This window comes from Lygodium microphyllum, chromosome 3 (genome assembly GCF_053477565.2).
Source record: "Lygodium microphyllum isolate KBCC chromosome 3, Lygodium_microphyllum_v1.1.10, whole genome shotgun sequence".
Lineage (NCBI taxonomy): Eukaryota > Viridiplantae > Streptophyta > Polypodiopsida > Schizaeales > Lygodiaceae > Lygodium > Lygodium microphyllum.
Window position 1 is genome coordinate 50,943,489 of NC_141137.1, and position 72,089 is coordinate 51,015,577.

A 72,089-nucleotide genomic window follows, 5' to 3' on the forward strand; every position below is an offset into this window, starting at 1 on the left:
GACCTTCTTTGAGACCAAGGCCAGAACGACAGATGGAAGATGCTCAAAAGAGAGAAAAGAGGCAAGAGCCTAGAGAGAGAAAGCAACCAGGGTTTAGATTGATGTCCGATATTGAGACATCTATAGACATTAAGAAAATCTTTAATGGCAAGATACTTGCAGTGAGGTGACTTTTACTATTTCTCAGGTTTTGGGCATTTCGAAAAGAGAGTTTCAAGAGATCCTGAAGAGGAAAAGACATGCATTGCCTCAACTGATACACAGGGAGTTTTGATTGGGGAGTTGGATGAGGATGAGGATGAGGTTATGGTTGAGAATGCTTCTGTTTTTCCACAGATAGAGAAGAGGGTTCAGCCTATGCATTATGCTGAAATTGATGAGCCTGTCTTGATACCGCGTAGTCAGTTTTCGCGGGGTCATTCGGCTAGGGCAACTACAGAAACGATGGTAAAAATTGGAGAGAAGCAAGTGCCTTATGTTGCTTTGGTGGATCATGGTTCATAGATTAATCTCATAGTTCGTGGAGTTTATGAAAGTAACATATGGCATATGGATGTAGAGAATGGGTGGCGTATGAGAGCCGCCAACACCACTGCAGGTGATTTGTATGCTGCCTGTCCCAGTGTTAGGGTTTATATTGGAGATATAGAGGAGGATTTCCATTTCTTTGTGCAGGATTCATGCTCTTATCCCATAATTCTTTGACAGCCATTCATCATAGAGATGCGTATGGAAATAAAGGTAATGGATGATGGATCTGCTTATGCACAGATTCGCAGTAAAGATGGCATGAGAGCAGTTCAGTTTATGACTGTGTGTGTGAACCATGTTAGAAACATGGATACTCTTAGAGATGCTCCTTTTCCAACTGTGAGGGATTCGGGTTTTCATTAGGTACCATTGTTTCGCGAGACGACGGTGGTACAAAGCAGAGGAGATTGGAGTTCTCGCCTCCTCGCAGCAGTGTTTTCTCCTCCGGTTTTGTTAGGATTTCTGCAAACAGTTTGATGAGCTATCAGAAGACTTCTAAGTTGCCTAAAGCTACCAAGCAGTACATATGCAGGAAGGAGAAAATTTTGAAAAATGCAGGAATTTTAGAGGATGATGAGCATATAGATGGGATGTATGATAGCATGATTTGTGCGAATACGATGATAGAGATGGAGAATATGTTGAAAACTGATATGCAAAGTTGTCACAATAATGTATTAGTGCAATCCCTAGACATGTTTCATGAAATTACAGATTTTGTGTCACAGATTGAGTCAGAGGCTAAGGTGGCTCAGCAAAAAGTGTTGAGTGCTGAAGAAATTCAGCAAACAGAGTTTCCAGCTGATTATGATCAGCTTACAAAGACACAAAGGGCTGAAAACTTTCAGTCAACAGAGTTTACTACTGAAATATTTCAGCATCCAGAGTTTAGGGCTGTTTCTATGCAGTCCATAGAGTAGAGGGCTAAGGATATTCAGCCATTGGAGTGCAGAATTGCTGATTTACAACAAGATTTGAGTAATGCAGAGGATCATAATGAAGCTAGGGTTGACACGAAATACAAGACTGTGGATAAGAAGATGAAGCCAATAGCTGTATCGCTTCCACCTGACAGTGATCAGCAAAAAGAGAGGGTTGCCAAACAGCCAATTTTGAGGAATCCAGAGCATATAGACCATAAATTTTCAGCAGAGACTCTTGCTGAATTGAAAATTGAAAATGGTGATTTCTTGCTACCTACAGAGAAGCAATGCTTTCAGGAGATGCTTGAGCGACATGGAAGGGGGTTTGCCTTTTTCCCGCATGAGATTGGATGTGTGAATCGAGATATTGTTGCTCTTATGGTGATCTTTACTATTCCTCATATTCCATGGAACCTCCGACCTATTTGAGTACCTAAGGCACACTTGCCAAAGCCGATTGACATGTTGAATGAGAAAATCAGGATGGGAATCCTAGAGCCTTCATCTGCACCATACTCAAACAGGTGGTTTATGGTTTCAAAGAAGAATGGTACTCTCCGATTTATATAGGACATGCAGCCATTAAACAGAGTTACTATCAGGAATGTTGGTATATGTCCACTTGTGGATGAGTTTGCAGAAGCATTTGTTGGACGTGCCATCTATTCTTTAGGTGATTTGTATTCGGGATATGATCAATTTGAGCTGGCTTTGGAAAGCAAGGACATAACCACTATGAGAACTCCTATTGGGCTTGTCAGGATGTGTACCTTGCCTCAAGGTGCCACTAAATTTTTTGCGCATATGATGAATGCCATGCATAAGGTTCTTCGTGATTACATACCTCAGCTTACCATGCCTTTCTTGGACGATGTGCCCATTAAGGGGTGTGCAGAAGAAGAGAAGAATGAGAGTCTAAATGAGCAGGGATGCAGATACTTTGTGGCTGATCATATTTCAGCTTGTGAGAAGATTTTGGCCAGGTTAGAAGAAGTGAAATTAACACTATCAGGGCAAAAATCTATTTTTGGAGTAAATGAGGTTGTCATTGTTCGACATATGTGTGGGTATTATGGCAAGAAACCCTCACCTGATAAGGTGGATGCTATAGGCAAGATTATGGAGTATTGTTATACCACTTCAGAGGTACAGAGGTTCATTGGAGCTTGTGTATTTTATATGATTTGGATACCTCATTTTGCACACATAGCAGATTGTTTATATCAGTTGCTTCAAAAGGGGAAAAAATTTTATTGGCATGAGAGCCACACTAGAGCCATGCGGAAATTGAAGAAGTTATTGCAAATTGCTCCTACTCTCAGGAAAGCGGATTATAATTGTGAAAGGCCTATTGTATTGACAGTTAACACTAGTTCAATTGGCATAGGTTGGGCTACGGGTCAAGATGATGCAGATGGAAATAGGTATGCTATTTGGTTTGGGGTGAAAGTCCTAAATGAGAGACAGAGGAGATATCCGCAAATCAAGAGGGAGTTACTGGGGATTGTTACGGCTCTCAAATGTGACAAGGAGTACTTTATTGGTGCTTCAGTTGTGGTAGAGACAGATTGCTTGCCATTGATAGGTATGATTATGAGTTGCTCTACTCCGAATATAGCTATGCTGAGATGGATTGCATACATCAAGTCATTAAATCCAGAATTTAAACACATAGCAGGGAAGGATAATCCAGTGGTGGCAGATATGCTGTCTAGAGCCAGATATGATGATGAGGAGACTCTACTTGCAGAAGAGGATGATGCAAAAATTTCAGCCATTATGGTTGATCATGTTTACCATGTCTATGATATCGTGGCTCTCATAGAAGAACTCTATGTCGGAGATTAGTTGCTGATTGGCATGTACCTTAGTACACTAAGCAAAAGAGATGAATGGACAGATGAAGAGTTCAAGAAGATCAGAAGAAAAGCCTATGGTTATTTTCTCAAGGACGGATTTCTTTGGAAGCATCCGAAGAAAAGAGGCGGATTACCTTTGCGGTTTGTCTGCGATAGAGAGACACAGTTACAGGTGATGAGGGAGTTTCATGAGAGTCCTTGGGCTAGTCATAGAGGAGTGTGGGCTACTTATGAGAAAATCAAGGAGAAATATTGGTGGAAAGGCATGTATAGAGATGTTTCTCACTTTGTAGAGAATTGTAGAGATTTCCAGATGTATTCGGTAGTGTGTCATTGAGATGAGCTTCATCCGACCTATCCGCTATGCATTCATTATAAGTGGGTAGTTGACTTGGTTACTATGCCTATGGGTCTATGGCAGATGAGGTATATTGTTTTGGCTAGAGAGGATCTTACGAATCATGTTGAGGGCAGATCTTTGAGAATGAAGACCAGTAGTGCGGTGTGTAAGTTCTTATTGGAAGAAATTTTCTACAGGTATGGCTATGTGGGTAAGATCACTGCGGATCGCGGTGAATTGGATGTAGATAAAGTTAGGGAGTTTTTCTCTCAACTAGGAATCAAGTTGGCTCTAACCACAGCATACAATCCAGAGGGAAATGGGAAAAGTGAAAGAGGACATCCACCGATAGTGAAAGTATTAGCCAAAGCATGCAGAGGACGAATTGGGGAATGGCCGAGACTTCTACCATTTGCTTTATGGGCTGATCGTACGACTCATAGTGTTACCACAGGATATATGCCTGCAGAGTTGATGTATGGTCAGAAATTGGTTATGCCTACTTAGACTTGTGCTTTGACTTGGTCAATTTTACCTTGGCAGGAGGATTTGACGAGAGAAGAGCTCTTAGCTCTTTGGATTCGACAGTTGGAGAGAAGACCAGAGGATATTCAGCTAGCTATTAACAAGTTGAAGGTTGCTAGACTAAGAAATAGGACAGGTTTGACAGCAGGCATTGCTTGCGGCCTAGAGCAATAGAAGAGGGAGACATGGTATTAGTCTTTGATAGCAGCCTTGAAAATGAGCATACTGCACTTCGGAAGATGGTGAAAAGATGGTTTGGGCCATACATAGTTAGACATGTCTTTCACAATGCAACATATGAGCTGACGGAATTGGATGGGACAGTGCTTAGAGTGCCTATTGTAGGAAAAAGAATCAAGATTTTCAAGAAAAGAGATGATGAGGATTATGCATTGGAAGAATTTGTAAGAGAAGAGCAACGAGAAGAAACTCCTATGGAAGAGACAGATGATATGACAGATAATCTTGTTGATATACCGGAAATGCACAATGAAGAGATTGATATGTTTATGGATCTTGATGATAACGATCATGGGTAGTTGGCCCATCCGGAGGATGCGCAAGATTAGAGGGGGTGGATGTCGTATTGTTGCGCATTCGAGGTGTGAAATCCACCCAAAAGTTGTGTGTGGGAGTTGATATTTTGTACATACTTAGTTGTTATGTTTGCAACTTTATTCTACGTGGTAATATAGTAAGGAGGGGTTAGAATAAGATCTTTTTTGTTGGTAGTGCATTGGTTGGTATGTATGCCATGTGTGGTTTATTTGTGGAAGCACATAAAGTATTTGACATAATCTCGTGGAATGCTGCATTATCTTGGCTTGTGGTGGAGAATGGAGGATGTATTTTCTATGATGACTCCTTCTTGCAGACCGGATGCTCTCACGTTCAGGACATTGATAAGGGGGTATGCAGCATGCTGGATCGTATGGAAGCTGTGCAGGAGGAGATGCTGAAATAAGGATGTCCTCTGAGATCAAAGACTCAGCATACAAAAAGGCAGGGGACTTTTATAAGATGGAAAAGCTGCTCTTCAGCATAAAAAGAAAGTCATTTGATAATAATATAAGGAAGAAAACAATCAGGAGCTACTTGTGCAATGATCGAATATATGAAGTAGATGCTTTTGTTGAGGAAGCTTTAAGCAAGAATGAGCTGGCCTTTTCTCCAGCATTAGCAGATCTTGTGAATAGGGAAGCGAGGTCGTTAGCCCTTATGTTGTACATAATTTCAAAATAGCAGATGCTCTAAGGAAAAAGAAAAAAGATGCCAATCGTGAGTGTGCAATGCGATAGAGACAAGGTAAACAAGGAAAAGTGAGGGATCCTATTTTGAAAGGAAGGACTATTTTTGAAAGAGGAGTTTTGGAGGCAAAAGGAAATGGGAGGAAGAAGCGCGCAAGAACAGGAACACGAGAAGAGGAGGGAGAACGAAAAACATTGCTGTGATAGAGGAAAAGGAAGGGAGAGCCTTATTAGGAGACGGTAACCTTCAAGACAGTGGATGGCTTCTGTAAAGCACGAGACCAAAAAAAAAACTAGTCTGGAAGGATGTGGTGGATGAAATCGAGCAGGTGTCGAAACGGATCGTGTCAAGAGTATCAAGAATCACGTGGTGGAGGGGGTTGCTCAAGATGTTGCACCGAACACACACAGAATGCACAAGGAGAAGCTCACTCAAGAGACAAGAAGAGAGATGGAGGCCAAAACGTTTTCTTGCTGATTTCTTCTTCTTCTTCCACACACTTTACAATGTACACAAAGTATAGATAAGATACAACATAAAAGGAAAGTGGCCTACTAAGTCAAACAATGCATAACCGAGTACACTAGTCGACTGGCGCTATAACTATGCCAGCTGTAAATAGGTGTAACAACCTGAATATAATAAGTAATGAGTCAGTGGCCATGTGAGAGTCATAATGACCACCGACGTGCTAAGTATAGACGTGTGGACCCATCTAACCAGGCGGTCCATCATCAATGTCCGCATGTGTTGAGCTTGTCATCTCAACACTCCCCCTCAAGCTCAACTGCATCTCTGCAACTCCAAGTAAGCTTCGAAACTTTTGAAGCTTCTCTGTACCCAATGCCTTCGTGAAGATGTCAGCTATTTGATCCTGTGTGCTGACATACACCAAGTCAATCTCACCTGCTAGTACCTTCTCTCTCACAAAGTGGTAGTGTACCTCAATATGTTTTGTCCTGGCATGGAACACAGGGTTCCTAGCCAATTGTATACTACTCATGTTGTCACAATAAATGACAACTGGACCTTCCACCTGCACATCCAAATCAGCCAGTAACTTTTGCAGACATACTACCTCACATGCTGCAATAGCAGCACCTCTATACTCAGCCTCTGTACTCGACAAAGTAACTGTAGATTGCTTTTTGCTGCTCCAAGCAACTGCTGCACTACCAAGAGAAAACATGTATCCACTGGTAGATCTTCTATCAGACATACTACCAGCCCAATCTGCATCTGTGTATCCAAACACCTGTACCTCTGTACCTGCCTCCTAGAAAAGTCCATAATGTAATGTGGACTTCACATATCTCAATATGCGTCTGACTGCATCCAAATGTGGCTTTCTAGGTACTTGCATAAACTGACTCACAAGACCAACAACGTAGCTCACGTCTGGCCTTGTAATGGTCATGTAGATCAAACTCCCCACTATCCTCCTGAACATAGTAGGGTCTTCTATCTCATCCCCAACATCAGCACTCAACTTTACATTCTGCTCCAACGGGACTGAAAGTGGTTTGCATGCTGTCATACCATACTTGGACAACATATCCAAGCCATACTGTCTTTGGGACAGCCATATACCATCATCACATCTGATCACCTCAATGCCAAGGAAGTACCTTAGCTCACCTAAGTCCTTCATCTCAAACTTCATCTTCAAACAGCCCTTGACTTTAGCAATTCCACTATCACTATCACCTGTAATAATCAAGTCATCCACATAGATGACTATGATGACCAAACCTGCATCTCCCTTTCTCACATAAAGTGAGTGATCAGCATTAGAAACGTAAAAGCCAATATTGACAATATACTCTCTAATCTTGTCAGACCATGCTCTAGGTGCTTGCTTGAGCCCATAGAGTGCCTTGTTCAACCTTCACACATACGTGGGATGCTCTAAATCTTCATAACCGGCTGGCTGATCCATATACACTTCTTCCTGCAAATCACCATGCAAGAAGGCATTCTTTACATCCATTTGCTGCAACCTCCAACCTTTGGCTGCTGCCAAAGCAATCACACATCTAACAGTTGCCATCCTAGCAACTGGAATGAAGGTTTCATCATAATCTATGCCATATGTCTGGGCATAGCCTTTTGCAACCAGCCTAGCTTTGTACCTGCTAATAGAACCATCTGCATTGTGCTTAATCTTATAAACCCACTTACATCCAATAGCTTTCTTTCCCTTCGGCAATGATACTAGATCCCAAGTCTTATTGGCCTCTAATGCAGCCATCTCCTCATCCATTGCTGCATCCCAATGAGCATGACCAACAGCCTCCTCAAAACATGTGGGCTCAACATCCTCAACTAGTTTCACCATATAAGCATAATGGTGAGCTGCATAACCTTCAAAACCAAATCTTTTAACAGGGTATCTCACCCTGCTAGACCTGCGTACCACTGGATCACTCAATGGAGTCTTTGCATTAACGCGTGCTCTCTGCACACCTGGAGTCCTCACTGAAGGAATGCCAAGCTCATCATCCAAGCTCTCTGAGCCACTAGAGTCTCCATCAAGAACTGCATCAATGCCTTCTGACACTTTACTCTTTCCTTTGTCTTTACCTGTAGTGCTACTAGATGCACCTGAAGATGTAGAGCTACTCCTTAGTCTCCCAGACCAAGGACTACCAGATGATGTCTCTGGTCCAGTAAGAGTCCGTGATTCTTGCCTTTCAGCCTGCACATGAGTGTCATGATCATCATCAACATCCAATGCATCACCACTAGATGCATACCAACTGCTCATTTCATCAAAGATGACATCCCTGCTCACTCTGAACTTACATGTGACAGGGTTGTAACAGCGATACCCTTTCTGCTCTAAAGAGTATCCAATAAAGACACACTTTTCAGCCTTTGGATCCAGTTTCTTCCGCAACTCATCAGGCACATGAACATACGCAATGCAGCCAAACACTTTCAAGTGTGAAACATCAGGCTTCTTACCTGTAAAACATTCTTCGGGGGTCATACCATGAACTCCAGCTGTGGGAGTTCTGTTCATAATATAAATAGCAGTATGAACAGCCTCAGACCAAAAATGCTTAGGCATATTCTTTTCAGCCATCAAGGCACGTGCAACTTCTGCAATATGCCTGTTTTTCCTTTCTGCAACCCCATTTTGTTGTGGGGTATACCTGCATGTGAACTGTCTCTTTATCCCATGAGACCTCAGAAAATCACTGAACTCATTTGAGAGGTACTCTCCCCCTCCATCTGACCTTAGGCACTTTACTTTCAAGCCTGTTTCTCTTTCAACTGCAGCCTTGAAAGTTCTAAAGTGCTCAAACGCTTCACTCTTTTCCTTCATAAAATATACCCACAGCTTTCTAGAACAATCATCAATGAATGTGACAAAGTATGAACTGCCTCCAAGAGATACATTTTGTGTAGGCCCCCAAATGTCTGTATGCACAACATCAAGGATATTTCTGCTTACATCTTTGTCATGTGAAAAGGGTTGTCTTGCCTGCTTACCAAACTGACATGCTTCACACACCTTCTGAAATTCTGCAACTTTAAATGTAGGCAAACCTGTAACCAACCCTTTGGACTGCATTAATTTCAGCCTTTGTACATTTGCATGTCCAATGCGTTTGTGCCAAATTTCAATGTCTGCAATAACACCTTTTCCTTTGGCATACATAGCAGCATTCATAGTAGGAATTCCAGCATCTAGAGTGAACATACGTCCAACTCTACTTCCCTTTGCTACCAACCTGCACTTGTCATTGAAGTCTTCTACAAAGCAGCCCTTTGCATTAAATCTAACTTGCAGCCCTTGCTCTACCATTTGACCGACTGACACCAAGTTCTTTGTAATAGATGGCACATGTAATACATCTGAAAGACTCTTTGTCTTACCATCATGCAAGGACAAGGGAACTTTTCCAATGTGTGAAATTGGGTGGCATGAGTCATCACCCGTCTGCACATAACCTGCATTTTGCAAATCCTGCATCTCTCCAAACCATTCTGCATGGCTGGTCATATGATTGGATGCACCTGAATCAACATACCAAACATCTTCATGTGTTCCCTTTCCTGTAACAGCATTCAGCATATGTTGCATAACGAACAAACGTTCATTTTTGTCTTCATTCTGTCGTGAAGACGATGCATAGTTTCCTTGCTGCAACTTACCACTGCGGATATCATCTCTCTTAGCATAACATTGGGCTGCAATATGACCTGTTTTGCCATAGTAGTGGCACACAATACCAGAGTTGTTAGAACCTCTGTTCTGCCATCCACCTCTTCCTCTAAAGCTCCCCCTGCCTCTAAAGTTACCACGACTTCCTGAAACCTGCATATCGCCAAATTGCTGATTCAATCTGTTTTGCTGGTTGTCACTACCACGTCCTGTACCACGGCCTCTTGAAGAGAACCTGCTACGTCCCCTTCCAGAACTGGAGTAGAAAGCTTGGACCTGTTCACCACTTCTTTCAGATGTCTCACTCTGCATGTTGATCTCTTCAGTGATCATAAGGGAGACCAATTCATCGAAATCTGGAAATGACTTTCTGACATATACGGAAGTTACAAAAGACTTCCAAGCCTTTTCATTGTTAAGTCCACGTAAGGTAGACGACACCAAATCATCATCATCGGGCACTACATCAATCGCTGCCAATGCATCTGCAATGCTTCTTACTTTCAGTGCATACTCATTGATAGACATCTTCCCTTTCTTCAATGTATTCAACTCTTGCTTGAGTTGAATCTTTTGTGCCTTTGTATTTACAGAAAACATACTTTCAAGTATGGTCCAAGCTGCATATGCATTCTCTGCATTTCTAATGTGTCCCAGCATATTATTGTCAATTACTGCAGACAACCAATACATGACCTTCTTGTCTTTTGCATTCCATTCCTTTCGTGCCTTTGTCTCTTCTGCAGTTGGAGGATTACTCACCTCCGGCTTATCTGCAGAATACACAACGCTCTTCGCACACACCAAATCTCACAGCAATCTGAGATTTTTGCTCTTCCCTGCTTCTGGTGCCTCCACAGGCACTATCCAAGAGAAAGAGTGGAAGGATGGGAGAGCTTCTTACCCGTGGCTTGCTTGCTCGAACCTTGCTTCTTCTCCTTTGCTTCAACCTTCGAAATCAGCCTCTCTCAATGGTGCGGCTTTGATACCATGTCAAGAATCACGTGGTGGAGGGGGTTGCTCAAGATGTTGCACCGAACACACACAGAATGCACAAGGAGAAGCTCACTCAAGAGACAAGAAGAGAGATGGAGGCCAAAACGTTTTCTTGCTGATTTCTTCTTCTTCTTCCACACACTTTACAATGTACACAAAGTATAGATAAGATACAACATAAAAGGAAATTGGCCTACTAAGTCAAACAATGCATAACCGGTACACTAGTCGACTGGCGCTATAACTATGCCAGCTGTAAATAGGTGTAACAACCTGAATATAATAAGTAATGAGTCAGTGGCCATGTGAGAGTCATAATGACCACCGACGTGCTAAGTGTAGACGTGTGGACCCATCTAACCAGGCGGTCCATCATCAATGTCCGCATGTGTTGAGCTTGTCATCTCAACAAAGAGTAGAGGAAGACATTGTAGAAGGACTCTGAGAGCAGGGTTTGTCAGACACTTGTGATGAAGATGACGATGACATAGCCGCTCCTGAGTACGGTGAGTGTGAATCACCAATAGAGCAGAGGATGGTGCAGAGCAGTGATAAAGACACCCCTTTCAGCACAGAAACTTCGATCATATTAAAGAGTGTGCCTCCTTTAGTCACAACCAAAGACATTAGAGAAGCTTTTGCAGATTGTGGGAAAATTGTCAGTTGTAATGTTTTTCATGTGTCTATTTATCGTAATTCACCAAAGGGGGAGCTTGGGACGAAGTAAGGAATCAACGATGCTGTAGCAAAAGAGCTCGGAGATGCAAACACTATTATAATTGAGAAATTTGGAAGAGTTAAAACTAGTGCGATAGGGAAGCCGAAGGGTGAACATGCTGTGATACAGATTATGAAGAAGAGCAATCTACGATGACATGAGTTAATGAAGATGACGAAACTGGAAATGACAACAGGCAACTTTGCAAAGTAACAAAATCTGACCAGCAGAAGAACAAGAAGACCAGTGGATGTACTGATACGACGGGCAATAGCGGATGTCACGGAAGCGGCCTGAATTATGAAGAGTGTAATCATCTGCAGTGAAGAAGCGGACGGAGGAGGACCGTGAGGATTTTTCAGAGTAAAATACTCTAACACATACAGCTTGGATCTTTCTCTCTCCATTTTTCGCATCAATCAATCAATTAATACTGATCGTGTATGGAAATGCAATACTTTGGAGGAGAATTCTGAGTATACTATGCATTGGATCGACAGTTCTTTACCGATAAGCTGTTCCATCTTAAAGGCAAAGTAGGCATCAGATGAGCTTTGGATTCCATGAAGTGATGCTATTCGTGATGCTGCTCTTGAGAAAATTTATAAAGACTGGATCTTTATTGACCTGAAATTCCTCCATTTCTGAGGTGAATGTCTGCAATAGAGATTTGACACCCTACATCTATACGTAAAAGGGAAATAGAGACAACATTCTGGACCTGGAGTCTGTGACTGAACAGGGGCTCTGTGCCAACAGTTTACAATGGAAGTCATGCTCAAATTTTCCACTTGAAATTATTATTCAAATCATGTTAAGAGCAAGGAGAGTTCTGCTTGATACTCAGAAATTATGACCTGTGTAAATCTTCACATTCTGCTTGTAAGAGTGTATTTCATATAGCACTGGAGTTCTCTCTGTCACAAGGAAGTTTTTCTATAGGGTTCAGAACTGTTCAAAGGATTCTCAAAGGCTGTGGACATGAATATAGATAATAATTACCTGTCTGAATCAAAAGAATAAGCTACTATAACAGAGTTCAGTTCTCTGATGTAAAAGAGGGAGTTGCTAAGCTAATAAGCTGTTTGTCTCATCAATCTTCTAAAGAGTTGGAGTTGCTAAGCTAATAAGTTGTTAGTCTCATCAATCTTCTGAAGAGTTGTTGGAATGTAAATATGATCCTTTGTGGAGGCCGCCACTATTGACCTTCTATCCTAAAATTATTCAAAGTCCTCTATGGTCGCGACCTTGCTTTCGGAACTCTTCGACACTGCCCCTTCATCAATTAGAGCATCGATAGTGTGCTCTCTTTTCGCATTGAGTTTGACACTGAGATAGCAGGTGGTACTATATCTTCATCTTCCGGGTCTTGGCTTGTAAATTTAAGCCTTCTGACAAATGCCCTTGGGTCCCCAACTACACGACCAAATGTGGATTCTCCACTAATGTCTTGGATCGTCAGTGCAATGCTATTCAAGGAGCATCTATCATCAGGAATGTCATATCTAGTCATTCTCACTGTTGTAGCTTGATGTTGTTGCTTTCCACTTTGACTAGATGCAGTTCGAATGCAACACGTATGTGTTTTTGCAATGTGGAATTTTTACCCTTGTTGGTTGGATTGGCCCATTGACGTTCTAGGGTCTCTATTTGTCTCTATTCGGGTGTGGGCTTTTGGTTTCTCTTTTGTAAGTAAGAATCCATGCTTGTGTAGAGCCATTACTACACTAGGGTCTAATTTGGAGGACCTATCACGGTGCGTGTTTTCTCTCCAATCTACTTGGGGGAGGTGCGCAGGGGGCAGAGCCCCCTTTGCAGGGGTCTGAGGGAGCAATCCCCCCTGGCCTGCAGGGCCATTACGGTAAACACCATGTGTGGTTTGAAGGACCGTTTTTGACCAAGTTTTGAGCTACTTGCTCTAGATTTCAGCCTAGTGATAGATCTATGATGTGGTTTTGGCTCTATATGGTCTCTCGGTTAGTTTCGAGTCTATAGGTTAAAATTTGAAAAAATCCAAATTCGGCTGAATAGGTCTGAATTGTAGGGACCGAATCTCCGATTCGACCCTTCCGAGGGCCGAGTAGAAAGGGCCGAATATAACTGGTCCGAATGTCAAATTCAGCCAGGTCCGAGTCAGGTTGTTTGAGGGACGAGTGGCCGAGTGGGCCAAGGGTCAAGTCAAGTGGGCCAAGTCAAGTGGGCCGAGTCGGTAGGGCCGAGGAACGAATTTCAAAGTTGGTCCAAATGGTCAATTTTGGATTGGCCAAGCGGTGGTTGTTCGAGTTGAGTGGGCTAAGGGCTGAATTTTGACGTGTCCGAGTTAAGTGGTTTGAGCGGTAGTGGGCCGAGGGCCGATTTTGGGACTCGGCCCAAAATCGTTGTCACTCGGACTGGCCGAATGCGGCGCGACTTTGACCGGCGCAACAATAAATTGCTTGAATCGCACGATTCAGGTCATGGCCTATCATACACACCTCCAAATCAAAGCTATGGATGGAGGGGAAGAGTTTTATATACCTGGAATAGCCAATAAACTCCAAAATACAAATCGACAACCAAATCAAACCCTCATGCCTTGTTATGACAGCAGAAACCGTGATGCTTGTTTCTCTTCTTTTTCTTTGTTTTTTCCTACCCTAATGCACCTAAATCACAAAGCAAATAACTACACTACTCCAACATGCTTTTCCAAATCCAAAAAACCAAAAACCTACTTGCTAAGGATTTCGAATACCTCTTCAAACTCCCTCACTTTCTATCTATCTACCTCAAGCACCAGTTCGGGTAAAACCCTTACTTCGATGCTCGATTCAAAGCGCGCAAGTGCTCAAGCCTTGAATCCGCTGGTCCCGGACGGAATCAAAATGTGGGAGCTCATGCTCAACTGCCAAGACCCATGGACTGCTTATTGTTTCAAGCGTTCCAAGCCGAGCACTAATGGCTACCTCTTACATAGCTGACGTGCCATCCATATCTACAGGTGTAGTGAGCTTACCTCCATGCCAATTCAGTTACCTCCTCTCTTGCGTACTCCAATAGCTCCACAATCCAAGTGCAAGCTTCAAGCGAGCCCCATCCTCAAGGTCCATGCTTCAAGCTCCATCGTCGTGAGCAAGAGAAGAGAAGAGAAGAGAAGAGAAGAGAAGAGAAGATAAGAGAAGAGAAGAGAAGAAGAGAGGGGAAGATGGAGAGCTTCTCCTCCCCGGTCCCTCACCCTCACCCACTCACTCCCTCACACTCTCACACTCTCTCTCTCAAACACAAGCTCAAGGAAGCAAGAAGAAGAAGAGGAAGAAGAAGAAGAGAAGGAGAGCCACTTTTGGCCATACAAAAGAATGAGCTTCTCATTCACTTTCCAACTTTATATACAAAACCCTAAATCCCTTTTGGGTGGTCATCCCCTTATCCCCTTTTTTACATGGCTGGCCGTGGCTTAGGCCCTTTTTCCCATTTTCCTCTTATCTTCCTAGCTTCCTTCCTACATCCCATCTACCTTTACAAATTTCATGGGTGAGACCTCGACGTTCCTTAAATTAAATCATGATGCACTTACGCTCTTTTACAAGAGTATTGACGTGCGCTTTTCCTTGTCCGCCTTTCTTCCTTATTTAGGACTTTTCTACGCTTCTTATGTTTCTAGATTTTCCTTGTGCACCTTTGTCTTCTGTTTCACTTTTCCTTGGCCTTTGTCTTTTTCTTTAGCTTTTCCAAAATTTTCACCTTGTTCATCTATCAGTTAACAGCTGCCAATTAATTACTCAATGGCTCTCGTCATCCTAGCCTTGACTTGCTGCTGTCTGATGAGATGGCCATAATCAATGATGTTCACACCGAATAAATTGACGTCAAGTTTTCCCCTCTTCAATAGTAATGCCATAATGCTTGAAGCACTCCTTCAGCTAACTCAAACTCACAAAATCCAAATCCTTTAGGAGTTCTAGTAGTTGGGGCATGTTTCCAACTCTTTAGAGGCCCTCTCAGCTCTACAATAGACCTTACAAACTCATCATCCAAGGTTGGAGCTATATTTCCAACATGTATCATGGTCTCTAGCTTATTAAGTAGAAGAAGAGGGCCCTGACCCTTAACACCCAAATCAGTTCCCCTAGGGCCCAATAGAAACTTGGGAGGAATGGCACTTAGACATAATACTGGTCATGGTAGAGACAATATGCCACCTTCTTGAAGTGGAGGTCGAGGAGGAAAAGTGAGAGGACAAACCATGGGTACATGGGTGCCATTCTTGTGGGAGCAGAGCCAGGAACTACAAGATGTACTAGTTGAGGAGCAAGAACAGGGCCACAAGTATACATAGTACATGCATGTGTGAATGGACAAGTAAGTTGTGCAACTACAATGCCCGGTCTTGGAGCTGATGTGTTGATAGCGACTTGTGGTGCATCCTGGCGCCTACCCCAAGAAGAACAATCAAATCAGACACTTGAACTGTAGCAATTAAAGCTAGTGCACTAGGTGTCCCTTATGCTTATTAACTTGGAGTTTCCATGATCCCTTGAGGAGTAGGCATGCTACATTGTACTATTTCCCTTGGGCTAGATAAAGATCAATAGTAGTGGGAATATGAGATATGGCATCAACAATTTTCTGAATTGCTTTCTCATAATTTTGTCTTCGATCATAATGCTGAGCCAACAAAAAGAGTGTCCACAGCAAAGTAGACGGTGCTTCTTGTTCAAAACATCCAAGAGAAGTCCCATTAGCATGCAATGATCCCTTGTACTTGGTTAAAATGTCCTCTATGACATCTCCCTTGCCAAGGCGATTATATAAAGATCAGAGATCAGAAAAGTAGTCGCCATCTTCTACATATGTCATCCTCCCATCATTTTTGTAGGATGTCTTCACCTTACATATCTTCAATAGTGGCCACCAAATCTACATTTGTTGGATGCTTTGGAGATCCTTGAATATTGAGTTTGTGATCCATCTAGTGTACACTACAAGATATAGACCTTATACCGACATTTAAAGAGACGAAAATACAAACAACAAAATTTTTCCCCGTCGTCGCAAAAAGTGTTGTTATTGACGATGCCATAGAAACATCGCTATATGCGTCACTATATGTGTCGCATTTGCGACACATATAGCGATAGCGACACAACCAGTAAATTTGCGACGCACATAGTGAGGCCAATAGCAATGCAAGTAGTAAATTTGCGACGCAAATAGTGACGGTAACAGGGGAAAAAATTGTGGCAGGGCAGCCTGTGTGCTGTATGAGAGCCATACAAAATAGTTTCTGCACTACTGCATATAAAACGCTTGCAAACAAAAAGAATGTATACTGAAATCATAAAACTAGTACATGAAATAAATACATGATCGCATAAAATGCAATTGGTACAATCATGAAAGGATATCACTAATACATAGAAAATGTCTACATAGATCATGCGACTAAAAACTAAAGGTGTGTGAGCTCCAAGGATCCAAGGGCGAGCTATAAATCCTCGTCCCCCGAAAGCTCATCCTGCCGCAAAGGAGCATTGAATGGATTCTGCAGAAAAAGAAACAACATATCAATCCACCATACAATAATGCATTCAAATATCTCATGGTAACTACGGACAAGAAAGATGAGTGACTTACACGGCCACTGCATCTATACAATCGGTCGATCAATGCATTGAGACCGTGCCTCTCTGCATATCGAGTCTCAAGGCCTTGTGGATCGCGATTTGTAATGGAGTGCTGCAAAGAAAACAAAATGCTAACAGTTAGAAACATGATTGTCAGTACAAAGAATATTTCAAAAAAATAAACAAGCAAAACAAAAGAGAAACTTACGAAGTCCTCCAAATATGTCCTCTGGCCGCCACTCCCAAGATGATGGACCACTCTGGCCTCGAGTCGTGCCCTCGTCACCTCTGGCTGTTGACTCCAACGTCTTGGCGAATCTGTAGCCTCCTGCCTCAATCGGCACCAGTCATCTACATCTAACCACTCGAGCTTTGCAGCCCCACTCTTGATTGCCTTGCATGCGTCGGATCGTCTATGTGACATGTATGCACGCATGCAATCCATCATCTAGCCCGTAGAGAATCTATCTACTGCAGTTGGCACTGGAAACTCCTCGTGTAAGGATGCTACTATGTACTCCTTGCTCCCCTCCGGTATGTTCTTCCAATGATCCAAGACGTTGTGCCGAAAAACTTGTTGGCACGACTCTCTCATACGAGCCATCACCCTCCTCCCCTCATCATTCATGATGATGGCTCTTGGCCTACTATCAACCAAGTATCCATAACCCCTAGGAGTCTGCCTAAGATGGGTCCTCTCCCATCTCCGTCCACGCTTCTGGGAATATCCACGAGACCCCTCTACATCCGGTGTACCGACGGGGGTAACCTCTCTCGGAGTGGCACTCAAAGGGGTGCCACCAAAAGGGGTGTGACATGCTGACAGCTGCGCAAAAGCTGGAGTAATTGGAGTAGACATCCCCACAGGTGTGACAAATCCTAGAGGTGATGCAGCTCCAGTTGAACGACGAGACCGAGACACCACATCCGTATCTCCACAGCAACATCCCCTGATCCCGATGCAGTCCCTCTCTCTGGCCCAAGTCATGAGCGTTGAGATCGTCTGCTCGAAGCTGAAGCATCTGATCGCGCTGAAGTAGATCTAGCAGAGCGCCCTGACGAAGAACGAGATAGCCCCTGGTCTGCCATCTCTCTGAAACTCGCGAGCTGGTAGTTTGGAGACATGCATGCCATCATGTCCTAAAACTCCTCATCACTCATCCCTCGACTCATCCTGAAAATGTCACCTGCACAGATAAAAAATAGTGTCAGAATAATCAATTTAAACTATACAAAGCACAGTAATATAAATCATTTTTTAAAAATCCCTCTTAAAATGCATATCTTATGTACCTTTATGGAAGATCTAAACAACGAATTGAATAATACAATTCTCCAAGAATGAAGTATTCTATGGTCCCATGTTAATCTCTTGACACAACTCTGCATACACTAGAAGGTCGATAGACATGTCACCACAAAAGAACGAGTCTGCCTCGTTCTCAAAAAATTCTTGGACTACTATATTTCCATCATTGTTAGCCGATGTGGGCTCCAAGCGTGCGGTGGCCTCCACCCCTTGTAATATCGACCCCTCTATTTGCATATTATCTTCATCTATGCCCGAAACATCGCTTTGATCATATACTCTCGCACTTCGAGGAGTTGAAGGTATAACATACCACCATTGAGGTTGTCAGGGGTTTGGATAGAAGATTACCTATTCACAAACACATATAAAGCAAGTTCAATCCATTGTGACATAAACCATGTCGTATTACAATTAGCAAGAAAATGACTCTATGCACCTGTTCACAATGGGCCGGCAACACAAAGGTGTCGCGCAAATCCGTCCTTTTTTTTTTGAAATCTATTTCGAGAAATCCAGATGGACCTCGTCGAACTGTTGCTCCAGCTCCTCCAAGTACCACTTTGAACCATTGCACATCGAATAGTATCATGGAGAAGCTACGGTAATCCACCGTAATAATACTTTGCAAGTTTCCAAAATACTCCATCTCATCCACAACCGTGTTTGGATCCATTGCTCATCGCCGGCTCTCTTGCTCAAACCTTGCCATGACACCACAGTCCATTGTGGAGCACATTTTGTCAATATGCTCCACGCGAAAATACCGTCCGCACGACCACGTTGCACTATATACTTTGTTATGTACATTGAAACACTCAAATTAGATGTCACATATAAAATTTAGATACGACATATTCTAAACCCCTCATCACCTTTGGACTACATCTCCTCGAGAACTCCCACTCCTCCATTGAGACCTCTGTCCCTTCAGTGGATGTTGCGGTCAAGGCTCCATGCAACCATCGTGTTGACATAAACCGCGGCATCTCCTCCATGCCTTCAGGATATCGAATCGGTCGATGACGCATACTGTGTCGGAATTCAGCTCGCGCTTCCTCTCGATCTTGCCGTGCAATCTAGTACTTGGCGAGCCACGTCTCCATGGAGGCATGGTGCAACATACAAAAGCGATTCACCTTCTCTTCCATTGAGGCATCCATTCTTTTTTCTATCCCATTTCCAACCACCACATCTCCAGTCAATCTATCATCGTCCTTCAGCTTCCATAGCATTTCATTGTCTGGTTCCACCGTTGGTAGCCATTATGAGATATGCACTAACGTCTCTGACACCAACCAACCTTCTGCCATGCTACCTTTTGGACGAGCTCGTTGTTGCACAAAGCCTTTCTGGGTTTTCATGAAGTGCTCCAGGAAGAACATCCATCGCGTATGGACAGGTCCAACAATCTCCACTTCGTCCACAAGATGCACAAGAAGGTGAACTTGTATCGTGAGCATGCTAGTGGGCAGGTATTTCTCAAAGAGACAGACCGTCTCCACTGCTCCCCGCCTCGCGGATTCAATAGAGGACGTCTTAATCTCATTCTGTGAGATTCATTGCACCAAAGTCGACAACTTGTAAATGGCCTCGTCAATTTCTGGAGTAAGGCATCCTGCGATCGCGATCGATAGGACAAAATGCCACAAATGAGAAAGCATTATGAATAATGGCCACTTTTCAAATTGCAAAATTCCCACGCTAATTACAATCCATTCTGTTCACAAACTTGACATATCTTATGCTAATCATGGGATTTTAGCTCCGGCAATTGGTCATCTTTAGAAAATGCGGACCTGAGAGAATGCATCATACCCGTCAGAGTGCAGATAGACTTGATTACTTGCTTCACAATGCGCTCTTCTTTGGTGGACAAAACCCAAGGAGCGTAAGGAAGCTGCACTCCCCCTTCAGCACTGGACTGTGGCCAAAGCGCCTCCATCTTACCTACCTCCTTCAAATCCATTCGTGACCCTATAGTGTCTCTCTTTCCTGTGATGTGGTCCCATAGCAAGCTGCCCACATTCTTGAAAATATGCATGGGATCCAACAAGTGGTTGACCTGTAAGTGGGTCCAATATGGCAACTCGTAGAAAACTGAGAACCGTCGCATTCCATTTGGATGTGATTCCGGGTCTACCATTTTCAGCTCGTACCAGCTTGCAGCATTGATACATGTTGGAGGTCATTCAAGAAAACCTTCCCTGAGTTTATGTTTCTCCAGCAAGAAAGCGGCATGTCCTTGATATACCATCTTCTTCATGGTTCGTGACCTTCAGGAGTCTAATTTGACCCACACAATGGACATGCATGATAATCTGAGGTAACCAGACCTGTAAGGAGAGCCAAGACCTAGTGAATACTTGATTGAATGAAATAAAATATAGATATTACCAGTGAGAATGGAGGTCTTCTCACCTGAGCACTCTCCCAATCCTGGAAAGTCATGCATCGTCCACATGAGAATGGCTTGAATGTTGGCTGACCGCCAACCATCGCGCCTGCTCATATCTTGCACAGTGACCCCCTCCTCCCACAAAATCTTAAGCTCATCGACTAATGGACGAAGATACACGTCCATATTTTTTACTTTATAGCGGCCCGGGACGAGCAAGCTAAGGATGAGATGTCCTTTCTTCGTAGAAAGCCATGGAGGGATGTTGTAGTTGACAAGCACTATAGACCACACACTGTAAGAAGTCGAGTGGCGCAGACTGAATGGGTTCACACCATCCATGGCGAGACCGAGCCGAAGATTCCTTGGCTCTCCTGCAAAGCCTGGGAAGGTGGAGTCAATGTGGCTCCATGCGTGCGAATCTGCTGATATTCGTTGAACTCCATCCGTGGACCTATTCTGTACATGCCACATTGTCAAGCTTGCCATGCTAGATGTGCAAAACATGTGGTTTATGCAGGGGATGAGCGGAAAGTGTCTGAGAACTTTTTGAGGGATGGTTTTCCCTTGCAAGTCATGTCGATACCTGTGAGCACCACACTTTGGACATGTCTCCATAGTCTCGTATTCATCTCGAAATAGTATGCAGTCGTTGATACATGCATGGATGTTATTGTAGTCCATGCCAAGATTCCGTAAAACATGTCGTGCGTCATCACGAGACTCAGGCATGGTATTTGCAAGTGGTAATATATGATATTTTAATAACCTAAAAAAAATCATAAAACACCTTGAAAAAGCACAAATGTTTGCAATAATACTGTATTTAAAAAAAAATCAATGAAGCCTATGTGCAAGGTACCTAAATAACTCAGTCACACTCGTATCACTCCAACCGTATTTTACTTGCACACTTAAGAGTTCAAGCAATGTCTTCAATAGAGATACTCGGAACCCATCATACAATGGTATGGATGCTTCCTCTCTAAGTGGGTCAGATGTCTCAACATCCATGGGAATCAATGCATCGATCATTGCCTCCATCTCAGGCTCCAAGATTGTAGGTAGGTCTAGAAGGTTGTCTGTCTCCTCTGGCATTGACGGTATAGATGGGCCTTGCGAGTGGTGGATTGGCTCCTGCAATCCATCCATCGCATGTCCACGAACTCTTCTAATTGGCCGCAAAGGGTGCACTCCCCCTTGGGTCGAGACATCACCCCCTAGATAGAAAATTTGCCAACAAGACCCAATCTTATTGTGTATGGTTTTCAATTAGCTTGCGAGTACAATGCATGATTAATATTAACTTCAAATTACCGTTTGCTGAAAATCCGCAATCTCCTGATCAATGATCTCAAATTGAAACTTGCCAAATCGCCGTACGTGTTCTATAGACAATCGGTGTTTTCGTCTAATTGCCAACTTGTATTGAGAGCAAGGACATGGGACACGCTGATTAAGATATGTCTCGCGATCTTGAACAATAAGACCTTCTTCCTTTTCCATCTTATCTACATTACAGCAAATGAGGCTTAAATGGATAGCTTTATGGAGATGTACGTCAAGTTGCAAGTTGACCATAAATCTTGCATTGTACATAGTAGTTGAGAGATTTTTTGATGTTATATCTCGGCCTTGTATCATGCTAAAGGATTTGTTTGTCCCGGTAGATAATTATTCGTTATTGTAAAAAACTGCACTAGAGGGCTTTGAGTATAAGTAATCCATTTATGAGCATCATTGAGGATCTCTTAGTCTAATAATAAATCACTCTCAACAAGAAGCATCTTAGAAATGTGGTTTTTTTATCCTAGGATCGCGTATTAAAATTAATGCCATCTATGAAATTTATCAACTATAGTAATAAAATTTATTTCAATCAATTCTACTCATAGTCATAAGACTTGAGAGAAAATATCCTATACTCAATTTAAGGGATTCTTCTTCTATAACAATACTTTTGGGTTCATTTTGATGAAGTACCGTAATGACCATTAGCTAGGGTATCATTTTCTTTTAGTCCTTCAGTTGACTAGTTGGCATGATTTCTAATTTGTTATGCCTATAAAGTTAATAGAAAAACAATGAATTATGCATATTACAATTAGATCCCCTACTTGGACATTATGAAGGACATGACCAATTTTAAGCCATCTTAAAGAGTCACCAATGTACGTGGCCCATGGCAAAGCACATTGCATACCATTATCGATAAGTCTATTATCATGCATCTTAAATCTCCTAATTATACTTTATAAATGGTATGACTAATTTTTAGCCCCCTTAAGGAGTTGATGTAATGGTACCCATAAAAAAAGTAAAGTGGATACCATTACCATAATCATGGATATGCTATCATTCCAATATATATTATCTTTCTCTTTCTCTCCCTCTCCCTCCCTCTCTTTCTCTCTCTCGTATTTCCTCTCCCTCTCACAATATATCTTAACACTCTCCAAAAGCAAAAGGGAGAGGGAGAGAGAGAATGCACTCTCCCTCCCTCTCCCTCTCTCTCTCCCTCTCTTTCTCTTTCTCTCCCTCTCTCATTTCCTTTCCCTCCCTCTCCCTCTCTTTCTCTCCCTCTCTCTCCCTCTCCCTCTCTTTCCCTCTTTCTCTCTCGTTTCCTCTCCTAAACAAGCAAAAAAGAAAGTGATTCAAACATTAAACAAGCAAGAGGGAGAGTGAGAGAGAGAATGCACTCTCCCTCCCTCTCCCTTTCCCTCTCCCTCTCTTTCTCTTTCTCTCCCTCTCTCATTTCCTTCCCCTCCCTCTCCCTCTCCCTCTCTTTCTCTCCCTCTCTTTCTCTCTTTCTCTCTCATTTCCTAAACAAGCAAAAAATAAAGTGATTTAAACATTAAACAAGCAAAAGGGAGAGGGAGAGAGACAATGCACTCTCACTCTCTTTCTCTTTCTCTCCCTCTCTCATTTCCTTCCCCTCCCTCTCCCTCTTCCTCTCTTTCTCTCCCTCTCTTTCTCTCTCATTTCCTCTTCTAAACAAGCAAAAAATAAAGTGATTTAAATATTAAACAAGAAAAAGGGAGAGGGAGAGAGAGAATGCACTCTACCTCCCTCTCCCTCTCTTTCTCTTTCTCTCCCTCTCTCATTTCCTCCCCCTCCCTCTCCCTCTCCCTCTCCCTCTACCTCTCTTTCTCTTTCTCTTTCTCTTTCTCTTTCTCTCCCTCTCTCTCTCTCCCTCTCCCTCTCTTTCTCTTTCTCTTTCTCTCCCTCTCTCTCCCTCTCCCTCTCCCTCTCCCTCTCCCTCTCCCTCTCTTTCTCTCTTACTCTCTCATTTCCTCTCCTAAACAAGCATAAAAGAAAGTGATTTAAACATTAAACAAGAAAAAGGGAGAGGGAGAGAGAGAATGCAATCTCCCTCTCCCTCTCCCTCTCTTTCTCTTTCTCTCCCTCTCTCATTTCCTCCCCCTCCCTCTCCCTCTCTTTCTCTCTCATTTCCTCTCCTAAACAAGTAAAAGAAAGTGATTTAAACCTTAAACAAGCAAAATAAAGAGAGAGGGAGACTCACGGATGAGATATGACGAGCGTGGGGCGGCTCCTCTTTGCGATGAAGGCTCCTCCTCTCCTTCGCGAACAACGGCGGCGACGGCGACGGCGATGGCGGTGGCAAGTCTTCTTCCTCTCCTTCTCTCACGACGGTCGCTTTCTCCCTCGCTCTTGCTCTCAAAACTCACAAGCCACAAACACGAAATGAAAACCGCGCTCGGTTTCAGCCGCTTTTTTTCCCTGTGGAGCGTTGCTATTTGCGATGCAAATAGCACCGCTATTAACGACGCCAATAGCGATGCCAATAGTGACACCGCTATCCGCCGTCGCTACTAGCTCAAATCCTTGTAGTGGTAAGAAATAATTTTCCTAGAAAAGGTAGTGTTTGACAAAAGATATTTGTAATGAAGCAAATTATCAACATGAGAGTTAAAGCCTATTCAAAGTATAAAACTTTATAAATACTTGAATCTAGAAAAGAGGACTTAGGTTTCAGTATAAAAGGTCAAGAAGTGCTAATGTAGCATTATTCATTGGCATTATAAAAAAATTCATCCTTCTTGTCTCTCATATTTTCTTATACTTGAATGACAGTCCATGGCTACGTTGTGCTACGGTAATGGAAGTTGTTCCATGGCATGGCCATGCTGGAATCTCAATTTAGTTCATTTCTTGTCATTTGTAGCTTAGAGTATTTTTTGTTTCCTGTTCATTTTCATTGTTAGATTAGTCCTTCATTACATTGGTATCATAGCATTAGTTTAGATCCTATCAGAAATCACTTCCATGCAATAGATTTAGTTGCAATGACTAGGGAGTGAAAACCACAGTTAAAATTCAGTCACAGGAGTTGGTTCTTCCATAACCATAGTTTGACAAGGAGATCTCTCACAAACCGTGACTAAGATGGAGGCTGTTGGCATGAACTAGTGGACAATGGCAGGCTCCAACCAATTTGGCAACTCGTGACCAAGTTTTGGACCAAAAATTGGGGCAAGTTGGACAAAATGAAGGTTACAAGACTTAGTTTGGTTCAAAATTGAGTTACTTTTCAAGAACAAGGGTTTCTTCCCTTTCCCTTTAAGCTTCTCTCAAGAATCCATGGCCAAAGGCTAAGGAAAATCTCTTTCCCGTGACTTCTATCATGCAAAAGGATTCCATGGCCTTCTTCTCCATCTCATGTGCTTCAAGTAGAATGGTTATTTGGCTTTATTAGCCTTCTTCTTCCTCTCTCCAACATGTGGACAACAACATCATAAATTGTGCCAACAGCATACTTTTGCCTATTTTGTCCAAATGATGAGCTATGGAGCTCAAATCATCCATGAATAATGCTCAAGTACCAATGGCAAGTGGTCTCCTTCAAGCTATGGCAAGATTTCTCTCTATTGTGGACTCTCCTCTCTCCCATGGAACCCTATTATTGACAATTTTGGACAACAACTGAAAATCTCTTATTTCTTGAAGCAAATGAAGGGATTATTGGTGGCAAATCACTCCTAGAGCTTGCTTATGCACGTGGCTTCAATCCATTGTCAACATTGAAGCATCCATGGGTTCCTTCTGATCTATGGAAGCTTTGGACAGCTTGTATCTTCAATGTCAGTAAATTCTTGGTTCTGTTGCCAATAGTTTGAGTTTTCAACTTGTATTGGAGTTATTCTCTACTATCTTCCAAGTTCTTCATCAAATAGAAGAATATTATTCCTTCATCAACCATTCTTGAAGTATGGAGCAACAATGGAGTCCACATGAAGCTAGGAGCTTATGCTACATTGAAGCTTGCTGAAATTGGAATTTCTGTGGATCTTTATAGCTAAAGACAGTCTATTTTTGTGTGAGGACTCTACATCAACTACATTCATCAATCACAAGCATATGAGGTACTTCAAATCATCTTTAATCTCTCCCTTCTAAATCCAATTGTTGAGCTGATCCAATTGATGAAAGAGGGATTAAAATGATTCAAAATTTCAATGCTTCTCTTAAAAGCACTTCACAATAATTCATTTAGCAATCCTAGTGATTAATTTCTGATTGATCACCTACATTCATTGAAAATAACCACTTTCAATGCTTCAAATTCTCACCCATTCTTCTCTAACTTGACATTGAACTGTTTTCCTTTTGTCTCCTTACTTTGAATAAAAAATGTTGCCCAATGGTAAGTGAAATACAATTGTAAAGCAGTTAGCCACTGCTGCAGGTATTCTTTACCTAATCCCACTTCATTTTCAATTCAACTTCTTCCATTTTCATGCATATCATGAAATGACAATCAAATCCTTTCCAATACATGCATTTCATACTCTTTTCTTAATCTAGCATTGACCTGCCATGTATCTACCCACAAGGAAAAGTGGATGCCAGGCGAGTTGGTAGGAGAAAAGAGAGGTGACCCTCCCCTATTGACAATGACCGTAAAGGGGAGCACAAACCAGCTTGAAAATTTGCACACCCCTCAAGTCTCAGATCCCACACATTTAAAGTTCAGATGCAAGTATCACACTCAAGGGAACAAGAATTCAACTTTCAACATGGTATATTTGGCATGGGTTACATGATGCAAAGGCAAATGTATGGCAACATAATGCAATACAAGTGGCAAATGGGGACAAAGTTATGTTGAGCATTGTGAATGCTATTGTTGGCATTTGTTAAATGAGTCAATAATAAAAGAGTTGGAACAAGATTTTCCAACAAAGCTCCATTAATTGGACCCTTCTCTTACAACATACAGTGGAATTGTTCAATCCTTAGTTTATTGCAGAGGTTATTTTCAGTATTGGCAAATGTATGGAGTTCATTTGTAGGTTTAGTTGGTTGGAACATGCATGAAATTGATGGTATAAGTCATTAAATGACCGGAACAAAGCATTCACATGTTGTAGGAAGTTCCACACAACTACAGTAAATTGCTTACAAATTTTTTTGTACTTAACCATTTTCAACACTTGATAGCTCATAGGAAAGCGGACATCCTAAGCCTTATATAAAGATAAGAAGCTGGTCATTTGGATCATTAGAACTCAAGATATTTGAGTTTTTCTTCTACTATACACTTAAGACAGGACGTCACCTATGGCCAAAAATAAAAGAAAGGCACCCATTATGGATACCATCAGTGAAGGATTAAGGGACTATCAGCTGGATAAAAAGTGTGAAGATTCACAAGAGGCTATTTACCTTGAGAACCATGGTAATGAGGAGCTGGAGATAAGTTCAACACATATTGTAGTAAACAAACAAGTAAATGAGGTTCGCACTACTCATGTGGGGCAATGATCGAAGTTTTTGTGTCACCTATTGAAAAAGAGAAGTTAGAGAAGAAGTGGTATGCGCTTGAGCAAAGGGGATTATCAGTTAGAGATTATTCTAACCAATTCCTTAACCTCTCCATGTATATGGATGGAGTATCTGACAATGCCAAGTTGAATAAGTATATATTTAGTTTTGATTCTTCTCTATTGTCAAAAGTGGGAGCTATGAAACAAACCTCTTTACAAGCTACCATACAATTGGCTGAAAGATATGATAAAAAATACAAGAGTTTTCAGCAAAGAATAGGCAACGTTTTCAGCCAAACAAGTCCACTAGAACAACTGTAAATTATGGGCAGTCAAAGACTGAATTTCAGCAAGGAGGGAAGTCAAAAAATACCTATATCAAGATCCCTACATTTCGTACTATTTATGAACCAGAACAGAGCAGTAAGTTCAGGTTTAATGCTGAAAAGAGATAAGATGGAAAGAGGACTGAAATTAGTGGCAAAAATTTAGTTCCTATGCAAGGAAAGCATGTGTCTAATGACAAGTTGAAGGACATGTATGCGAAAGGTCTATGCTTTAAATGTGGGGAGAAATGGTCTCTCAATCACAAGTCAAAATGCAAAGCCAAGAATGTTAAAGTGAGCATGATCTCTGAAGAGGAATTGGATGTTGAGGCAAATGAAGGCAATCTATCTCAGCTTGATTGCTTACCCACTCTTAAGGAGACGCATGATCATGATGATGATTTCCATGAAGAATTCTATGACCCTATGGATGGTTTTCCATTCGACCTGGGTGGTTACTTCATGGATGATGCTTTGACAAATTTTGATTCATTGAAGCTTTTTTCCATCTCCCATGATGCTTGGAATGGTTCCAAAGGGGACAATACATTATGCCTTAAAGGGTACATTAATGGAAAATTTGCTCATATTCTTATTGATACTGGGAGTACACATAGTCTCGTTAATAGACGGTCTGTTAATGGGCTAAAGTTGTATACACAACAAATGTCTTCTTCACTAAGAATCCAAGTGGCAAATGGAGCTTATGAGAGTACACATAGTTTTGTTAATAGACGGTTTGTTAATGGGCTAAATTTGTATACACAAGAAATGCCTTTTTCACTAAGAATCCAAGTGGCAAATGGAGCTTATGAGAGTAGTAATTGGATTTGTTCCAATGTTCCCATCACTTTATCATCATCTTGTATCACTTCGATGAAACTTATTGCCTTGGAGATGGGTCCTATTGATGTCATACTTGGTTGCAATTGGCTGAAAAGTATTGGTAGGTTTACCATGGATTTTAATAGACTGCAAATGAAATTTCAATGGCATGGATAGCAAGTTACTCTTCAAGGGATTGAGAAGAAGAAGCTAGAGGTGATCAACACCAAGAAGATTAAGAGAGAGTTTAATGCTAAGGCATGTATGTTTACCCTTCTCTTATCAAAGATTGATGAGGATCATCCCTTTTCTAATAAGCCCTCTACTCCTTCAAAAGTTATGGATCCTTGTCTTTGTGAAATTTTGGAAGAGTATGATGATTTATTTTAGCCACCTACCTCTCTTCCTCCAAAGCGTGAAGTGGATCACCACATCGACTTGCTTCCAAATATCAAGTCTATCAATAAACCTCCATATCACCTTTCAAAGGTGGAAAGAGAAGAAGTTGAGTGCCAAGTAAAGGAGATACTTGAAATGGTTCTTATACAACCAAGTCAATTTCCCTTTGCTTCTCCCGTTCTTCTAGTCAATAAGAAGGATGGTTCATTCCGCATGTGCTAGATTATCGGGATTTAAATAATAAGATATCCAATACCAAGGATTGATTATCTTTTGGATGAGTTGAAGGATGTCAAGGTCTTTTCAAAGATTGATTTGCGATCGGGATATCATCAAATATGCATGAAGGAAGGGGATGACTACAAGACTGCATTTAGGACCGAGAGGGGATTGTATCATTTTATGGTTATGCCCTTTGGTCTTTCAAATGCTCCAGCCACATTCCAAGCTTTAATGAACAAGATACTTCAACCACTTTTGTTCAAGACAATTTTGGTGTTCTTTGATGACATATTGATATATAGCAAGGACAAATAAGAGCATTTATAGCATGTTAGAAAGGTCTTTGATATATTGAGTCACAAGTTGTTTGCTAAAGCAACCAAATGTACATTTATGGCCAAAGAAGTAGAATAATTGGGACATATTGTTGGAGAAAATGGCATCAAGGTTGACCCGAAAAAGGTCCAATGTGTGAAAGATTGGCCTACTCCAACAAATACCACTTCTTTGAGGGGTTTCCTTGGTTTATCTTCTTTCTACCGAAGGTTTATCAAGAATTATGTTCATGTGGCTACACCATTAACAGATCGGTTAAAGAAATAAGCTTTCTTTTGGGATGAAATAGTCGACAAAAGCTTCAATGAGTTGAAGCAACTCCTCATTTCAATACCCATATTGGTTTGTCCCGACTTTTCTAAGGGCTCTGTGATCTATGTGGATTCTACTGGGAGAGGGTTGAGTGCTGTTTTAGCCCAAGAACATGGTGTCATTGTATATGACAATAGAAAATTTGATGAAAAAGAGAGACAAATGCATGTTTACGAGCAAGAGATACTAGCTATACTACATGCAATCAAAAATTTGCATCATTACCTATATGGAAGTCACTTTAAAGTGAAAAGTGACCATAGGGTATTGAAGTACTTCCTATCGCAGCCTAACTTGTCTCCTAAGCAAAGAAGGTGGTTAGCAATTCTTCAATCATATGATTTTGAGATAGCATACACAGCTAGAAAAGACAATGTAATGGCAGATGCACTTTCTAGGATGTGGGCATGTAATGTATCTATCGTATCCACTATATATAAACATTGGATAAATGATATACAAGAGGAATATATAATGGAGGAGCATGCTGCCACAATAATGTAAAAATTACAGCAAGGGGTAAATGAAGAATATCCAAACTTCAAATGGTATAATGGACTTTTATTGTACAAAGGAAAGATCTATTTGATCCCTCAAAGCAGTTTTAAGCTGAAAGTCCTTCAAGAGATGCATTCTTCACCCTTGGCTAGCCATCTTGGTCTCTTTAAGACTTTTGACAAAGTGCACAAGAGCTTCTATTGGAAAGGCTTATGGCAGGATGTGAAAGAGTATATTTCTCATTGCTTGGAATGTCAATAGAATAAAGATTCTTCTTTATTACCAGCCAGTCTCCTTCAACCTTTGCCTATCCCACAAGGAAAATGAACCAACATTTCAATGGATTTCATTATGGGCCTTCCTACGACAAGGCATGGTTGGAATAGCATTTTTGTTGTGGTGGATAGACTTATCAAATCAGCCCATTTTATTCCAACCAAGTCACAATTTTCAGCAAGGTGAGTAGCGGATCAATTCATGGAAGGAGTGGTCAAGTTACATGGTATGCCTTTGAGGATAGTGTCGGATAGAGACACTAGATTCATGGGAGTTTTTTGGAATGGCTTATTTCCTTCCATGGGCACTACTCTTACCCCTAGTACGGCTTACCACCCTCAAACCGATGGCCAAATTGAAAGGGTTAATCGATGGGTGGAAGTGTACTTAAGGCATTTTTGTCATGACACGCAATCATCTTGGGATGATTTGTTACATCTTGCTGAATTTTTCTACAATAACACATATCATGTGAGCATTGGGATGGCTCCTTTTGAAGCACTTTATGGATACAAGGTTCAAATTCCTTCAGCCAGGTTTCATGAAGACGTGAATCCACAAGTGAAGGATGAGTTAGAAAGAATGGAGATGCTTATGAAGCAATGTAAAGAAACATATGAAAGGCACAAGATGTCATGAAGTCCTATGCTGATGATAGGCAGAGGCACATGGAGTTTGATGTGGGAGATTGGGTCTTCTTGAAGGTGCCCAAGTCTCATTATGCATCCCTTAAGGGTGGAAATAACAAGTTAGCTCACAGATTTTATGGCCCATATTTGGTTTTGGAAAAGATTGGAGGGCTTGCATATAAGCTCTAATTACCCTCATCTACTCGCATACATGATGTTTTTCATTTATCACAATTGAAGAAGTATATTGGGCAGGATGTACAAGTTCTTGAAGAGCTTCCACCACTTGTTGAAGATGGACTAATTGTCTATGAACCTGTAAATATTATTTGAAAGCGTGAAAAGGTTCTTAGAAACCAAAATCTCACTAAATTCTTGATCAAATGGAAGGGGCTACCTATGGAAGAGTCCACTTGGCAACCCTCTTCCTATTTGGACGCTTTTCCATGGCTTTTGCAAGATGAATGATCATAATCTGTGCAGGGATAGCTTGTTGTTTTAAAATACTATTATTGATTAAATTACCTTAACGATATCAAAAAGTGACCTTGATGGTATGGGATGATGCCTTAGGATGTGTACTTCATTTCTACTCTTCAAACACTAAATTTAGACACTCCAGTCAAAAGTTATGGCAGATCTACTGATGCAGCCTTGTTTGGACAGCAAGCAGTCATTCACTATTTCAGGTTCATTATATTGTTTCTTCACACAAAGTGCTTCCATATGCTTATGGATCTTCATCGACATAATTTTCTTCATTAATAACTTGTCTACTACTTCATTGTCTTTATTTTTTAGGACAAAACATCTCTAAGAGGAGATGATTTGTAATGAAGCAAATTATCAACATGAGAGTTAAAGCCTATTCCAAGTATAAAACTTTGTAAATACTTGAGCCTAGAAAATAGGACTTAGGTCATAGTGTAAAAGAGAAAGAAGTGCTAATGTAGCATTATTCATTGGCATTATCAAAAATTTCATCCTTCTTGTCTCTCATATTTTCTTATACTTGGATGACAGTCCATGGCTACGTTGTGCTATGGTAATAGAAGTTGTTCCATGGCATGGCCATGTTGGAATCTTAGTTTAGTTCATTTCTTGTCATTCGTAGCTTAGAGTATTTTTTATTTCCTATTCATTTTTATTATTAGATTAGTCCTTCATTACAATACGTTGGCAAGATCTAAGGCATTTGTTAAAACTTCTGGCCTTGTCCTCTCCCACAAAATCATGAAAATCCTCCAAACATTGTATATTGGCTCCTGTTAACTTTCCATATTGGGTCTTTAAAAAAAAACTGATTTCTTTGTCCATATATACATGTTTATGCAATGTTTCCTAGAGAACATGCATTGAAAAATGTACGTGATGCCCAACCATTCATATGATTTGAGATTTATGCAATGTCGAATCCATGATATGCAATCAATCAACCAATGCTTCCACACAAAAATTTATGAACGCAATGAAGAAAATGTGCCTGGCCTAACTACATGTGCTTGTGCATCATGCAAAATGCAAAAAAAAAAGACACACACAAACGAAAACAAATTCCTAATGACACTGACTAATGAGATCAAAATACTGGCAAAACACTCCGCCCTCATGTTCATAGTGGTAGATGTGCAACGTCACGACATCCGCCCCTTCAAATCCTGCACATCCTCTGGCTATAGGCCAGAGCTATTCAATCCTCATCACTGCCAAGCTCAACAGTCAATGCAATCTCCTCATCTTCTGAAAAATCATATGCAAAATCCACATCGTCATCAACATCATCTCTTGGCTCAAATCTATCATAAATTTCATCATCCAACTCCTCAACTACATAGACTGCATCATCTCTTCTCTTGAACAATTTGATTCTTTTCCCTGCAATTGGAATCCACAAGGCTATACCATGGAACTTTGCTAAGGAATATGTAGCATTGTCATGGACATGCTATAACAAATAAGGCCCAAACCATTGTCCCGAAACCTTGTGAATAGCACTATACTGGTTGTCTGGAATGTTGTCATAAACCAACACCCAATCTCCCTCCTCAATCTCTCTAGGTCTCAATTTGTGTCTGCTAATCAAATCAATATTTTCTACAAATTCTGGCCTCTTTGAGCTTCTCTTTCAATATCTTCTAATCTCCTCTCCAACTGAGAAATATGAAGAGCCAAAATATCATCTCTAGTCATCTCATCTTGCTACCATGGTAAAGCACTCCAAGTCAATGTGCAAGTCTCTATAGGCATGACTAGTTTCTACCCATATATCAACTCAGCTGGCGTATATTCTCTAGTCAAACTGTGGGTAGTGCAATCAACCCATAAGGCATAAGGCAACAATCTTGGCCGCTTCGTGACATCCACCACATGCTTTGGCCAAGGCTTTCAGAATTGGTGGATGGCCTCTTTCACTCTTTCCATTTCCTTCTAGATTATGTGCCAAAGCCAAAGCAATTTTAATGCCAAGGCAAGAGAAAAACTCCCTAGCCTCATCATCATCCAACTCACCTCTATCTGTCTAATTTTCCCAATGCATCCATACCTACAAATAACATCCTCCACCAATAGAAACCTACAAACCAATGAAGTAGACTTCATCCTCAATGCTCTTCCTTCAGCTTGATTTGTGAGATCTTGTCATACTAAAACAATGTAACGCATTTTCCATAATCCAATAAGCATAGCAATCAAATCAAGAACCCTGCACTTGTAGTGAATACATAGCAGGTAAGTATGATGAAGTTCATCTCTATGCCTCACTGAAGAAAAAAACTAACAATCAGTGCATGTCTCAACAAACGGTGAGATATTCTATACATGCCTTTCCACCAATAGCACTCTTTAATCTTCTCATAGGTCACCCAAACAACTCAATGTCCAACCCAAAAACTTTCATGAAACTCTTTCATGATTCTCACTTGTGAAGCTCTGTCATATACAACTCTCAATTGCTATCCTCCTCGCTTTCGTGGATGCTTCCAAAGTAGCCCACTCTGCAAGAAGAAACCATAAGCTTTTGTCCTAACCTTCTTGAATTCGGCATCAGTCCATCCATCTTGTCTAGACATGGTACTCAAATAACTACCAATCTATAAATACTCTCCTATATACAAAGACTCATCAAAGCTTCCAAATTAGATACATTACAAATATGATCAGCATGTATGGCTAGAAGATCAGCCCCATCATCAACATCATCAATGCAAGAAAATTCCATGTCATCTTACCTCGCTCATGAAAGCATATCGACTATACTAGGTTGTCTTTACCTACTATGTTCTTGAACTCAGGATTCATGGATTTTACGTTTCCAATCCACCTAAGCATGGCAATATGTAGAGTAGAACAACTCGTGATCATACCTAAATGAGGTAAAAAATCAATCTCAACCACCAAAGAAACACCAATGTGACAATTCTCAAGAGCTCCCTCTTAATCTATGGATACCTACACTCCTGCTTGTTTAGGACTTTTGCCCCAAACTAAATAGCATACCTATTCCCATCTGCATCATCTTGGCCAACAGCTCATCCAATGCCGGTAGGACTAGTATCAACAGTGAGTACCACACTCATAATCTGCTTTTCGAAGGGTTAAAGTAGCTCTAAACAATCTCTTCAATTTCTGCATAGCTCTAGTGTGTCTCATGTCCGTTGCCCTTTCCTCAAGAGTTGGTAGAGATCATCTACAATATGAGAAAAATGAGAAATCCAAACAATATAAAACACACAAGCTCCAAGAAACATGTGAACTTTCGAAGTAGAAGAGCAAGTCTCTACAATCTTCTCTATGGCATCAACCTTTGAAGGAGAAGTCTTTCTTCCATAATAGCCACACATATGTCCAAGAATCAAAACCTCTCTAGCACCAAAAATAAAATTCAACCCTGAGAAGGTTAAATTCACTTCCTCTAGAGTGCAAATAATCCTCTCAATATCTTTGATTGCATGGCCACAAAGAACATGTGTCCATGTTCATCTAAAGTTTCATCCTTCTCTTTTTCCAAACAACCCTTAATAGGCAAATCATCGATGAAAGGCATGGTAAGCTCTGGAATAAAATCCCGTAAGACCTTGTTCATCCCATTCATCATCAGAGAAACCGAATTAGTAGCTCCTTGTGAAGCACACACATCCAGAGATAAGGCCTAAAGGTATCTTCATCGTAGTAAAATCTCTACTCTCAAGAGCAAGCTTGAATTGGTCATAGCTGTAATAATGATCATTAAGTGAATAGATAGCATGTCCAGGAAAAGCCTCTACAAAATCATCCATAGTAGGACTTGCACTAACATTCCATATAGTGACCTTATTCACCAGCTATAAGTCATGTATGAATTTTAGTGTCCCATTCTTCTTAGGAATTTTGAACCATCTATTAGAATATGGTGTCACAGTGTGTAGGATTGAAGGTCACCACAAGGGTTTAGCAAGAAAATTGGACAAGATAGATGGAGATATGTCTTCAAGAGATAAGTATGATTCAAGTGAATGTTTATAGGTTCAAGAGGAGCTTCACAACCTTCACTTCACCATATACTTTGGCTTATCTTGGAAAGACAGATGATACATAAGACAATTGAATAAATGGGTTAAGATGATGAAAGAGCTTGAAACTTATGATCACAAAGATGGATGATTTGCAAATAGGAGTACTACTTCAATTGATACAAGAAGAGTCTTGCCTTTCCTTGCCTATGAATATAGCTATCTCTTTCATCCTAGGCATGAGAAGAAGATTTTCAAGACACTTTCTCTTTTCAACTGATTACTACAACGAAGATAGAGGATCAAGATGAAGACTATTGATATCAGCCTTTGAATGATTCAAGGTCATGTAATTGGCATCACTGTTGCTAGTTTTTCATGAAAAGATCATGAGATTCATGACATAGATCAACATAACAAGAATAAACTAACTACATAAAAGCTTGAGCCTATGAAATTACTGCGATGGATAGCCAAGATTAATTCCAAATCATGGTAAAAAATCACCAAAAGATTTCTTTGAAACCTCCCTTGAATGAAGAGGAAGTAAGATACTATGTAGAGCAAATTACAAGTCTAGTTTGTACTTGCAAGTATTGTAGATGAAGATGAATCCGTGTTTACAGGTCTCATCCCTAAAATACCTTGTTTTAGGCTGAGAAGAAGAAACCAAAAGTATCAGATAATAGTGCCAAAAGATGTCCTTGAAACTTTCTTACAAAGAGAATAGCTTGTAGTTACTCATAAGAACCAAGAATAGCCCATGTTTTACCAAGATAAAAGAAGGGATCAAAAATAAAGCTTCAGCTCATGAATATCCTATTTTAGGGCTACCAAGAATAAGCCAAGATGACATAAATAATCTCCCAAAGAGTACTTTCAATGCCTTTTCGAGGCAAGAGTGATTAGATGCAGCAATTACAAGTGAAAGTAGAGCATGTTCCCTTCATAAACCATAAGAGTAGAAATGGAGCATCAATGAGATATGATTTAGCCCAAAAAGAGTGTCGAGCTATATATGGCAGTCCAAAATTAGAGCTTTATGTCTCCCAAAGATCTCCTCTTGATAGAGAAGAGAGTCTACATCAAGAGTTAGGTACATAAGACATTTCCCTTGTTTTCTTCTTCACAAATACATGTACCACTTGAACTGTGCAAGAGGTGCTCTGTAAAATAGAGATTCGGCCCATAAAAGAGCAAGCTTGGGCCTTTAAGTACAGCCCACAAGCCTTGATAATATAGATCAAGAAGTTGAACAAGAGGCTCACTTGATAGGAGAGAGTTGCTACTTCATAGACTTAGACACAAACAATGTTCAAAGCTTCCTTCTTTCTTCTTTAATGAGCATGAATCCCCCCTTTAATGGGATATTTTCCTCCTCTTTATACATTTTTCCTATTTCTCACAGCCAAGAGTGGCCTTCAATTTTCATCAATGCATGGAAAGAGAGGTACTTACATATAAAGTAGAGTCTTCTTATTCTTGAGATGACAAGCTCGACACATGCGGACATTAATGATGAACCACCTGGTTAGATGGGTCCACATGTCTACACTTAGCACGTCGGTGGTCATTATGACTCTCACATGGCCATTGACTCATTACTTATTATATTCAGGTTGTTACACCTATTTACAACTAGCATAGTTATAGCGCCAGTCTACTAGTGTAGTCGGTTATGCATTGTTTGACTTAGTAGGCCACTTTCCTTTATGTTGTATCTTATCTATAATTTTTGTACATTGTAAAGTGTGTGAAAGAAGAAGAAGAAACTAGTAAGAAAATTTTTTGTCCTCCATCTCTCTTCTTGTCTCTTGAGTGAGCTTCTCCTTGTGCATTATGTGTATGTTCGGCGTAGCATCTTGAGAAAATCCCCCCACCACACGATTCTTGACATGGTATCAGAGCCACACCATTGAGAGAGTGAAACTCTTAGCCCTTATGGGGGACACCCACAAGCACTCATAGGAAAGTGTAAAATCCTTGCGACAATTGAAACTGAAAGCTTTCCTATCCTATTTCATATTCCTCCAAATAGTGTTAATTGCGGGAAGGAAACCGTCCTAGGAAGATCCTTCAAAAGGGCGACCAAGCCGACTATGTAGCATAAAGAATACACCTGACACTACCAGGTGTGAGGATAGTCACAACCTTTAGCAAGGGTGAGCTCATCAAACCTTGAGGGAAAGGAAAGGAAGGTGCGACAAGCCTACTAACGAGGGCAAGGACTTGTTGGAAGAGTTGATATAAGCACATGTCCAACAACGAGAACCAATGAGTGGGGCCATGCCTGAAACAAGAAGGTCAGGAGACAATGCCAAGGACCTCCTTTGGACTTACAAATATCATATAAGACCACAATGGATATCCAAAGCGTTGCTATGTGCTCAAGGGTATTACGTAGGTAATTGATGGATTTGGGTACCAAAACCCCCTACTAAACCTCCTCTGTCGATTGAAGGCCAGATCGTATCAAGAGCAAAGAAGCGTAGGAGGAGATCTAAACAAAATACCAAGTCTTGATTCAGAAACATTGGAGTGGCCGAGCCCCTCACGGTCGAAATCAAGAAACCAAACGGGACTAATCGGAGGGTAGATCCTCAGTCTAGCATGCTTGACAAGCAGATATCAGATGTAATCATTGAGGATACAAAAAAGCCACTAGTGCCCAAGGAGCCTTAGATTCCTCAAGAGGATAACAAGCATTATAGGCACAACATTGCTTATGGCAAGGTTAAATGCTCAACAAAGCAAATGGTAAAATCATCTAACAGCCACGAGAAAATCTTTCAGCCAATGTCAGAGCCACTTAGAAGTCCCAAGTTTCTTACACCCTCTTTCCCTAAACGGAAACATGAAGCACAATAGAAGTCATCAAGTGTAGCTGCTCAATCCCAATCTGTATCTCCATCTAATCTTCCAAATGTCCAAGAGGTGGGATATGACACCATCCGTAGCTCTTGGCCCAAGGATATGCCTATGCAACCTAATGTGACTAGATCAACTCATGCTCGATCTACACAAGTGAATGCTCAAAGGGCAACAAAAGACACGACCTCTTCCGATCGCCCTAGGGACTTGACACTGAAATCTACTAACACTACAAGGATATCAAGCCATAGCAACGTCGATTAGTGACAATAAATAGCGGCGTTGCTATTTGCAATGCTCAATAGAGAAAAAAAATGTGGGTAGAAACCCGAGCACATGGAGAGGGAGGGAGACATTAAACATAATAGGAAAATGAGAGAGAGGGGGAGAGAGAGGGAGGAAATGAGAGAGGAAGAGGGAGGGAGAGAGAGAGAGAGAGAGAAAGAGAGGGAGAAGGAGAGGGGGAGGAAATGGGAAAACAAGATGGAGGGAGACATTAAACATAATAGGAAAATGAGAGAGAGGGAGAGGGAGAGGGAGAGGGAGAGGGAGAGGGAGGAAATGGGAGAGGGAGAGAGAGGGAGAGAGAGAGAGAAAGAGAGGGAGAGGGAGAGGGGGAGGAAATGGGAAAGGAAGAGGGAGGGAGGGGGAGGGGGAGGGGGAGGGAGAGGAAATGAGAGAGGGAGAGGGAGGGAGACTTAAACATAATAGGGAAATGAGAGAGGGAGAGGAGAGAGAAAAAATGAGAGAATGAGAGGAGAGACAAAAGATGTTAAACATAATAGGGAAAGAGAGAAAGAGAGGGTGAGGGTGAGGGTGAGGGAGGGAGAGAAAATCAGAGAGAGAGAGGAAGAGAGAAAAGGAAATGAGAGAGAAAAAGAAATGAGACAGAGAGAGAGAGGAGAGAGAAAAAAGAGAAAAATCATTAAACCTAATAGGGAAAGAGAGAAAGAGAGGGTCAGGGTGAGGGAGGGAGAGGAAATGAGAGAGGAAGAGAAAGAGAGAAAAGGAAATGAGAGAGGGAGAGGAGAGGAAAAAAAAGAGAGAGGGAAAGGAGAGAGAAAAAGAGAAAAAATCATTAAACCTAATAGAGAAAGAGAGAAAGAGAGGGTGAGGGTGAGGGAGGGAGAGGAAATGAGAGAGGAAGAGAAAGAGAGAAAAGGAAATGAGAGAGGGAGAGGAGAGAGAAAAAGAGAGAAAAATCATTAAACCTAATAGGGAAAGAGAGAAAGAGAGGGTGAGGGTGAGGGAGGGAGAGGAAATGAGAGAGGGAGGGAAAGAGAGAAAAGTAAATAAGACCTTACAATAAGCCCATCCTAGGCTCATAGGGGTTAGACCAATCCTCAACAAACCTAAGGGATATATGGCTAGAGGGCCCTAGCATACTTGTGCCTCCTAGCATAATATTTTTCCTCTGCAAAGATACCTCTCATACATGGGGCTTGTCCTAGCCTCCACCACGCAAGTATACAACGAAGGCAATCAGCCTATCAATATGAAAAACATTAATTTTTCATAACGTAAATCCAAAAATAACTTTGGATATTCCATAAAAATCAATCTCTTCTTAAAAAGACAAATACAAAAAACTAAAACAACATCATTCATATGCTTCACAAAACTAAAACAGCATCACCACAAGATCTCTTAGGAAACTTATCCTCAACTATCAATTTTAATTAATAAATATAATATAAAATCACTTGCAAGGAAGAACACTCTTTTATCATTAACCCTCTTTCTTCCTTAGAATAGTCTTATGAACAAATTTTTGCTCTAACAAGCATATATTTGAGCATAATAACTACTTTAAGGTTTATTCCATGAGTAGTAGTAGTATATATGCAACCATCAAGCAAAAGATCATGATTTGGTATCTGTGGAGATCCCAATCTCATGCCTTCATAGAGATTGTAGTGTGCAATAGTGTGGAGAGAAGGTGGGTGAGTTGTAAATGGTAAAGGACACTACAAGGATTTAAACCTATAGCGAGGGTGGGTAGCGACGCAAGTCACGGCGTCGCTATGTGACACAAATAGCGATGCCTCACAAGGAAAAAAAATAGGCCGAAACCGAGCGCTGGTTTATTTTGTGTTTTTTTGTCTATTGTTTTGAGAGCGAGAGCGACCGTCGTGAGAAAGGGAGAGGAAGAAGGCTTGCCACCGCCGCCGCTATCGTTCACAAAGGAGAGGAGGAGCCTTCATCGCGAAGAGGAGCCGCCAAACCCTTGCCATATCTCATCAATAAGTCTATTCTCTCCTTCTTTTGCTTGTTTAGGGTTTAATTCTCTTTCTCTTTTGCTGGTTTAGGAGAGGAAATGAGAGACAAAGAGAGGGAGAGGGAGAGGGAGGGAGAGAAAGAGAAAGAGAGAGGGAGAGAAAGAGAAAGAGAAAGAGAAAGAGAAAGAGAAAGAGAAAGAGAGGGAGAGGGAGGGGGAGGAAATGAGAGAGGGAGAGAAAGAGAAAGAAAGGGAGGGGGAGAGAGAGAGAGAGGGAGAGAGAGGGAGAGTGCATTCTCTCTCTCCCTCTCCCTTTTGCTTTTATAATTTGTGTATATATATTGAGAGAGGGAGAGGAAATGAGAGAGAAAGAGAGGGAGAGGGAGAGGGAGAGGGAGGGAGAGGGAGGGAGAGGGAGAGAGAGGAAATGGAAGAGGATGTGGGCAAAACTCTCTATTCACTTTTTTGAAGTGCTCAAATTAACATTGGATGCATGCATAGATCATTCTTGTGTGTGCAAACTTGAGAGCTCTCTTCTCTCTCCTTATATCCTATCTTCTTATGCTTCACATTGAGGGCGAGGGTGAGGGTGAGGGGGAGAGGAATTAAGTGAGGAACTAGAAGAGTGAAGCTTCTCTCCTATCTTGCATTCTTCTCTTCTTCCCCTTCTTCTTCTACAATTTGGAGGGTGAGAGGTGGAGTTGAGATGAGATTGGGATATCCCTCTTTCTTTTCTATGCTTCCTCTCTTTGTTGGAGTACTTGAGGAATGGATGGATTGCAAAATGGAGTGGCGTAGCCAATCGAGGGAGCCATGCTTGGATTGTGAGACTGAATTGATTTGAGATGATGATTTGATTGGTTGAGTATATTAGAGTAGATAGAAATCAACAACTCAATTTTTAATTAAAAAACTCTCTAATCTTTTGTAGTAGAGATTCGAATTGCATTGATTGATGATTGCTATGGAGGATTAGTTATGTCCAACGTTTATCAATTGCATTAGGAAAGAAATTAGTTATGTCTATTGTTATGTCTAATGATTGCTATGGAGGATTAGTTATTTCTAATGTTTATCAATTGTATTAGGAAAAACATTAGTGATTTTTTTTTCTTACGACATGAAATTAGTTCTCTAGATAAAACACCCTATGGGTTGCATTTAAATTGAACTCACAATGTAACTAATCTAAATGCAACTCATTGGAGAGTGTTAGGAGCATTTAAATGGAAGGACCTCTTGAGTGAAAGCTAGCAGGAAGAGAGGGAGATATTTTCCAAATAAAACATTTAAGGAAGAAAATGAAATGAGAGAGCGAGAGGAAGAGAGAAAATGAAATGAGAGAGGGAGAGGAGAGAGAAAAAATGTGTGAGAGAGAGAGAGAGGAGAGAGAAAAGGAAATGAGAAAGGGCACTAAGACTCAATACATAACCTAGAAGCATATAAATATCATTGACAACACTATGACAGATATAAGTACTAGATCCAAGACAAAACATCAAACCATCCTATGGTAGGGGTACTGCATCCAATGAGTATCAAGAGAGCATGTACATGTCACAATTAGTCCTATTGTCTCACTATAATATATCTAAAAAATGGCTCATGTATCATCCAATGATAAGAGGCATGAAGTGTCTTAGATTAATGCTTGATGTGAGAAGTGATAGTCAAACTCAATGAGACTAAGCTTCAATCTCAATCCAAGTGCATTCTAGAAGCATGGCCAAGTATATGGCATCAACCATAGACATTAGTGTAGCATGCAAAGTAATCAATAAGCATCAACAAGCAATAAGCATGAAGTTTCTTTGACAAAATAGCATTCAACCCTACTTATTATAGAAGTGAAAATCTCTATAAAATTGAGTAAATGAGTGCCCAAATTAGTCCAATAGCATGCCAAGACATTGACATAGCATCCCAAGTGATCTCAGATCAAATAGACATCTCGAGAAGCATAAGTGACATCTCAGATCAAATAGCTAATTTTCAACAAACGATAATTTGAAGTTAATATCAATCATGCATTGTACTCATGAGCTAATTGAATACCATATACAATAAGATTGGGTCTTGCTGGCAAATTTTCTATCCAGGGAGGTGATATCTCATCCCAAGGGGGAGTGTACCCTTTGCGGCCAATTAGAAGAGTGCGTGGTCGTGCGATGGATGGAGTGCAGGGGCCAATCCACCACTCGCAAGGCCAATCTATACCATCAATGCCAGAGGAGACAGGCAACCTTCCAGACCTACCTACAATCTTGGAGCCTTAGATGGAGGCAATGATCGATGCGTTGATTCCCATGGATATCGAGACTTCTAATTCACTTAGAGAGGAAGCATCCATACCATTATATAATGGGTGCCAAGTATCTCGGTTGAAGACACTACTTGCACTCTTAAGTGTGCAAGCAAAATATGAGTGGAGCGATACGAGTGTGACCAAGTTGTTCAGGTACCTTGTACATACGCCTCATTGAAATTTTTTATCGGCACTATTATTACAAAAATTTGTGCTTTTTCAAGGTGTTTTATGATTTTTTAAAGGTTATTGAAATATCATATATTACCACCTGCAAATACCATGCCTGAGTCTTGTGATGATGCACGACATGTTTTACGCAAGCTTGGCATGGACTACAATAACATCCATGCATGTATCAACGATTGCATACTATTTTGAGGAGAATATGAGACTATGAAGACATGTCCAAAGTGTGGTGCTCACAGGTATTAACAGGACTTGCAAGGGCAAACCATTCCTCAAAAAGTTCTCAGACACTTTCTGCTTATCCCCCGCATAAACCACATGTTTCGTGCGTCCGGCATGGCGAGCTTGACAATGTGGCATGCGCAGAATAGGTCCACGGATGGAGTTCAACGAATATCAGCAGATTCGTGTGCATGGAGCCACATTGACTCTACCTTCCTAGGCTTTGCCCGAGAGCCAAGGAATCTTTGGCTCGGTCTCGCAATGGATGGTGTGAACCCATTCGGTCTGCGCTCAACTTCCTACAGTGTGTGGCCTATAGTGCTTTTCAACTACAATATCCCTCCATGGATTTCTACGAAAAAAGGACATCTCATCCTTAGCTTGCTCATCCCAGGCTGCTACAAAGTAAAAAATATGGACGTGTATCTTCGTCCATTAGTCAATGAGCTTAAGATTTTGTGGGAGGAGGGGGTCACTATGCAAGATATGAGCAGGCGCGATGGTCGGCGGTCAACCAATATTTGAGCCATTCTCATGTGGACGATGCATGACTTTTCGGGATTGGGAGAGTGCTCAGGTGAGTAGGCCTCTGTTCTCGCTGGTAATATCTATATTTTATCTCGTTCAATCAAGTATTCACTAGGTCGTGGTGTTGGAACAGGTCTGGTTACCTCAGGTTATCATGTGTAACGTGTCCACTAGAATCATCCAGGACACGTCTTAGCAGTCCATCGGAAAGGATGTCTAGAAAGCTCCACCCGGCATTCGCATGGAATGTTACGGGATTTGCGATCTAGGTCTTCCCGCGTCTACCACGTAGCGGAAGTATCTTGGCCATTCCCACTTAGGATCGACCTGAATCAAGATTATCCTGATTGGTCATTATCTAGCAGCAACTAGCATCGGACCTGAGCAAACTACTTTACGGAGAAACGCCAGGTCCGAAGCGGGTTCACACTGCACTTGGTTCAAGGAGAATGGGAAACGAGAGGGATGCAAAGCTCAACCTCTCTGCCATAAGACATAGTCCCATTCCGTTCCCCTAAAACAACGTAAATCGATTAAGACATAACTCTAGGTCATTGCTTTTGTTATTCGTTTTCTTTGATGATTATTCCGCTGTTCCTTGAGAAAAGTTCCCGGTTAACCGGGACCACCCAACCATAGGACGGACCCATGGTCCATCCTCCGAACTTTCCTCGGTTTGTTTTAGTTATGTAATTATCTAACACATTAATTTGACATATAACAATCAGCTTCTTTAATTAATCCTGTTAAGCATTGGTTCCTTCACATAATCTTATCACGTGACATAGAAAAACAATATCAAACAAATTCTTTATTATCATTTCATCATTTTATCTTTGAAATACAAGGAGTTCTGCCCGTAGGCTTGTCCATAATTCACCCGAGGGCTATCCAGTAATCCACAGGGATCACTATTCCAAGCTTTCGCCCGTAAACTAGTATGCGGGCCTCGAGATCCAATCCCAAGTCACGTTAGTCTCTTGTGCAGGACCCGAAAGGCGAGGGATTTACGACCAGAGCCCCCCTGGCACCCAAGCTTCCTCCTGCTCCAAGTAGAGCTCAACGAAGAGACCTCTCGCGGAGGTTTGGTCCACGTTTCCAGTGTGGTCAACAACCCCCTTGGTTAGGGTCAGGCAGGCAATCGAGGGTAACTGAAGCTGCCTCCCTTCAAGCCTTCAACCTGAAGCATTAGATATCTTTTCATCCTTTATTTCCTTGAGCAAACAATGCAAACAGTGCTTTCTAAACTGTTACAAGCACAATCAATTCCAGTGGTCATTTATTTGGCCAATTGCTAAGGAGTGAATCTTTCTCTTCAAATGCATCCAGCACTCAATCCAGGATCAATTGCGACTTGGCAAGATCCCCAAGGGTTTGTTTGTTAACCCTATATCCTTGGGTTAGGGCTATACCCTACTAACCCAGCTTAACCAATTCCTTAAGTTCTATTAGCAGTAAATATGTTATTCCAATTTACTAATTGGTCTTTTGCTTCCAAGCAAATATCTAATCCTCGTATCTTGGTTACTTTACCCAAGAAAGGTACTATATAACGACGATTATTTCTCCTCTTGCAAGATAAACTTGCGTAAGAATCTGCCAATCTCATTCCGAGGAATTGGCCATCTCCTTTTGATCAAATCACAAGATCATGCGACTCTGCAACCTATTGCGCGAGTGTGGCATCAAAATCATGGGACTATTTTACCCATCAAATGGCGTTGTCTAATCACGAAATCATGATTAGATAGGAAACAGGGTTAGGGTATCTTCATAACAATCCGTTCCTGATTGCACTAGGTCGATATTGTCGGTCCTAAAGGTCCAAATCCAAATTGGGTCTCATTCTTTTAGCGAGCGATCCTTAGGGTAAAAACCCTAGATCCTTTCTCGCAAGTGTGTCCTATTTTCGCTACATTTCGTGAATGTGGGTAGGTCTTTAGGGTATGAGAGTTTCAACTTGGCAATAAGAACAACTAGGTTACGTCCTCAACTTTCTAAATCCTAGTTAGCACTTGGGATATGTTGCTTAGATTTAACCATTTCTAAGCGTGTCCCTCGTGGTTTAGGTGTTTAGGTAAACCAATTTACTTGTCTACTCCTGAGGATATTTACAATACCATTCTCATAATCACATGATTCATTGCCTACATATGAGTATATTTACAAATCCTACTTTTCTGGTTAAAACCAAAGCATATGCCAAGTTACGACATAACTTCTATTGATGCACTTAAGATTCATGCTACTAAGCGATAGGGTTTTATATGAACCATGCAACCTTTTTCTAACTTATTTTCTAAATGAGATTTTCGTATGTTGAATAAGCATTGTACAACCATTTGTAACTATTTACGTAGTTGATTGAGATCTAAGCCAATTGACTAGATTTTAATCTACTTTACGCAGTTTTAAGAACCGTTTCCATGTCTTGCAAATTCCTATAGATTATTAGCAACCTTCTTTTAATGAATCATTTCGAAGGAAAGATGCCTAATAATGTGACATGTGATTTATTCTTTCCATGCATAATCAAGTGTACAATAATAATTTTGAATTTATAAAGATGATCTTTAGTTGATCTAAATTCGTTACTTTGTAATGCATTAAAAAAAACCACTTGCTAGGAATGCATAGAGAATTTACGTTATTTTGTTCATCATGTTGGAAATACCAATGACCACTTCATGTCATGAGCTAATTATTCAAATAGTCAATCTATTTCCAATTGCATTTAACTAGGCTAGGTGAATTTGACATGCGTGGGTGCTTCCTAGTCCATGGATTTATCGTGCATGATGCCTTACTTTTGCGACGAATCAAAAATAGTAAAAACCTGGACTTGTGAACTTAGGGAGATATCCACATGAATGTTAGAAGAAGAACCTCCCGCGGTTGCACCTTGTGGCTTTTTAGGGGCCATCGCGAATTCGACCTTCATGCCTTGGCTGCAGACTCATGATCTTGGCCCATCTCCCTCACACGCGCAATTCCTTTTTAGATTCGACTTCCTTGATCGATTGCACCGGCTTTCAAAATCGTGATTTAGAAGGTTTTATAGGTTTCCTCCTTGAAGTAGAGATTTCACGATTAGGACTTTACAAACGTCAAAAATGACTTTGGGAAATGTAAGGGAAAGGGAAATTGGAGATCCCGGATATAATAAGGTTTCATGAAAAAGGATATAATGGTTTTAAAAAGGCTTGTGTGGGAAGGGTTTTTAAGTCCCGAGGAAGGGGAATCTATCAACTTACTTTGAAAGGCCTTTTTAAGACCCACAGGAAATAGGGGATTTTGTGTGTGAAGGGGAAAAGGGGCTTAAAGAGCCCATAGGAGGAGATTTTATGTGTGGGGGGGAAAAAGGGCTTAAGTAGTGCATATGAGGGGGGGCTTCTTAGGAAGCTTTTAGAAGCTTTCTAAGAAGCTTCAAAGCTTCTGAAAGAATCGTGAAAGCCCACGTGGTGTAAAGGCAGCAAAATGGCGAACATCTGCCGAATGGTGGTGGGATGGCGGTAGACGGATGGCAGCGACGCTGGTGTGGCAGCTTATGGACAATTTGATGGCTTCCACTCTTGCTCCACGGCCGCGACCACCCCCTGGCTCACCTCCACACACATGACGGCAACATGGCCCTCTCTCACTCATCAACAGCAGTGTCGGCTTCTCTCTCCATAGTCGTCTAACGGCGTCTTACTTCTCCACCACTCTTATCTAGCGGCTTTCGATTATCACCTTCCTCCTCGTGCTCGACAACAACACAAGGTTTGCAGCAGCGCAATGGCTCCTTTCTCTCCTCTCACTCGATTGGTAGAGTTACGCTTTCTTCTTTTCTCTCATTTCCCTCGATGAGGTTTATATAGGTGAGGGGAGGGGATCCTCCCTCCCCCACGCGGCATCCTGCATGGGTTCACCCCCCCTGGCATCCAACATGGATGCTTAGTCATCCTGACTTCCCTCCCTCTCCCCCAGCACGACAGTCGGCCGGGGGAAGGAGGGAATAATTTTAAAAAAAATCCATAATACTAACAATTTAATCATTTGTATTTTTAGTAAGAGGAGGTTCTCGTGAGAAGTGTGGTTTTTGAGATCAGAATTGTTACATTCTCTCCCCCTTGGAGGAATCGAGATGTCCTCATCTCGAGATAAACTGGGGATATTGATGGTTGAGAGAGCTTTCATCTATCCAAGTGGCATCCTCTTCGGGATAATCTTTCCATTGTACGAGACATTCTCTCAGGGTTCTAGATCTTAATTGTCTCTCCCTAACATCTAAGATCCTATCCGGCCTTAGTTCAAGGACTCCTTGACTAGGCATTACAATTTGTTGGTCATCAAGTACATGATTAGGGTTGGGTACATATTTTTTCAAGAGGCTGATATGGAATACATTGTGAACCTTTAGGTTCTCAGGGAGTTGCAATCTATAAGCATTGGGTCCTAGGCATTTGAGGATTTTGTACGGCCCACAATACCTTGGACTTAGCTTCTTGCATTCTCCTAGGGTTAGAGAACTCTTTTTAGGGCGTACACGAATGAAGACCATGTCTCCTTCTTCGAAGACTCTTTCTTGACATTTCAAATCTGCGTATGCCTTTTGTCTATCCTTGGCCGCTTGTATGTCATGTCTTATTGACTTTATTTGATCATCCATGTCTTCCAACATCAGTCTTGACGCTTCAACTCTTAGGGTTGGATCAGAAAAATTTAGGGGACTTCTGCAATCATGACCATATAATGCTTGAAAAGGGGTCATCTGAATGCTCTGCTGGTAAGAAGCATTGTAGGAAAATTCAACCAAAGGCAAGTATTGAATCCACCTCTTCGGCTCTCGACAGCAGTATGCCCTAAGCATATCCTCGACGAATTGATTTACTCGCTCTATTTGGCCATTTGTTTGGGGATGGTAGGCGGTGCTAAAACAGAGTTGAGTCCCAATAGCTTCAAAGATAGCTCTCCAGAAGTGTGATGTGAAGAGAGAATCTCGATCACTAATGATTCTTCTAGGTAACCCATGTAGCTTGAATATCTCCTTGATAAACAATCTTGCAATGTCGGAGGCTTTATAGTTTGTCTTTACTGGAATCAGGTGTGCAACCTTGGTAAGCATGTCAACCACAACCATAATGGAATTGTATCCTCCTTGGACTTGGGGTAAATCTACAACAAAATCCATACTAATGAATTCCAATTTCATTTGGGGAATGTCAAGCGGTTGCAGTTTCCCTGGCATCATGACATGTTCGGTTTTGATACGTTGGCAAGACAAACACTCAGTGACATATCTGAGAATGTCATCTTTAAGCCTCTCCCAATGGTAGCTCTTCCTTAACTGCATTAAGAGTCTTAGCATAGCCAGGATGTCATGCGAAAGGAGAATCATGAGATTCCCATAATATCTTCTGCTTAAGTGATTGGCTCGCTGGTATACACAGCCTTGTTCTATAGTAGACAAGTCCGTTATCAATGGAAAATTCATGATACTTAGCTTGCAACTTCTGATTCTGCTCCTTGGTAGATATTTCCTTTATCATTGTTTGGTAGGCCAAATCATGGCATGCTTCCTCTCTAGCTAGTTCAAGTATAGGGTTGTTTGGCATAGATACTTTTGTAGCCAGAGATCTGGCCGTTGATGGATTCTGCAAGATTGGGGAATTTAGGAATGCCTTGCGACTGAGTGCATCGGCAACTAAATTCTCCTTCCGTGGTCGGTACTTGATTTCAAAATCATATTCCTCCAATACTTCAATCCACCAACGTTGCCTCATGTTGAGCTCGTTCTAGGTAAAAATCCATCTGAGACTCTTATGATCAGTTACTAGAGTAAACTTGTTAGTGTCTCCAAAGCTTTAGAGCATGGATGATAGCTAGTAATTCCAGATCATGCGTGGCATAATTCTTTTCATGACTCTTCAATTTCCTTGAAGAGTATGCTACTGGATGACCTTCCTGCATAAGTACACACCCTAAGGCCAGAATGCTAGCATCAGTTACTACCTCGAACTCCTTATTGAGGACAGGAAGTTTTAGAATAGGTGCTGATACCAAACTTTGCTTCAATTTGTTGAAGCTATTTTGTTCAGAAGTTGACCATGTAATGGAAGTCTGCTTTTTTAGTAAGTCTATAAGAGGTGCTGCAATCAAAGCATAGTTTTTGATGAAGAACCTATACCATCTTGTCAATCCGAGAAAGCTACGTATGTCTTTGACAGATACTGGTATTGGCCATTCAAGCACATCTTTGACCTTGGCTGGGTCTACTGATATTCCTTCTGATGATACTATGAATCCCAGATATTCAATCTGACGCTTGAAGAATGCACACTTCTTCATTTTTGCATACAGCTTATGAGACCTCATTGTCTCAAGGACAATCCGAAGTTGAGGTTCATGATCTTCTTCCTATTTAGAATAGACTAAAGTGGCATCAAAGAAGACGAGCACGAAGTTATCAAGATATGGTCTAAAGATATCTTGCATTAACCTATTGAGGTGGTAGGTGCATTCCTAAGCCCTAATGACATAACTAGAACTCAAAGTGTCCATATCTAGTGTTGAAGGTCGTCTTTGGGATATCTTCTTCCTTGATTCTTATCTGATAGTAACTAGACCTAAGATAATCTTGGAGAAGATCTTGGCACCTTGAAGACGATCAAGAAGCTCATCTATTCTAGGAATATGATATTTGTTCTTGACTGTTGATTGGTTCAACCTTCTGTAATCAATACATAGTCGAAGTGTTCCATCTTTCTTTTTCTGGAACAGTACTGGTGCTTCCCACGGTGAACTGCTAGGACGGATGTAGCCCATATCTAGCAGTTGGTTGAGTTGTTCCTTCAGCTCAATTGCTTCCGGTATAGACATTCTATAGGGTCTCTTCGCAATTGGCGTAGCTCCTATTACTAGCTTGACCTCATGATCTACTTCTCTTTGAAGCGGGAGTTCTGTTACTATGTCTGCGTATTCCTTTAGCCAAGTGACCAAATCACTTTACTTATTTATCAATATTCACAGTCAAGACAATCGTTGATTTAAAAAAAGTTTTATTCCATTCATATCACCATAGCCCTTTCGAGGTACAATTATTTCTTGGGGTGATGGAACAAGTTGATACATTAATTCGAGGAGAATAAGATGTTGTTGCATTCAGTTACAGGAACTGAGTAGTAGTACGAATTGGGGTCATCGATTTTCAGGAATCGATAGTCCATTGGAAGATTAGGTTATCTTTTCCTTTGATATCCATTCTTCTCATGACGTCCCAAAACCTTGATTCGGTCGTCGGCAGGGATTCTTTGAATCACTTCCCCGTACACATACTTATTCTGGTTAACCCTTCGACCTCCAACCTGTAGGGTCGGGTTTGTGTGAGCCTCAACAAAGACGAACAGCTTCACGATCTTCAAATCCTCCATCCACTTGATTCTCTTCAAGTTAATTTGAAGGTACGCAGGTCGATGGCCAGCTATGTAATAGATCCCTGAAACACCCATCCATCTTCGTTCCACATACACAGGCGATGGATTGTAAATGCGGTCTAGGATGTTCATCATCTCAACCCTTTGTCGATAATCCGTGGAATGCATCGCGGTCATAAACATGACTCGGAACACTAAGAACCTGTTCCATGCTTCATAATTCTGCAAGACAGCATTGAAAGTAAGGAAATGTTTCGGACAGTAACATTTGCTTTACTTCTTCTTATTAAAATTTCTTATAAAACAAGTCCTTTGTTGGTTTGCTCTGATACCAACTGTAACATGTCCACTAGAATCATCCAGGACACGTCTTAGCAGTCCATCAGAAAGGATGTCTAGAAAGCTCCACCCGGCATTCCCATGGAATGTTACGGGATTTGGGATCTAGGTCTTCCCGCGTCTGCCATGTAGCGGAAGTATCCTGGCTGTTCCCACCTAAGATCGACCTGAATCCAAGGTTATCCTGATTGGTCATTATCTAGTAGCAACTAGCGTCAGACCCGAGCGAACTACTTTATGCAGAAACGCCAGGTCCGAAGTGGGTTCACGCTGCACTTGGTTCAAGGAGAATGGGAAATGAGAGGGATGCAAAGCTCAACCTCTTTGCCATAAGGCATAGTCCCATTCTGTTCCCCTAAAATAGCGTAAATCGGTTAAGACATAACTCTAGGTCATTGCTTTCGTTATTCTTTTCTTTGACAATCATTCCATTGTTCCTTGAGAAAAGTTCCCGGCTAACCGGGACCACCCAACCGTACCCATGGTCCATCCTCTGCACTTTCCTCGGTTTGTTTTAGTTATGTTATTATCTAACACATTAATTTGACATATAACAATCAACTTCTTTAATTAATCCTGTTAAGCATTTCTTTCTTCACGTAATCTTATCACGTGACATAGAAAAACAATATCAAACAAATTCTTTATTATCATTTCACCATTTTATATTTGAAATACAAGGAGTTCCGCCCATAGGCTTGTCCATAATCCGCCCGAGGGCTATCGAGTAATCCACAGGGATCACTATTCCAAGCTTCTGCCCGTAAACTAGTATGCGGGCCTTGAGATCCAATCCCAAGTCACATTAGTCTCTTGTGCAGGACCCGTAAGGCAAGGGATTTACGGCCAGAGCCCCCCTGGCACCCAAGCATCCTCTTGCTCCAAGTAGAGCTCAACGGAGAGATCTCTCGCAGTGGGTTCGGTCCACGTTCACGGCGCGGTCAACAACCCCCTTGGTTAGAGTCAGGCAGGCAGTTGGGGGTAACTGAAGCTTCCTCTCCCTTCAGGCCTTCAACCTAAAGCATTAGATATCTTTTCATCCTTTAGTTCCTTGAGCAAACAATGCAAACAGTGCTTTCTAAACTGTTACAAGCACAATCAATTCCAGTGGTAATTTATTTGGCCAATTGCTAAGGAGTGAATCTTTCTCTCCGAATGCATCCAGCACTCGATCCAGGATCAATTGCGACTTGGCAAGATCCCCAGGGGTTTGTTTGTTAACCCTATATCCTCGGGTTAGGGCTGTACCCTCCTAACCCAACTTAACCAATTCCTTAAGTTCTATTATCAATAAATATGTTATTCCAATTTACTAATTGGTCTTTTGCTTCCAAGCAAATATCTAATCCTCGTATCTTGGTTACTTTACCCAAGAAAGGTACTATATCACGACGATTATTTCTCCTCTTGCAAGATAAACTTGCGTAAGAATCTGCCAATCTCATTCCGAGGAATTGGCCATCTCCTTTTGATCAAATCACAAGATCATGCGACTCTGCAACCTATTGCGCGAGTGTGGCATCAAAATCATGGGACTATTTTACCCATCGAATGGCGTTGTCTAATCACGAAAACATGATTAGATAGGAAACAGGGTTAGGGTATCTTCATAACAATCCGTTCCTGATTGCACTAGGTCGATATTGTCGGTCCTAAAGGTCCAAATCCAAATTGGGTTTCATTCTTTTAGCGAGCGATCCTTAGGGTAAAAACCCTAGATCCTTTCTCGCAAGTGTGTCCTATTTTCGCTACATTTCATGAATGTGGGCAGGTCTTTAGGGTATGAGAGTTTCAACATGGCAATAAGAACAACTAGGTCACATCCTCAACGTTCTAAATCCTAGTTAGAACTTGGGATATGTTGCTTAGATTTAACCATTTCTAAGCGTGTCCCTCGTGGTTTAGGTGTTTAGGGTAAACCAATTTACTTGTCTACTCCTGAGGATATTTATGATACCATTCTCATAATCACATGATTCATTGCCTACATATGAGTATATTTACAAATCCTACTTTTTTGGTTAAAACCAAAGCATATGCCAAGTTACGACATAACTTCTATTGATGCATTTAAGATTCATGCTACTAAGCGATAGGGTTTTATATGAACCATGCAACCTTTTTCTAACTTATTTTCTAAATGAGATTTTCGTATGTTGAATAAGCATTGTACAACCATTCGTAACTATTTACGTAGTTGATTGAGATCTAAGCCAATTGACTAGATTTTAATCTACTTTACGCAGTTTTAAGAACCATTTCCATGTCTTGCAAATTCCTACAGATTATTAGCAACCTTCTTTTAATGAATCATTTCGAAGGAAAGATGCCTAATAATGTGACATGCGATTTATTCTTTCCATGCATAATCAAGTGTACAATAATAATTTTGAATTTATAAAGATGATCTTTAGTTGATCTAAATTCGTTACTTTGTAATGCATTAAAAAAAACCACTTGCTAGGAATGCATAGAGAATTTACGTTATTTTGTTCATCATGTTGGAAATACCAATGACAACTTCATGTCATGAGCTAATTATTCAAATAATCAATCTATTTCCAATTGCATTTAACTAGGCTAGGTGAATTTGACATGCATGGGTGCTTCCTAGTCCATGGATTTATCGTGCATGATGCCTTACTTTTGCGACAAATCAAAAATAGTAAAAACCTGGACTTGTGAACTCAGGGAGATATCCACGTGAATGTTAGAAGAAGAACCTCCCGTGGTTGCACCTTGTGGCTTTTTAGGGGCCATCGCGAATTCGACCTTCATGCCTTGGCTGCATACTCATGAACTTGGCCCGTCTCCCTTGCACGCGCAATTCCTTTTTAGATTCGGCTTCCTTGACGGATTGCACCGGCTTTCAAAATCGTGATTTAGAAGGTTTTATAGGTTTCCTCCTTGAAGTAGAGATTTCACGATTAGGACTTTACAAATGTCAAAAATGACTTTGGGAATGTAAGGAAAAGGGGAATTGGAGATCCCGGATATAATAAGATTTCATGAAAAAGGATATAATGGTTTTAAAAAGGCTTGTGTGGGAAGGGTTTTTAAGTCCTAAGGAAGGGGGATCTATCAACTTACTTTGAAAGGCCTTTTTAAGACCCACAGGAAATAGGGGATTTTGCGTGTGAAGGGGAAAAGGGGCTTAAAGAGCCCATAGGAGGAGATTTTATGTGTGGGGGGGAAAAAGGGCTTAAGTAGTTCATATGAGGGGGGGCTTCTTAGGAAGCTTTTAGAAGCTTTCTAAGAAGCTTCAAAGCTTCTGAAGGAATCATGGAAGCCCACGTGGTGTAAAGGCAGAAAAATGGCGAATATCTGCCGAATATCTCTGTCTCGTCGTTCAACTGGAGCTATGTCACCTCCAAGATTTGTCACACCTGTGGAAACCTCTACTCTAGTTACTCCGGCTTTTGCGCAACCGTCAACAGCAGGTGGCACCCCTTTGGGTGCCACTCCGAGAGATATTACCCTCGTCGATACACCGGATGCACAGGGGTCTCCTGGATATGCCCAGGAGCATGGATGCAGATGGGAGAGAACCCATCTTAGGTAGACTCCTGTGGGTTATGGATATCTAGTCAATAGTAGGTTAGGAGCCATCATCATGAATGATGAGGGGAAGAGGGTGATGGCTCACATGAGAGAGTTGTGCCAACAAGTTTTTCGGCACAATGTCTTGGATCATTGGAAGAACATACCGAAGGGGAGCAAGGTCTACATAGTAGCATCCTTGCACGAGGAGTTTCCGGTGCCAACTATAGTAGATAGATTCGCTACGGGCTGGATGATGAATTGCATCCGTGCATACGTGTCACATAGACAATCCAACACACGCAAGGCAATCAAGAGTGGGGCTGCAAAGCCCGAGTGGTTAGATGCAGACAACTGGCGCCGACTAAGGGAGGAGGCTACAGATTCTCTAGGACATTCGAGTCAACAGCGCGAGGTGGCGAGGGCATGACTTGAGGCCGGAGTAGTCCATCATCTTGGGAGTGGTGGCCACAGGATATATTTGGAGGACTTTGTAAGTTTCTCTTTTGTTTTGCTTGTTTATTTTTTTTAAATATTCTTTGTACTGACAATCATATTTCAAACAGTTAGCATTTTATTTTCTTTGCTGCACCCCATTACAAATCATGATCCGACTGGCCTTGCGACTCGATATGCAGAGAGGCACAGTCTCAAGGCATTGGTCGACCAATTGTATAGACTCGGTGGCCTTGTACGTCACTCATCTTTCTTGTCCATAGATACCATGAGATATTTGAATGCATTATTATATGGTGGACTGATGTGTTGTTTCTTTTTCTACAGAGTCTGTTCGATGCTCCTTTGCGACGGGATGAGCTTTCGAAGGACGAGGATATGTATCTCGTCCTTAGATCCCTAGAGCTCACACACCTTTATTTTTGAGTCGCCTGATCTATGTAGACATTTTCTATGTATTAGTGATATCGTGTCATGATTGTACCAATCGCTTTTTATGCGATCATGTATGTATTTCATGTATCAGTTTTATGATTTCAGTATACATTGTTTTTGTTTGCAAGCACATTGTACATAATAGTGTAGAAACTATTTTGTATGGCTCTCATAAAGTACACAGTGCTATGTGTGGCAAGGCAGCTTGCTGCCCTACCATAAATTTTTTTTTCCATGTCACCGTCACTATTAGCGTCACAAATTTTACTACTCCCATTGCTATTAGCATCGTTATGAATGTCCCAAACCGTCACTATCAGCGTCGCTATTAGCATTACATTTTGGTATTGGCATCGCTATCAGCGTTGTAAAATGCGACGCTAATAATGACACCAATATGGACACTGATAGCGACGCCAATACCGACGCTGATAGCGACGGTTTGTAACGTGCATAACGACACTAATAGCGATGTTGATAGCGACGCCAATACCGATTGTTCTATGGTGTCACCAATAACGACGCTTTTTGTGAGGATGGGGGTAAATTTTATTGTTTACATTTTCGTCACTTTAAATATCGGTATAAGGACTATATCTTGTAGTGGGAGAATTCTATTGATGATGGAGAGAAGATGAGGTGAATCGCCAAGTCTATTCTTACTGAGTGCAACCTACCCATAGTATGGCATCCATGATCGATTGAAATTAGTAAGACTTTGAAATCCTAACTCGAGTATTATAACTATTGTTTTGTGGTGGATTTTCTTGCCATAATTCAATGTCAATTTGTGCTTGTTTTTTCCACGGTGTGTTGATTATGGGTGTCAAATGATCTAGTTGGATCTCTCTCTCTTTTTTCTCTCTCTTCTCCCAACTATTGTCTCTCTCTTCATCTCTATATAAGTAGTCGTAGTCATAGTCGTGGTCATGGTCATGGTCGTAGTCATGGTCGTAGTCGTGGTCATGGTCGTCGTAGTTGTGGTCGTAGTCATAATCGTGGTCATGATCATCATAGAGGTAGAGGAGGCCGATTTGGAGGCCGTGGTAGAAATCAGAATATGCAGCAAACTCAAGAAAATCAGTCCTATGGAGGAGGTCGTGGTAACTCTAGAGGCAGGGGGAGCCAAAGAGGTCGTGGTGGATGGCAAAGAGGCCAAAATGCAAACAGTAATGTTGAATGCTACTATTGTGGTAAAATGGGTCATATGGCTAAAGACTGCTACAAAAAGCAGAATGACATCATGAATGGAAAACTACAACAAGGGAATTATGCATCTTCTAGCAGACAGGGTGATGACAGAAATGAGCATTTGTTCATGGTGCAGCACATGAACAATTCTGTGACAAGTGCAGAAGAAAGCAATGATGTATGGTATGTTGACTCAGGTGCATCAAACCACATGACAGGTCATGCAGAATGGATGGAGGATGCAAGGAAAATGGAAAAACCAGGATTTGTGGAGACTGGTGATGATACTGCACATCCTATTGTGCAGATTGGAAAAATTCCCTTGTCTATGCAGGATGGGAAAAAGAAATACCTCTCCGATGTATTTCATGTCCCGAATATCACCAAGAATCTGGTTTCTGTTGGTCAAATGGTTGAACAGGGCTTGCAGGTCAGATTTAATCCTCATGGATGCTTTGTTGAGGATATGAAAAATAAAGGTCGCTTGATAGCAAAAGGAAAGAAGAAGGGCAGAATGTTTACGTTGGATGCAAACATGTCTGAATTGAGTGCAGCAATGTTTGCACATGGGACCGGTGTAGTTGCAGATATTGATATCTGGCATAAACGCATTGGTCATGTTAATGTACAACGACTTAAATCAATGCAGGCCCAAAATATTGTTGCAGGTTTGCCGAAATTCAAGGTTGCAGAAATGCATAAGGTATGTGAAGCCTGTCAGTTTGGAAAACAGGCAAGGAAACCATTTCCTAGACAAGTTCAAGAGAGTGAGAAGCCATTGGAATTAATCCACTCTGATGTGTGGACAACTAAAGCTGCATCTCTTGGAGGCTGTCATTATTTTGTTAGTTTTATTGATGACTACAGCAGAAAAGTTTGGGTGTATTTTATGAAAAAGAAAAGTGAAGTTTTTGGGCATTTCAAAACTCTTAAAGCTATGGTTGAAAAAGAAACAGGCCTGCAAGTAAAATGCCTAAGGTCAGATGGAGGGGGAGAGTACCTCTCAAATGAGTTTGCAAGGTTCCTGCAGGAGCATGGCATAAAGCAGCAATATTCATGCAGTTATACCCCACAACAAAATGGAATTGCAGAAAGAAAAAACAGGCATATTGGAGAGGTATCTCGTGCCATGCTCAATGAAAAAGACTTGCCAGATTTTTATTGGGCTGAAGCAGTTGCTACAGCAGTCTACATAATGAACAGGACTCCCACTGCAGCAATACATGGAATGACTCCAGAGGAGAGGTATACTGGTAGGAAACCAGATATTTCTCATTTGAAAATTTTTGGTTGCATTGCCTATGTACATGTGCCAGATGAGCTGAGATCCAAGTTGGATCCAAAAGCTGAGAAGTGCATCTTTATTGGTTACTCTCTGCAGCAAAAAGGGTATAGATGCTATAACCCGTCTACTCGTAAGTTTACAGTGAGCAGAGATGTTGTTTTTGATGAGATGAGTAGCTGGTATAAACCAGTAAATGTGATTGATGATGTAGATGCACAAAATGGTAATGCTGCACAGAATTCACAGCAGCAGTCACAAAATATTAGTGGACCTGGAGCGTCCTCTAGCAGTGGTTCACATTCCTCGCCATGGACATGCAGATTAAGATAAGGAGAATCTTCTCAAAGCAATGCAGATAGTGGTACGCAGGTATCACGAAAAGGAAAAGAGAAGGTTGATCAGCCCATGTTTGATGTGAATGCAGGTCACTCTTATGTGGATGGTGAATCCAGTGGCTCAGAACAGAGCATTGATGATGAGTTGGGTATTCCTTCTATTGTTACACCTGGAGTAAGGAAGACCAGGGATGTTTTGAGAGCACCTGGGAGTGAACCCACTTTGCGCAGGTCTACCAGAGTTAGGTATCCTGTGGATAGGCTGAAATATGTGGATTTACAGCCATTCACTATGCATATATGGTCAAGGTGATACAAGAACCAGAACCCACTTCTTTTGAGCAAGCCATGGGAAAAGAAAAATGGGAGAAAGCCATGGATGAAGAAATGGATGCCTTGGAAGCAAATGCTACATGGGAATTGGTACCTTTGCCTAAAGGTAAGAATGCAATTGGCTGTAAGTGGGTTTATAAGGTGAAGCACAATGCAGATGGTTCTGTGAACAGATACAAGGCAAGATTAGTGGTCAAGGGGTATGCACAAACATATGGCATTGACTATGAAGAAACATTCAGTCCGGTTGCAAGGATGGCAACCGTAAGAGCAGTCATTGCTATGGCTGCATCAAAGGGATGGTCTTTACATCAGATGGATGTAAAGAACGCCTTCTTGCATGGTGATTTGCAAGAAGAGGTCTATATGAAGCAGCCACCAGGTTATGTGCATGCTGTTCATCCTGAGTTTGTTTGCAGGTTGAAGAAAGCCTTGTATGGCTTGAAGCAAGCACCTAGAGCATGGTCTGACAAGATAGGACAGTATCTTGTCACTATTGGCTTTCAGATTTCCAAGGCCGATTTCTCACTTTATGTGAGAAAAACAGAGAAAGGTATTATGCTACTTGTCATTTATGTTGATGATTTGATTATGACAGGTGACAGTGATGAAGATATCCTTCATGTGAAAATGCTATTGAAGCAGAAGTTTGAGATGAAGGATTTGGGAGAGCTGCGTTATTTCTTGGGCATTGAGGTGATTAGATCACCAAGTGGGATACAGCTCTTGCAAAGGCAGTATGGATTGGACATGCTGTCCAAATATGGGATGACAGGCTGTAAGCCTATTTCAGTTCCTTTGGAGCAAAATGTGAAGCTGAGCACAGATGCAGGTGAGCTTCTAGAAGACCCTACTATGTACAGACGCATAGTAGGAAGTTTGATTTATATGACTATTACCAGGCCAGATTTGAGCTATGCTGTTGGATTGGTAAGTCAGTTTATGCAGGCTCCAAGGAAACCACATTTGGATGTAGTTAGACGCATACTCAGGTATGTGAAGTCCACATTGCAGTATGGACTATTTTATGAGACTGGGGTTCAGATACAGTTGCATGGATACACTGATGCTGATTGGGCTGGTAGTATTTCTGATAGACGATCTACCAGTGGATATGTGTTCTCTTTTGGGAGTACTGCAGTCACTTGGAGCAGCAAGAAACAGCCTACAGTTGCCTTGTCGAGCACAGAGGCTGAGTACAGGGGTGCAGCAATGGCTGCATGTGAGGTAGCTTGGTTGCATAAGCTACTTTATGATATGCATCAGTCTACAGATGAGCCAGTTGTCATTTATTGTGACAACATGAGTAGTATACACTTGGCAAATAACCCAGTCTATCATGCTAGAACAAAGCACATTGAGGTGCATTATCACTATGTGCGAGAGAGGGTTTTACTAGGTCTTATTGATCTAGTTTATGTCAGCACAGAGGATCAGGTAGCTGACATATTCACGAAGGCATTGGGCGCAGAGAAGCTGCGCAAGTTCAGAGACCTTCTTGGTGTGCAGGAATTGGGATTGAGCTCAAGGGGGAGTGTTGAGATATCGAGCTCCACTCGTGATACGCCAGGGTGACCGTTGTGTATTTATGTCACCGACTTGTCAGTTGCAGATGCGGTTGGTACACTGCCCCTGAATAATAGCTACATGATAGCTATCCTTATCTACTCTAGTTCGTGGCTCAGTTAGTATGCCACCTTAGTTAGTTGAGTTTGGTTTGAGACCCATATATAGGGTTCTTCTATTTCTTTGTACTTGAGTTCTTTTGGCTTACACAACTAAGAAGAGGAAAACTGTTTTCAGCCTCCACCCTTGTGTGTCTTCCCCCATTGTGCAAGCAAGAAAGCTACAAGTGAGACTCCTTCCTTCTCTCCCACAATCTTGACAATAGGGATTCCATAAGACTCAGATTGGGTTGAATTTGAAATTGATTTAAGAGAAGATTCTTACATAGAGGATGCGAATTGGTTTCTTGTAGAATGTTTCAAGAATAGGTAAGTAGACCCAACAAAGGACTTGTAGCCATTGAATTTCTACTTGAATTTGAAAGAAGATATGACTAGTTAGATATATCTCTAGAGGCACAAAATATTGAATTGGCTTTATAAGCAATGGATCCTACCTCACAAGAGAGTTTGGAAGATCTTTTGGAAGATCAAACAATGGAATCGAGACTTAAGTCATATTGGCATCATGTAAAAGACATTGTTAATGCCCTTGTGAAGAAGCAAAGAAGGGGTAGATTGTATGTTGGAGCTTTACCTACTAGTGTTGGCAAGGCAACATAATCTATAGTTAAGCCGCCTATGCCTATGGCTATAACTATTGTACCTACAATGAAAGAGGATATTATCGAGATGAGTCAGTGAGAAGGGGATGTGTGACCTACAAGTGAAGGTTAGGAAGTTCGATATCCTAGAGAATACTGATATATGTGATCAGATTCTAGCCTCTTATAGTAAGAGGTCTAGTCCTATAAGAGGAACATTTATCCAACTGAGGCCTAAAATCTTGGGCAAAGCTCTACCTTTACCCTATCGAGGAGACCCTTTCCGTATTGTTGTACAATTGTTCTCGAACAAGGATATCCTTAAGTTGTTGCAAAAGCAGACACAGGATGTGTTGGATCCTAAGAGGGTTATTACAACCTCAAGCATTAGTGTCTCCATGATCTCTAATCCTTTTTAAAGCAGTTATGCCAATGTCTTCAAGACACGTTTATGCCTACTAAAACACCTCTAATTACCTTTTAAAGGAGTTGTTCACAGCTTCGAGAATAGTGTTGAAAGGCATAACTATTGATTGGAGTTCCTATCTTTTGTCAAAGATGGATCAATACTTTGTAAGAGCCACAAGAGGTAATGCAACTAATATTACATTTGGTTGCTACCTTTCTATCTTCTTGGCATATGCTACCCCTCTGAAGGAAGTTCCAACCTTGCTAGTTGATTCACCAGAATCTCCTCCTCCTATTGAAAGCACTGATGTTGTCATTGAGGATTGTGATCATATTCCTCCTGTGGTAATTTAGAGGAAACACCTTAAACAAGTGGTTGAATCAATCCCAGTTCCTCCTCCAGTCTCTATTCTTATTCAATCTAGCATTCAACTGCCAGCTTCCTCACAACACTGAATCTTTTCAGAGAACATCGTGATAGTGCTCTAGAGATTTCCATTCCCTCTATACAATTCTTGGTACCAAGAGATGTAATTCCCTTCCTATGCAAAGAGCTCTCTGTGTGACTGCCTATATCTAGTAACTCTATTTTTCTTGCTATGAAGAAGTTCAACAAACCAAAGAAGAGCTGACTAAAGAAAATGATGAGCTAGCTTCTGCTCAAGAAAGATTTTTTAATCTTTGTAAGTAGATGGAGCAGCAAACAAAGATTATTGATCCTCAAAAAGTGGAAATTTCAAGTTTGTAAACTCAGTTGGCTTACACTAAATTCCAAGTGGTTAATGTGACAACTAAGGAGAGAGATAGATTGTTGAAGGAATCTCAAGATCTTCAAGCATTGATAGCTATCTAGATAGAGGAGCTTAAATTAGCTAATACCACCCTAGAATAGAGAAACATTCAAATTCAGCAACTTAATGATCACTTGGTTCAATCATGTTCTTCTTCACAAAGTCCAATTGTGCAAACAGTTCCTTCTTTGTCCATTTTGGACTTAGAAGTTCTTCAAAGACAAGCTACATTATGCCCTTTGTTCCAGGCTAAAGTGAAAAGGCTTCAGTCCAGAATGGATTTATTATGGTTGTCATTTGAGCATTTTCAAAAATATTTTCCTCTAGATCATTTCTTTTTTCGTGCATTATCAGCAACAGAAGTTGGCCTTCTATATTAAGCTCTCAACGATGGATGTACCTCTTCCAAAGGGAATGGATGGAGTGGGGCCTGTTCTTTTGACTCGTTGACTAAATTAGTCCAAATGGTTTTTGAAGACTCTATGACTTCAGATACTGACATCTTATATGTATTTGAGAGGTGATTTCCTGATTCCAAACAATGAAGATCTAGCTTGGTATGCAGGGGATGTGGTCCTACAAGCTACTTTGTATGTCAAACATTTGGAGTTGTTGATAGATGAGATCTTTCAGTGTTATTCCTCCAAATTGGCTAAGTGCCTTGAAACTTTGTGGCATACAATAATTGACTCTATGATCCTAATTCAAAGACAAAACAAAGCCTCTATTCATGTGTAGAACATTAACCAACTAAGGATGGATCTTTTAGCATATCTTTCCAAACAACATCCATTTGATTCCTCTTTCTTTGATGCTTACCATCGATGATCCATCGTAGGTCTATAAGCTCCAAGCTTATCTTATTATCAACGAATGGCCCATAGATATGATGCTTATCTATCCCTTTATAAATCCAAATCAACATTTATTTTACCTCTCCTTTTTTAACCTCAGGGTGCCCCTCGAATTTCAATCTTTACTTATTGTTTTTTCATTGAAGATCATGCCTTTTTCCCTTCTCCGTCTTCTTATTCTTTCCCATCTATATATATTCCTTCAACTTTTTCTATCTATCAATTAACACCTTTTTTAATAGATTCTCCTAAATTTTAAACTAATCCTTCTTTAGCTCATTCCTCTTTTTACGATTTTTCCTACCCATCTCTTCATCCTCTTTTACTAGTTTCTATTCCATCTCCTATTACTTCTATTCTTCAGTCCCTCATTTGGTTAGTAGATATGTAGGGTTTGATCAGAAGATTCCTACAAGAAGAGGATGGAGCTCAGCTGATTCTCTTACTAGACCTCATATTAAGTGAAAATTCATTCCAAGGGAGTGGATGACTGCCAGTCAAGCATATCAAAATTATCTACATTTTGCTCAACAACATTCTCAATCTACAAAATTTTCAATGAGATTGATGGCTCACCTTGCTTGGTACTTAGTGTATATGCATAGGCATTTACATAATGATTGGAAGGCCATTTCAAAGTTGTGCATGAATGTAAATGTGAACGTTGATTCCTAAAAACTGGATGTATTGTATTTTCATGCCCTTTGTTTACCTAGCAGATACCTTGTCTTGCTAGATAGGATGTGTTGCTTTCAATTTTTTCAAAATCCTCTAAAAATTTTTGTGGATGAATCCTTATCTATGGACCATTTTTCCAATCATCAAGCATTCAAGAGGGATCATCTTCATTTATACATCTGGATGTATCTTTAATGATTCATAATGACATATCTCTCTTTTGAAGGTATCATTCAAATGGGTGTTTGTGTGTTGTTGTGTTAATTTCTATGTGATGGGCTCGTAATGGTGGAATATTGGATTTGTTCAAGAACTATATCCTTTACAAATTTGTCATGATTTTCTATTGTTTATAAGATCTGTTAATGGATAAAGGGGTTTCCTTTCATTATATTCTTTATTAGATGCACATTATAAGTTGGGGTCATGGTTGGATGGTTTATTGAAGATGCTAAAGAAGATCGAGTTAAGCCCTTAGATGAACTTGTATTCCCTTTTTCTTAGGTCGTAGAGGACGCTCCCTTATTAAGTGTGGGAATATGTTGAATGCTGAAATGACCTACATTTTTTGGCTGATTTTTGTTATTTTTGAGGCCTGAATAGTTGATTTTTGATGGATTTTTAATGATGATTAGTTATTTTGAAAGTGTTTGAGAGTATTTTCGATGATGTTGATTATGTTTTGGAAACTCATGATGTTTTTTAGTAGAGATATGAGGCTCTGTGATATTCTCATAGTGTCTGTTTGATTCTGTTTGGCTTTTGTTTTGTTCTTTTTTTCTTCTATTTGGAAGGATGGAGTAACGGTTGATGATGTTTGAAGTTGTTTGAAAGCTCATTGAATGGTTTTTGATAATTTGGAATGGTTTTAGTATGAGTTGTGTGGTTTTGATACTTTCTGTTGACCTTCCATAACCCTCTGTTGAGCTTCTGTAGAGCCTATGTTCTTATTCCTGTTTTGTTCTGTATGCCTCTGTAACTATTCTATGGAATGTATGTGAGACTTTGGGGAATTTTTCTCGCCTTGGAAAGAGATGAATAAAAGTTCAAAAGAGCTCAAGGAGAGGAGGTGGAAAAGTGTTCATCCTTGAGCCTTTGTGATGGGTACATTGCCTCTGCTTGCTTTGTTTTGTGTTGCCTTCCTTTCTCTCTTTTTTTTCTTTGTAATGAGATACATTGAACAAGAGAGAGAGAGAGAGAGAGAGAGAGAGAGAGAAGAAGGAAGAAAGAGGAAGAGAGAATAAGAGAGAGAAAAAAAGGAAATCTAACAAAGAGAGAGGAAGAGAGAAACGAGATATGAAGGAAGAAAGAGGAAAAGAGAAAGAGAGAGAGAAAGGGGAGAAGGGTAACAAAGAAAGAGAGGAAGAGAGAAATGAGATATGGAGGGAGGGAGAGAGGAGAATGAGTGAGAGAAACAATGCGGGGGAAGAAAAACAAAGAGAGAGGTAACAAAGAAAGAGAAAGAGAGAAAGAAAGAGAGGGGGGAGAGAAAGAGAAATGGAGAGTGAAGGAAGAGGTGGAAGAAAAGGGTGAGGTAAAGAGAGGAAGGAGAGTGAAAAGAAAAGAGAGGGAGGGAGGGAGAGAAAAAGGGACAAACCTAGGGAGAAAAACAAAGATAGAGAGAACAACAAATAGGGAGACACAAAGAGAGGTGGGGAGAGAGGGTCTTTCAATGTCCTTGTTTTATAAATTTTTTATTTTTTATATTTGATTTTTATTGTAACAAAATGTGTTGAGTGAGAGTGGAGAGGAAAAGAGAGAAAAAAATAGAGAGAAGAAAGGAGGGAAATAAAAAGAGAGAAGAAGTAAGAGTGGGAGGGAAGATGGGGGGGAGAAAGAAATATTGAGAGAGAGAGGAGGGGTGAGAGAAACAAAGAAGAATGAAGGGAGTCAAATAGAAAAAGATAAAGAGAGAGAGTAAGAGGGATGGGGAGAGAAAAAAAGAAGGATGAAGGGAGCCAAATGATCAAAGAGAGATGGAGGGAGAAAAACAAATAAAGACAAAGAGAGAGAAAGAGTAGAGATTTAAATTGAGGATCAAGATCACTAATGAGGGGAACAAAAACCTATTGTTTACCATAACGTAGACCAAATGGAAAATGATGATGGTCTTGATGTCCAAGATTGCAAGGCATATGTTAATCAACATGTCCCATCATGTACTTGCACTGAATGCAAGTTGACAATCAAGTGACAACATTGCTTGTCCATAGGATACGTGTACGATGCTTCAACGAGTTTCAATTAGAGATCATTGACCAAGAGATCTAAGAATCTAAGCCAATGGTAAAAAAAGTGTGTATTAATTATAATTTACATTTTCAAAGTAATTGAATATCATATACGTAATATTTACGTAAGATGGAGGCAATGATTGATGCATTAATGCCCATGGATTCCAAGTCATTTGATCTAATGAGAGAAAAAGCATTTATACCATTATATCATGGGTACCAAGTATCTTGCTTGAAGACATTGCTTGCGCTCCTAAGTGTGTAGGTAAAGTATGGGTGGAGTGATGCGAGTGTGACTGAGTTTAGGTACATTCTATGCTCCGTTGATTTTTTTCTCTATTATAAAATAAAAAACACTCCATGTTCTCTTCAAGATGTCTTTTAATTTTTTTCAAGTTGCTAAAGTATCATATATTATCACCTAAAAACACAAATCTACCTAAGTCCCTTGATAATGTGCACAATTGGTGTTACAAAAGCTTGGCATGGACCACAACAACATCCATGCCTATGTCAAAAATTATGTGCTATTTTGAGGAGACTATGGGACTACGGAGACATGTCCAAAGTGTCGTACTCATAGGTATCGACAGGACTTACAAGGGCAAACCATCCCTCAAAATATTCTCAGATACTTTTCACTTATACTGCATATACATCACATGTTTCGTACATCAGGTACGGTGAGCTTGGAAACATGGTATGCACAGAATAGATCCACAGATGAAGTCCAATGAATATCAGTAGATTCACACACATAGAGCCACATTGACTCCACCTTTCCATGCCTTGTACGAGACCCAAGGAATCTTTGGCTTGGTGTTGTTATGGATGGCATGAATCAATTTGGTCTCTGCTCAACTTTTTATAGTGTGTGGCCTGAAGTTCTTATTAACTACAACATCCCACCTTGGATTTCTATGAAGAAAGGACATATGATCCTTATCTTTCTTGTTCCTAGGTGCTATAAAGTCAAAAACATGGATGTCTACCTCCGTCCATTAGTTAATGAGCTCAAGATTTTGTGGGAGGAGGGGGTTGACACTATGGGAGACATGAGCAAGCACGACGGTCGATGGTTTGCTAATATACAAGCCATTCTCATGTGGACCATGCATGACTTTCTAGGATTCAGAGAGTGCTTAGGTAAGTGGGCTCATTTAAGTTTGTGATATCTAACATAGCTCGTTCAAGTTTATGTTGACTAGATAGGGGTGTTGTGACAGGTCTAGTTATCTCAAGTTATCATTCATGTCCATTGTGTGGCCCATAGTTAGACTCTTGAAGATCACAAACCATAAAAAATATGTTATATCTAGGACATGGAGCTTTCTTACCGCGGAGGATCATAAACTGAGGGAAGGTTTTCTTGGATATCATCTAGCACGAATGAATACCCAAAGCTTGTACGAGTTGAAAATGGTCTAAAAGGAGTCACATTCAAGTGGAATGTGATGGTTATCAGCTTTCTATGTTGCCATATTAGACTCACTTATAGATCAACCATTTGTTGGATCCCACGCATATTTTCAAGAATGTGGGTAGCTTGTTATGGGACTACATCATAGGAAAGAGAGACACTGTAGAGGCATGAATGGATTTGAAGAAGGTAGGCAAGACGGATGCACTTTGGCCACAATTGAGTACTAATGGTTTCTTGCAACTACCTCGCACTCCTTCGGTCCTGTCAACTAAAGAAGAGCCCATTGTGAATAAAATTATAAGGTCTATCCACACCCCTATGGATATGATGCATTCCCTCAGGGGTCTGCTTTCTCTAAAGACAACTAGCATATTAGGGCTGAAATCCCATGATTGGTATAAGATATGTTAGGTTTTTCTTTATCTTTATTGCAAGTAGCCTCAATATTTTTCTATTTAGTGTCTACTCGATGTTTGTAATACTTCTTCATTTAAGACAGTTTGTGCTACCGATTGTGATCGATGGGCACCTCACTCTAGAAATATGCGAGGTGATTTATAGGTTGTGGAATTCAATGTAATGGATCTCATAAAAGGAGATCAAGAAATTGTCAAGATTGTGGGAGAGAAGGAAGGAGTCTCGCTTGAAGCTTTCTTGCTTGCACAATGGGGGAAGACACACAAGGGTGGAGGTTGAAAACAGTTTTTCCTCTTCTTAGTTGTGTAAGCCAAAAGAACTCAAGTACAAAGAAATAGAAGAACCCTAGATATGGTTCTCAAACCAAACTCAACTAACTAAGGTGGCATACTAACTAAGCCACGAACTAGAGTAGATAAGGATAGCTATCATGTAGCTATTATTCAGGGGCGGTGTACCAACCGCATCTGCAACTGACAAGTCGGTGACATAAATACACAACGGTCACCCTGGCGTATCACGAGTGGAGCTCGATATCTCAACACTCCCCCTCGAGCTTAATCCCAATTCCTGCACACCAAGCAGGTCTCTGAACTTGCGCAGCTTCTCTGCGCCCAATGCCTTCGTGAATATGTCAGCTACCTGATCCTCTGTGCTGACATAAACTAGATCAATAAGACCTAGTAAAACCCTCTCTCGCACATAGTGATAATGCACCTCAATGTGCTTTGTTTTAGCATGATAGACTGGGTTATTTGCCAAGTGTATACTACTCATGTTGTCACAATAAATGACAACTGGTCCATCTGTAGACTGATGCATATCATAAAGTAGCTTATGCAACCAAGCTACCTCACATGCAGCCATTGCTGCACCCCTGTACTCAGCCTCTATGCTCGACAAGGCAACTGTAGGCTGTTTCTTGCTGCTCCAAGTGACTGCAGCACTCCCAAAAGAGAACACATATCCACTGGTAGATCGTCTATCAGAAATACTACCAGCCCAATCAGCATCAGTGTATCCATGCAACTGTATCTGAACCCCAGTCTCATAAAATAGTCCATACTGCAATGTGGACTTCACATACCTGAGTATCCGTCTAGCCGCATCCAAATGTGGTTTCCTTGGAGCCTGCATAAACTGACTTACCAATCCAACAGCATAGCTCAAATCTGGCCTGGTAATAGTCATATAAATCAAACTTCCTACTATGCGTCTGTACATAGTAGGGTCTTCTAAAAGCTCACCTGCATCTGTGCTCAGCTTCACATTCTGCTCCAAAGGATTTGAAATAGGATTACAGCCTGTCATCCCATATTTGGACAGCATGTCCAATCCATACTGCCTCTGCAAGAGCTGTATCCCACTTGGTGATCTAATCACCTCAATGCCCAAGAAATAACGCAGCTCTCCCAAATCCTTCATCTCAAACTTCTGCTTCAATAGCATTTTCACATGAAGGATATCTTCATCACTGTCACCTGTCATAATCAAATCATCAACATAAATGACAAGTAGCATAATACCTTTCTCTGTTTTTCTCACATAAAGTGAGAAATCTGCCTTGGAAATCTGAAAGCCAATAGTGACAAGATACTGTCCTATCTTGTCAGACCATGCTCTAGGTGCTTGCTTCAAGCCATACAAGGCTTTCTTCAACCTGCAAACAAACTCAGGATGAACAGCATGCACATAACCTGGTGGTTGCTCCATATAGACCTCTTCTTGCAAATCACCATGCAAGAAGGCATTCTTTACATCCATCTGATGTAAAGACCATCCCTTTGATGCAGCCATAGCAATGACTGCTCTTACGGTTGCCATCCTTGCAACCGGACTAAATGTTTCTTCATAGTCAATGCCATATGTTTGTGCATACCCCTTGACTACTAATCTTGCCTTGTATCTATTCACAGAACCATCTGCATTGTGCTTCACCTTATAAACCCACTTACAGCCAATTACATTTTTACCTTTAGGCAAAGGTACCAATTCCCATGTAGCATTTGCTTCCAAGGCATCCATTTCTTCATCCATGGCTTTCTCCCATTTTTCTTTTCCCATGGCTTCCTCAAAAGAAGCGGGTTCTAGTTCCTGTATCACTTTAACCATATATGCATAGTGAATGGCTGTAAATCCATCATATTTCAGCCTATCCACAGGATACCTAGCTCTTGTAGACCTACGCAAAGTAGGTTCACTCCCAGGTGCTCTCAAAACATCCCTGGTCTTCCTTACTCCAGGTGTAACAATAGAAGGAATACCCAACTCATCATCAATGCTCTGTTCTGAGCCATTGGATTCACTATCCACATAAGAGTGACCTGCATTCACATCAAACATGGGCTGATCAACCTTCTCTTTTCCTTTTCGTGATACCTGCATACCACTATCTGCATTGCTTTGAGAAGATTCTCCTGATCTCAATCTGCCTGTCCATGGCGAAGAATGTGAACCACTGCTAGAGGACGCTCTAGGTCCACTAATATTTTGTGACTGCTCCTGTGAATTCTATGCAGCATTACCATTTTGTGCATCTACATCATCAATCACATTTACTGGTTTATACCAGCTACTCATCTCATCAAAAACAATATCTCTACTCACTGTAAACTTACGAGTAGAAGGGTTATAGCATCTATACCCTTTTTGCTGCAGAGAGTAACCAATAAAGATGCACTTCTCAGCTTTTGGATGCAACTTGGATCTCAGCTCATCTGGCACATGTACATAGGCAATGCAACCAAAAATTCTCAAATGAGAAATATCTGGTTTCCTACCAGTATACCTCTCCTCTGGAGTCATTCCATGTATTACTGCAATGGGAGTCCTGTTCATTATGTAGACTGCTGTAGCAACTGCTTCAGCCCAATAAAAATCTGGCAAGTCTTTTTCATTGAGCATGGCACGAGATACCTCTCCAATATGCCTGTTTTTCCTTTCTGCGATTCCATTTTGTTGTGGGGTATAACTGCATGAATATTGCTGCTTTATGCCATGCTCCTGCAAGAACTTTGCAAACTCATTTGAGAGGTACTCTCCCCCTCCATCTGACCTTAGGCATTTTATTTGCAGGCCTGTTTCTTTTTCAACCATAGCTTTAAGGGTTTTGAAATGCCTAAAAACTTCACTTTTCTTTTTCATAAAATACACCCAAACTTTTCTGCTATAGTCATAAATAAAAGTGACAAAATAATGACAGCCTCCAAGAGATGCAGCTTTAGTAGTCCACACATCAGAGTGGATTAATTCCAATGGCTTCTCACTCTCTTGAACATGTCTAGGAAATGGTTTCCTTGCCTGTTTTCCAAACTGACAGGCTTCACATACCTTATGCATTTCTGCAACCTTGAATTTGGGCAATCCTGCAACAATATTTTGGGCTTCCATTGATTTCAGTCGCTGTACATTAACATGACCAATGCGTTTATGCCAGATATCAATATCTACAACTACACCGGTCCCATGTGCAAACATTGTTGCACTCAATTCAGACATGTCTGCATCCAATGTAAACATTCTGCCCTTCTTCTTTCCTTTTGCTATCAAGCGACCTTTATTTTTCATATCCTCAACAAAGCATCCATGAGGATTAAATCTGACCTGCAAGCCCTGCTCAACCATTTGACCG